At 45.2% G+C, this 72,067-nt stretch overlaps 3 non-coding genes and 9 pseudogenes across 3 annotated transcripts; all 12 read right to left on the bottom strand.

Moving 5' to 3' along the window:
* Positions 1–15,970: 15,970 nt before the first annotated feature.
* LOC141267203 (5S ribosomal RNA) lies at positions 15,971–16,089 on the bottom strand. Its single transcript, XR_012321215.1, has one exon. It is a non-coding gene; the product is annotated as a 5S ribosomal RNA (ribosomal RNA).
* A 931-nt stretch (positions 16,090–17,020) lies between these two features.
* On the bottom strand, positions 17,021–17,140 carry LOC141267948 (5S ribosomal RNA; annotated as a pseudogene).
* Positions 17,141–17,761: 621 nt separating this feature from the next.
* On the bottom strand, positions 17,762–17,880 carry LOC141270209 (5S ribosomal RNA; annotated as a pseudogene).
* Positions 17,881–24,422: 6,542 nt separating this feature from the next.
* On the bottom strand, positions 24,423–24,542 carry LOC141269923 (5S ribosomal RNA; annotated as a pseudogene).
* A 621-nt stretch (positions 24,543–25,163) lies between these two features.
* LOC141267916 (5S ribosomal RNA) lies at positions 25,164–25,282 on the bottom strand (annotated as a pseudogene).
* Positions 25,283–26,214: 932 nt separating this feature from the next.
* Positions 26,215–26,334, bottom strand: LOC141267848 (5S ribosomal RNA; annotated as a pseudogene).
* A 621-nt stretch (positions 26,335–26,955) lies between these two features.
* LOC141267572 (5S ribosomal RNA) lies at positions 26,956–27,074 on the bottom strand (annotated as a pseudogene).
* Positions 27,075–28,016: 942 nt separating this feature from the next.
* Positions 28,017–28,136, bottom strand: LOC141267014 (5S ribosomal RNA). The gene has a single exon (XR_012321033.1). It is a non-coding gene; the product is annotated as a 5S ribosomal RNA (ribosomal RNA).
* Positions 28,137–29,819: 1,683 nt separating this feature from the next.
* Positions 29,820–29,939, bottom strand: LOC141267169 (5S ribosomal RNA). The gene has a single exon (XR_012321182.1). It is a non-coding gene; the product is annotated as a 5S ribosomal RNA (ribosomal RNA).
* A 29,582-nt stretch (positions 29,940–59,521) lies between these two features.
* On the bottom strand, positions 59,522–59,641 carry LOC141267835 (5S ribosomal RNA; annotated as a pseudogene).
* A 4,026-nt stretch (positions 59,642–63,667) lies between these two features.
* LOC141267333 (5S ribosomal RNA) lies at positions 63,668–63,787 on the bottom strand (annotated as a pseudogene).
* A 606-nt stretch (positions 63,788–64,393) lies between these two features.
* On the bottom strand, positions 64,394–64,512 carry LOC141269751 (5S ribosomal RNA; annotated as a pseudogene).
* Between the last annotated feature and the right edge of the window lie 7,555 nt (positions 64,513–72,067).

Below are 72,067 nucleotides of genomic sequence, written 5' to 3' on the forward strand. Positions count from 1 at the left end.
TTTTTGGGCTTCCAATCTGGATAAATGGCCGGAGCTAGCCACTTACGCCTTGGAGATCTTGTCATGCCCCGCAGCCAGCGTTCTGTCTGAACGTGTGTTCAGCGCTGCTGGTGGTGTGCTGACAGATAAGCGCACGCGGCTCTCCACTGATAATGTAGACAGGCTCACGTTCATAAAGATGAACAAATCATGGATCCGAAACGACTTTTCTACCCCTGTGTCATCCTGGGGAGAGTAAAAGCTTGATGATTGGTTAAAATCACCCTACCAACCGTTTTAAGCTTTCAAATTACTAATCATGTTTATCTGTATCTTGACTGGAAAATAATTTGGGCTTTGTAGCAGTGTGCAGCACTGATCCTATTAGGCCATCTATAATAAGCTTCACCAGATTTAAAATTAAAAATAATTTTTAGCTGCATCTAGCCCGGAAAATAATTTTGGGGCTCCGAGATGCGCAAGACACATAAGTGCCTTCTTGCTGCACTACCTGCAGCATGACCCTCATATTGTCAGAATTCGAAGTAATCATGACTACTGGGTTGCCACACTCTTAGATCCCCCAAACTTTTCGATCAACCTTTTCATTTTAATAAAGACCAAAAAAATGGTCATTTTTGAAATTATAAGCATTAGCAGGTTGTTAGAAACTGAAATCAAACAGTTTTCAACTCAAAACTTTATTCTAGGTGATGTTACATTTTCACATAGGACCCCTTGTTCGAAAGGAGCTTCTGAACTCTCTCGTCCATTGAATTTGTCAGGTTTTGGATGGTTTCTGCTTCAATTGTTTTGCATGAGGACAGAATACCCTCCCAGAGCTGTTGCTTAGATGTGAACTGCCTCCCGCCATCATAGACACTCCTTTTAATGATGCTCCAAAGGTTCTGAATGGGGTAGAGGTCAGGGGAGCATGGGGGTCACACCATAAGTTTGTCCCCTTTTATGCCCATATCAGCCAGAGATGCAGATGTTTTATGTGCAGCATGAGATGGTGCATTATCATGCAGAAAAATGATCTTGCTGTGAAATACACGGTTCTTCTTCTTGAACCATGGCAGGAAGTGCTGTTTGAGAAAATCCACATACATTATGGAGTTCATCTTTAGCGCCTTCAGGGATCCTAAAGGGGCCGACAATCTCTCTCCCCATGATTCCAGCCCAAAACATTACTCCACCTCCTCCTTGTTGGCGCTGTAGCCGTGTTTGCGTGGGGTGTCCATCAACCAGCCATCCTCCACTCCATTCATCTCGACCATCGAGCGCTGCACGGCACTCATCCGTGAACAAAACAGTTTTGAAATCAGTCTTCATGTAATGTTTGGCCCACTGGAGCCGTTTCTGCTTGTGTGAAGTGGATAGAGGAGGTCGACAGGATGGCGTATGCACAGCTGCAAACCTCTGAAGGACCCTGCATCTTGTTGTTCGGGGGACGTTGGAGGCACAAGCAGCTTCAAAAACTTGTCTGCTGCTATGACAAGGCTTTTTTGCCGCTGCTCTTTCAACCTGACGTAATTGCCTGTAGGAAAGAGTCCTCAATTTGCCCTTATCAGCACGCACACGTGTGTACTGTGAATCAGCTACATACTTCTTGATTGCCAAGACACTTCATCCTGATCATCGCACAATGTTGATTGTAGTCATGCCTTGACCTAAACACTCCACAATTTGTTGCTTCTCAGCAGCCGACACATCCTTTTTCTTTCCCATTTTGGCAGAAAATGTAGGCTGCTTAATAATGTGAGAGAGCCTTCTTAAGTAGTCTTGCCTTTCATTGGACACACCTGCCAAACTAATTAGCACAGGTGTCTGCAATTGCTTACAGTGATATAAAGAGCCCTGACACACATCACCATCAATGAGTTTAACTGACAAACAAACAAATTCTTCCCTTATCACTCCTAAACACTTTTTGCATAATAATTTGGAACGCGGTGTACATGTGCTTTTCCACAAAACACCATTGGTTCACGTAGTGAATCTTACAGTTCTAACTTGCCAACCGTGGTCTGTATGGAATTGTTCAATAAAGGGCCCAAAATTAAGATAACATAGATGGGAGAGGTCTCTATGAATAGGAATTCCTAAGTATTTGATACCCTGTGAGGGCCAGGCAAAGGGAAAGTTGGACTGGATGGAATCCTATATGGATTTAGGGAGGGAGACATCGAGGGCCTCAGACTTCGCTGCATTGATTTTAAAATTTTACCATGTAACAAAGTGATCTATTTCAGCCATAACAGCAGGGATGGATATATGTGATTGAGTGATATATACTAGGACATCATCAGCAAATAGAGAGCACTTGTACTCGGTGCCTCCCACCTCAATCCACCTAATATTGGGGTTATGGCGAATTGATGAGAGCAGGTGCTCCGTCACTAGGATGTATAAGAGAGGGGACAGAGGACATCCCTGCCTTGTCCCATTGGTGATTGTGAAAGGTGATGAAAATGTTCTGACGCACCCCCTGGGCCTTGGGACACCCGGAGCCGGACCCTTTTTGGTGGATGCTGGTGGTTGTAGTCTTCGTGGCGGCGATCCGGTTCCGTGGCTCAGGGCGGTCAAACCAGTGGCGGAACTATTTATGTGGTTTTGATGTTTAAATGTCCGACTACGCCACCCGTGGATTGCGGTCAGAGTGAACCGCCGCTACAGGGCAGACCGCTAAGGCTGGTGTTGTGGGTGCAGCAGAGCGTAGCATAACTCCCCACGGGAGGAGTATAGCCTCAGGGCAGTGTATGCGGAGGATGGGGGTGATGGTGCAGGGCAGCAGCAGTAACGACACGGAGTCAGTGATGCAGTTCAGGGCCTTTACTCACAGTTCTTATTATCCAGACCACGTCTGCAGGTAACGGCTGCCCACGTCGTACTGTGCTCACCAGGTGAGGGGCTCAGAAACTCCCAGATAACTTTGGAGCGCTTCACAGGACCCCCTTTGTGTGTCCTTTGTCTGGCCTTTCTTACCAACACTTCTGTCCGGCTGCCTCGGGCCTCCTCTTGGTAAACTTGGCGCCAGTTTCCCTGACCCTATGTGGTGCCTTCCTAGCGGGTGTAGCGAGGGGCTGCGCCACATAAAATGTCAGAGCCTCCGGTTTCTAGCTGAGGGTCGTTTCCTGCCTCCACTAGTTCGGGGACCGGTCTCCCCCTTTGGCCTGACCCCTCCACGCAGGTGGATTCGGGCGTGCGGTGGCGACTCGCCCGTCCGCACCCCTGGGATCCCTTCATTCCTCGTTCCTGGAGCCTTCTCCGCTCCTCTTCCTTCCTTCTCCCTCTTGCAGGCCTGGGCCTCTGTTACTAGGCCCGCCTCCGGAGCAGAGCTCATGCAGAGCCCCTGCTCCCTGCCACTTCTGCTCAGACTTCTCTGCACTGAACTAAGATGGTGCCCACCTTTTATACTCCCTTCTCAATGCACCCAGGAACTGCTTCCTACCTGCTCCTGCACTGCAGGGTTCCCCTTCCTCAGTGTTCCCTCCCCCCACTCCAGCCAGGGACAGGGACTGTCGTGCCCATCTCAGGGGCATATTGGTCGCCCTGCCCCACGGCAATGTGGTGTAATGCATGCAGGTGTTGGGTCCTGATCCACACTCCATCCTTATCTGAGAGTGAGATATCACACCTCTGGGTGAGGTGCAATACGTCTGTAGCAACCGAGCCCTCGGTGCTACAGTTCCATTTATCTTCAGCCTAGGTGACGTATTGTGATACAGGGCCGTGATTTTGGCTATAAAAGGGTCCCCTAGACCCCTACCCCAAGCTTTTTAAGAGAATCATATATGGCGTGCCAGGAGACTCTATGGAATGCTTTCTCAGCATCCAACGAGAGTATCTACTTACAAATTTTTAACTGCATCTAGCCCAGGAAATACTTTGTGCCTAGTAGCAGTGTCTGCTAGTCAGCGGATTATCCCGGCTGTTAAGCAAGCTACACCACCTGTAGTTTGGACACTTAATTTTTTCAAAGGAAATGCTTCGGGACCACGGGATACTTAGTGAAGAGCATCAGGAGGCACCCCAAGGCATAGGGGCTGGGACTGGCACTAGGATGCCTTGCGGTGGACAGCCGAGCTCGATCCTTATAAAAGCTTTTTAACTGCAGCAGCTTTAGTGGACGCTACTGGAGCTGGAATTACGCGGCTGCTGGCATGAGACTTGCCCTCCAATAGATCCTTGTAAATGGATTTAAAGTGTATTCATTCAAATTAGAGGGACAATTTAAATTAAAAATCTTAGAGCTGCCTCCACCACAGGGGGGCTCTCTCGACCCACCAGCGGACAGGCACCAGTATTGGGAGAGGGGGGCTGGCCGTCAGGGTTCACCGCGGCTCTGGCACAAACCCGGCGACACGGAGGTGGCACGGGCAGGAGCGGACTGGCCGTCTCGGCTTCTCACTTTTTGGATTTTAGAAGGGCATGACATGCCTATATCTGTGTCTCCCCCTCCTTTTACTCCTCCACCTCTTTTCTTTTCGCATGACTATATGTACTTGTCACTTTTCCATGTGTTAGTTATTTCTTCTGAGCAGTTTGTCAGCTTTTGGACACCTTTGAAGGTGTTTTCTATGTGTTTCTATGTGTTTTTGTTTGCCTGCCATTGGTTTTAACGGTGTTCGAAGGTGTTCGACGAACAGTTCGACGAACAGTTCGGCGAACACACGGGTGTTCGACGAACCGAACCGAACTCGAACACTACGGGGGTGGCTCAACACTAGTAAAGACTAATTGTAATTGGAGTCCTTTTCAGGACTAGGTTACATCAGTTCCTATCAGTTTTTGCCAGGCAGGTCTGTGCCAGTGCTGTGCAAGTTTTTTTCACAGCATTTGGCTGAATCTAGCAAAGCTAATCCTTTTTGGCCTATTGCAGAGTGTGTTAGTCAGTGGACTAGCCTATCTGTGTTGCAAGATATACCACCTGTGTATAGAATACCAATTTTTTTACTGCACCTAGTGAAGTAAAATCTTTTGGGCATAGCATCATTCTATTAGTCCATCTATACTGACCTCCATCAGGTTGCAAATTAAAACTAATTTTTATCTGCATCTACAGTACCTCTGAAAAAATATTTGGGCTTCTACCTGTGTGTGGGACTTGTTGTATTAGTCCATCTATACTGACCTCCATCAGGTTGCAAACTGAATATATTTTTTTCTGCATCTACCTCTGAAAAAATATTGGGCTTCTAGCTGTGTGTGGGACTTGTTGTATTAGTCCATCTATACTGACCTCCATCAGGTTGCAAACTGAATATATTTTTTTCTGCATCTACCTCTGAAAAAATATTGGGCTTCTAGCTGTGTGTGGGTCTTGTTCTATTAATCCATCTATACTGACCTCCATCAGGTTGCAAACTGAATATAATTTTTTTCTGCATCTAGCTCTGAAAAAATATTTGGCCTTCTAGTAGTGTGTCGGACTTTCTCTATTAGTCCATCTATACTGACCTCCATCAGGTTGCAAACTGAACATAATTTTTTTCTGCATCTAGCTCTGAAAAAATATTTGGCCTTCTAGTAGTGTGTCGGACTTTCTCTATTAGTCCATCTATACTGACCTCCATCAGGTTGCAAATTAAAACTAATTTTTATCTGCATCTACAGTACCTCTGAAAAAATATTTGGGCTTCTAGCTGTGTGTGAGACTTGTTGTATTAGTCCATCTATACTGACCTCCATCAGGTTGCAAACTGAATATATTTTTTTCTGCATCTACCTCTGAAAAAATATTGGGCTTCTAGCTGTGTGTGGGACTTGTTGTATTAGTCCATCTATACTGACCTCCATCATGTTGCAAACTGAATATATTTTTTTCTGCATCTACCTCTGAAAAAATTTTGGGCTTCTAGCTGTGTGTGGGTCTTGTTCTGTTAATCCATCTATACTGACCTCCATCAGGTTGCAAACTGAATATAATTTTTTTCTGCATCTAGCTCTGAAAAAATATTTGGCCTTCTAGTAGTGTGTCGGACTTTCTCTATTAGTCCATCTATACTGACCTCCATCAGGTTGCAAATTAAAACTAATTTTTATCTGCATCTACAGTACATCTGAAAAAATATTTGGGCTTCTAGCTGTGTGTGGGACTTGTTGTATTAGTCCATCTATACTGACCTCCATCAGGTTGCAAACTGAATATATTTTTTTTCTGCATCTACCTCTGAAAAAATATTGGGCTTCCAGCTGTGTGTGGGACTTGTTGTATTAGTCCATCTATACTGACCTCCATCAGGTTGCAAACTGAATATATTTTTTTCTGCATCTACCTCTGAAAAAATATTGGGCTTCTAGCTGTGTGTGGGTCTTGTTCTATTAATCCATCTATACTGACCTCCATCAGGTTGCAAACTGAATATAATTTTTTTCTGCATCTAGCTCTGAAAAAATATTTGGCCTTCTAGTAGTGTGTCGGACTTTCTCTATTAGTCCATCTATACTGACCTCCATCAGGTTGCAAACTGAATATATTTTTTTCTGCATCTACCTCTGAAAAAATATTTGGCCTTCTAGTAGTGTGTCGGACTTTCTCTATTAGTCCATCTATACTGACCTCCATCAGGTTGCAAATTAAAACTAATTTTTATCTGCATCTACAGTACCTCTGAAAAAATATTTGGGCTTCTAGCTGTGTGTGGGACTTGTTGTATTAGTCCATCTATACTGACCTCCATCAGGTTGCAAACTGAATATATTTTTTTCCTGCATCTACCTCTGAAAAAATATTGGGCTTCTAGCTGTGTGTGGGTCTTGTTCTATTAATCCATCTATACTGACCTCCATCAGGTTGCAAATTCAAAATAATTTTTTTCTGCATCTAACCCAGCCAATAGTTTTGGCCTAATACCACAGTTTGGCCACTCAGCTCTGCTCGGTTACCATCCATTGTTTTTTTGTTCAAACAACTCCAGAGTTGTGAATTAGTTAACCACCAAAATGAGTGGAAAAAGGCCTGCTGCTGGTGGAAAGGGGAATAGGCGTGTTGGGAAGGGGAAAAAAGGTTGTGTCCGTGGGGTAGGTGTTAAAGCAACAGTAACATCTGCAGAAGAAAGACCATCTTCCAGCCAAACTAAAATGTCTACTTCTTTTAGCGGACAATGTGATAAGATCCCTTTCTTACGGCCACGCCAATCGCTACAAATTCCAGATGAGGCACAAAAACAGCAGGTGCTTCAACGGATATCAAGTGCTCCTTTAAGTGGGCTCTCCTCCACATCAACTTCAACATCACAAATACTCCAGTCCTCAAAGGTGTCACCCAAATCGCACTTGCTTCCTCACAGCCCCCAAATCTCCAGCTGCCCGTCTGAGTATGAGGTAGAACAGATGGTTGAGTCTGCAGAGCTGTTTACTCATACTATAGCCTGGGAATCAGAGGTCGACTCCAGCGCTTCTGTGAATCCAGACGAGGAAATGATCTGCACTGATGCCCAGAATCTTTATGAGTCGGATCCAGGACCAGACGCAGAAGGTTCTGACCATAATGTAGACTCTCATTCCCAAACTGTAACTCCTGTTGGTGGAGACAATGAGGAAGACGATGATAAGACTCAAATACCTGATTGGAGCGACAACTTTAGTTTTTTGTCAGGGCAGGAACAGGTTGGCTCTGAGGACGACGGGTGTGATAACGCACAGGGTGATGATGATGAGGTCGGAGATCCCACTTATTGTCAACCCACAGTCAGCCAAGGGATGAGGTCAGCAGAGGAGGTGGAGTAAGATGCTAGTGACGACGAGGTCAGGTTGCGCCTTCCTGGACAGAGACATAGTACTGGAAGCACGTCAACAACTGCATCCTCAAACACAACTCTGCCTCTCACCACAAGTCGTGGTGGCTCTTCAGGTCGCATGGGTGCTAAGCCTTGCATAGCCTGGGCATTTTTTCAGATCGATAAAGATGACCCAACTCGTGTTATCTGTAACATTTGTCAGCAAAAGCTAAGTAGAGGCCAAAAAATACATAGTTTGAGTACTTCATGCATGAACCGGCACATGGACATGAAGCATAAGTTGCAGTGGGAAGCTCAGTGTGCTACAATGCGGCCTAGCCGGCCGGGCCAACCACCGTCTGCCATATCTTGTGCATCCGCGGCCTCTTCATCCTCTGTGACTGGGGGGACAGCAGTCACACCTGTTTTGGGGCGCAGACCTGCCACCTCTTTACCTGCAACAGCCAGCGTGATTGGCAGGTCATCATTTTCTTTGGAGGTGGTAACACCAGCTGGTGTTGAGCGCTGTCCGACATCGATAGCACCACCTTTGGATCAAGGCAACCTAACATGTCCGCCTGCATCTTCCTCACAGACCGGCAGTTTGCCGGGGACACCCTTATCAACCCCGTCTAAGCACAATAGCCAGCCCTCGGTCCCTCAGATGTGGACAAGTAAAAGATCATTTCCTCCTAGCCATGAGAAAGCTAAGAGGTTGAATTTCACCATCTGCAAGCTCTTGGCTACAGAAATGCTGCCTTTCCGCCTGGTGGACACAGAGGATTTTCGAGACCTTATGTCCGTCGCAGTGCCCCAGTACCAGATGCCCAGTCGGCACTACTTCTCAAAGAAAGGTGTGCCTGCGCTCCACCAGCATGTCGCACATAACATCACCGCTTCTTTGAGAAACTCTGTGTGTGACAGGGTGCATTTCACCACAGACACTTGGACGAGTAGGCATGGACAGGGGCGTTACATGTCGCTGACTGGGCACTGGGTAACTATGGTGACAGCAGGACAAGGGGCTGCTGTCCAAGTCTTGCCGTCCCCACGAGTTGTGCGTCAATCCTCTTTATGTCAAAGTTCCTCCACTGCTTCTGCCTCCTCAACCTCCTCTCGGTCTTCCACCTGCACCCAAAGCCTGTCTGGTCATGCCACAAGCTTTCTAACTGCGCAGAAGGGATCCTGCACACCTCCTTACTATGCTGGCAGTAGGGCTCAACGTCATCAGGCGGTTTTTACATTGAAATGTCTGGGAAATGTGAGTCACACAGCTGAGGAGTTGTGGTCAGCTCTGGAGAACCAATTTCATGAATGGTTGTCGCCACTGGACCTGAAACCAGGGAAGGCCGTGTGCGACAATGCTGCAAACCTGGGTGCGGCCCTTCGCCGGGGCAATGTCACACACGTGCCTTGTATGGCTCACGTGTTGAACCTGGTTGTCCAGCAATTTTTAGCCCACTATCCCAGACTAGATGGCCTTCTGCAGAGGGCACGGTCGCTGTGTGCTCACTTCCGCCGTTCGCATCCCGCAGCTCAGCGACTTACATCTCTACAGAAGTCGTTGGGCCTACCACTTCACCGGCTAAAATGCGATGTGCCTACTCGGTGGATTTCAACTCTGCACATGTTGCAGCGACTGTGGCAGCACCGACAAGCCCTGGTGCAATACGTTCTGACGTATAGCCTGGGCCAACGAGATTCAGAGGTGGGGCAAATCACGCTGGAGGAGTGGTCTCAGATCAGGGACCTATGCACCCTTCTGCACATTTTTGAAATGGCGACGAAGATGTTTAGTGCTGACGATGCCATTATCAGCATGACTATTCCAGTGATTTACATGCTGGAGCACATGTTAAACAGAATTCGGAGTCAGGTGGTGGCACAAGAGGAGGTGGAGGAAGTAGAGGAGGAGGAGTTGTATGCGGAAGGGCTAACATCTGCAAGGTCCAGACGGTCGGCAGCACCAAGGCGGCAGGCATGTGAGGGTGGGGGAGATGGTTTTACCAGGGTGCATGGTAGCAGCCAAACTAGTGAGGAAGGTGCAGGAGCCCAGGAAGAAGTGGAGGACGAACTGATGGAAGACTCATCAGATGAGGGAGACCTTGATCATATTTCTGTTGTGCGAGGTTGGGGGGAGAGGACAGAGGAAGGAAGCATGATTGTTACCTCGCCACCAACACAACAGGGACTTGGTGCTCCTGGATGCGCAACACACATGAGTGCCTTCTTGCTGCACTACCTGCAACATGACCCTCGAATTGTGAGAATTAGAAATAATCCTGACTACTGGGTTGCCACACTGTTAGATCCCCGGTACAAAAGTAAATTTGCAGAAATTATTCCTGCCATAGAAAGGGATGCACGCATGCAGGAGTATCAGCAGAGACTGTTGCAGAATCTTACATGTGCTTTTCCACAAAATACCAGTGGTGCACGTAGTGAATCTCACAGTTCCAACTTGCCAACCGTGGGACCGTCAAGTGTTCAGCACTCAAACCGTAACAGAACCACAGTATCTGCTGGTAACATCAATTTTGCGGAATCATTTCACCACTTTTTTAGCCCATCCTTTGCAAGGCCACAGGAGACAAGAAGTCTGACACATAGTCAACGCCTAGAGACGATGGTACAGGAGTATCTCCAAGTAAACATTGAAGCCACGACTGTGTCACTGGACCCTTGCTCTTTTTGGGCTTCCAATCTGGATAAATGGCCGGAGCTAGCCACTTACGCCTTGGAGATCTTGTCATGCCCCGCAGCCAGCGTTCTGTCTGAACGTGTGTTCAGCGCTGCTGGTGGTGTGCTGACAGATAAGCGCACGCGGCTCTCCACTGATAATGTAGACAGACTCACGTTCATAAAGATGAACAAATCATGGATCCGAAACGACTTTTCTACCCCTGTGTCATCCTGGGGAGAGTAAAAGCTTGATGATTGGTTAAAATCACCCTACCAACCGTTTTAAGCTTTCAAATTACTAATCATGTTTATCTGTATCTTGACTGGAAAATAATTTGGGCTTTGTAGCAGTGTGCAGCACTGATCCTATTAGGCCATCTATACTAAAGCTTCACCAGATTTAAAATTAAAAATAATTTTTAGCTGCATCTAGCCCGGAAAATAATTTTGGGGCTCCGAGATGCGCAAGGCACATAAGTGCCTTCTTGCTGCACTACCTGCAGCATGACCCTCATATTGTCAGAATTCGAAGTAATCATGACTACTGGGTTGCCACACTCTTAGATCCCCCAAACTTTTCGATCAACCTTTTCATTTTAATAAAGACCAAAAAATGGTCATTTTTGAAATTATAAGCATTAGCAGGTTGTTAGAAACTGAAATCAAACAGTTTTCAACTCAAAACTTTATTCTAGGTGATGTTACATTGTCACATAGGACCCCTTGTTCGAAAGGAGCTTCTGAACTCTCTCGTCCATTGAATTTGTCAGGTTTTGGATGGTTTCTGCTTCAATTGTTTTGCATGAGGACAGAATACCCTCCCAGAGCTGTTGCTTAGATGTGAACTGCCTCCCGCCATCATAGACACTCCTTTTAATGATGCTCCAAAGGTTCTGAATGGGGTAGAGGTCAGGGGAGCATGGGGGTCACACCATAAGTTTGTCCCCTTTTATGCCCATATCAGCCAGAGATGCAGATGTTTTATGTGCAGCATGAGATGGTGCATTATCATGCAGAAAAATGATCTTGCTGTGAAATACACGGTTCTTCTTCTTGAACCATGGCAGGAAGTGCTGTTTGAGAAAATCCACATACATTATGGAGTTCATCTTTAGCGCCTTCAGGGATCCTAAAGGGGCCGACAATCTCTCTCCCCATGATTCCAGCCCAAAACATTACTCCACCTCCTCCTTGTTGGCGCTGTAGCCGTGTTTGCGTGGGGTGTCCATCAACCAGCCATCCTCCACTCCATCCATCTGGACCATCGAGCGCTGCACGGCACTCATCCGTGAACAAAACAGTTTTGAAATCAGTCTTCATGTAATGTTTGGCCCACTGGAGCCGTTTCTGCTTGTGTGAAGTGGATAGAGGAGGTCGACAGGATGGCGCATGCACAGCTGCAAAAATCTGAAGGACCCTGCATCTTGTTGTTCGGGGGACGTTGGAGGCACAAGCAGCTTCAAAAACTTGTCTGCTGCTATGACAAGGCTTTTTTGCCGCTGCTCTTTCAACCTGACGTAATTGCCTGTAGGAAAGAGTCCTCAATTTGCCCTTATCAGCACGCACACGTGTGTACTGTGAATCAGCTACATACTTCTTGATTGCCAAGACACTTCATCCTGATCATCGCACAATGTTGATTGTAGTCATGCCTTGACCTAAACACTCCACAATTTGTTGCTTCTCAGCAGCCGACACATCCTTTTTCTTTCCCATTTTGGCAGAAAATGTAGGCTGCTTAATAATGTGAGAGAGCCTTCTTAAGTAGTCTTGCCTTTCATTGGACACACCTGCCAAACTAATTAGCACAGGTGTCTGCAATTGCTTTCAGTGATATAAAGAGCCCTGACACACATCACCATCAATGAGTTTAACTGACAAACAAACAAATTCTTCTCTTATCACTCCTAAACACTTTTTGCATAATAATTTGGAACGCAGTGTACATGTGCTTTTCCACAAAACACCAGTGGTTCACGTAGTGAATCTTACAGTTCTAACTTGCCAACCGTGGTCTGTATGGAGTTGTTCAATAAAGGGCCCAAAATTAAGATAACATAGATGGGAGAGGTCTCTATGAATAGGAATTCCTAAGTATTTGATACCCTGTGAGGGCCAGGCAAAGGGAAAGTTGGACTGGATGGAATCCTATATGGATTTGGGGAGGGAGACATCGAGGGCCTCAGACTTCGCTGCATTGATTTTAAAATTTTACCATGTAACAAAGTGATCTATTTCAGCCATAACAGCATGGATGGATATATGTGATTGAGTGATATATACTAGGACATCATCAGCAAATAGAGAGCACTTGTACTCGGTGCCTCCCACCTCAATCCACCTAATATTGGGGTTATGGCGAATTGATGAGAGCAGGTGCTCCGTCACTAGGATGTATAAGAGAGGGGACAGAGGACATCACTGCCTTGTCCCATTGGTGATTGTGAAAGGTGATGAAAATGTTCTGACGCACCCCCTGGGCCTTGGGACACCCGGAGCCGGACCCTTTTTGGTGGATGCTGGTGGTTGTAGTCTTCGTGGCGGCGACCCGGTTCCGTGGCTCAGGGCGGTCAAACCAGTGGCGGAACTATTTATGTGGTTTTGATGTTTAAATGTCCGACTACGCCACCCGTGGATTGCGGTCAGAGTGAACCGCCGCTACAGGGCAGACCGCTGAGGCTGGTGTTGTGGGTGCAGCAGAGCGTAGCATAACTCCCCACGGGAGGAGTATAGCCTCAGGGCAGTGTATGCGGAGGATGGGGGTGATGGTGCAGGGCAGCAGCAGTAACGACACGGAGTCAGTGATGCAGTTCAGGGCCTTTACTCACAGTTCTTATTATCCAGACCACGTCTGCAGGTAACGGCTGCCCACGTCGTACTGTGCTCACCAGGTGAGGGGCTCAGGCAACTCCCAGATAACTTTGGAGCACTTCACAGGACCCCCTTTGTGTGTCCTTTGTCTGGCCTTTCTTACCAACACTTCTGTCCGGCTGCCTCGGGCCTCCTCTTGGTAAACTTGGCGCCAGTTTCCCTGACCCTATGTGGTGCCTTCCTAGCGGGTGTAGCGAGGGGCTGCGCCACATAAAATGTCAGAGCCTCCGGTTTCTAGCTGAGGGTCATTTCCTGCCTCCACTAGTTCGGGGACCGGTCTCCCCCTTTGGCCTGACCCCTCCACGCAGGTGGATTCGGGCGTACGGTGGCGACTCGCCCGTCCGCACCCCTGGGATCCCTTCATTCCTCGTTCCTGGAGCCTTCTCCGCTCCTCTTCCTTCCTTCTCCCTCTTCCAGGCCTGGGCCTCTGTTACCAGGCCCGCCTCCGGAGCAGAGCTCATGCAGAGCCCCTGCTCCCTGTCACTTCTGCTCAGACTTCTCTGCACTGAACTAAGATGGTGCCCACCTTTTTTACTCCCTTCTCAATGCACCCAGGAACTGCTTCCTCCCTGCTCCTGCACTACAGGGTTCCCGTTCCTCAGTGTTCCCTCCCCCCACTCCAGCCAGGGACAGGGACTGTCGTGCCCATCTCAGGGGCATATTGGTCGCCCTGCCCCACGGCAATGTGGTGTAATGCATGCAGGTGTCGGGTCCTGATCCACACTCCATCCTTACCTGAGAGTGAGATATCACACCTCTGGGTGAGGTGCAATACGTCTGTAGCAACCGAGCCCTCAGGGTGCTACAGTTCCATTTATCTTCAGCCTAGGTGACGTATTGCGATACAGGGCCGTGATTTGGGCTATAAAAGGGTCCCCTAGACCCCTACCCCAAGCTTTTTAAGAGAATCATATATGGCGTGCCAGGAGACTCTATGGAATGCTTTCTCAGCATCCAACGAGAGTATCTAATTACAAATTTTTAACTGCATCTAGCCCAGGAAATACTTTGTGCCTAGTAGCAGTGTCTGCTAGTCAGCGGATTATCCCGGCTGTTAAGCAAGCTGCACCACCTGTAGTTTAGACACTTAATTTTTTCAAAGGAAATGCTTCGGGACCATGGGATACTTAGTGAAGAGCATCAGGAGGCACCCCAAGGCATAGGGGCTGGGACTGGCAGTAGGATGCCTTGCGGTGGACAGCCGAGCTCGATCCTTATAAAAGCTTTTTAACTGCAGCAGCTTTAGTGCACGCTACTGGAGCTGGAATTACCGCGGCTGCTGGCATGAGACTTGCCCTCCAATAGATCCTTGTAAATGGATTTAAAGTGTATTCATTCAAATTAGAGAGACAATTTAAATTAAAAAGCTTAGAGCTGCCTCCACCACAGGGGGGCTCGCTCGACCCACCAGCGGACAGGCACCAGTATTGGGAGAGGGGGGCTGGCCATCAGGGTTCACCGCGGCTCTGGCACAAACCCGGCGACACGGAGGTGGCACGGGCAGGAGCGGACTGGCCGTGTCGGCTTCTCACTTTTTGGATTTTAGAAGGGCATGACATGCCTATATCTGTGTCTCCCCCTCCTTTTACTCCTCCACCTCTTTTATTTTCGCATGACTATATGTACTTGTCACTTTTCCATGTGTTAGTTATTTCTTCTGAGCAGTTTGTCAGCTTTTGGACACCTTTGAAGGTGTTTTCTATGTGTTTCTATGTGTTTTTGTTTGCCTGCCATTGGTTTTAACGGTGTTCGAAGGTGTTCGACGAACACACGGGTGTTCGACGAACCGAACCGAACTCGAACACTACGGGGGTGGCTCAACCACTAGTGAAGGCGTCGGGGTAGCATACTTAGCTGCTAACTGGCTCAGAGACCTTGGGACTTCCATCATCTAAGTTACTTAAGGTCGGTGTCCGGCAAGACGCCGTTCCATGCTAGCCGAGCTGGGCTGTAGGGCAAAACGTCATCAATATAGTCTACAGCACACGGTGTTCCCAGGAGGTCTCCCATCCAAGTACTGTCCGAGCCCAGCATTGCTTTGCTTCCAAAATCAGACAATATCAGGCGTATCCAAGGTGGTATGGCCAGTAGATGCTGCTGGATCCATCGCCCGGCCAGCCTTTCTCAGGATCGCTTGGTGGCGAGCAATCTGGCCGTGACGGGGCGGGCTCCGAAGGGTCCATGCAAAGGCTGTGCCGTCCCTACAGGTGTGGTTTGTTTAGCAGTGATTCACTCGCCGCATCAGGTGTCTTCAAAAATGTCTCGGCGCAGGGTCTCCTGCAGGCTAAACCCTTCATTGCGGTAATGTGACAGAAAGAGCAAGCTGGACCCGTAACTTGGGGGCGGAGCGAGACGTCCAGGGGTGAATGAAGGAAGAGGGTGAGATGGTTGCCAGTGACTTTGAGCTGCTCTTCAGGGGGGAGGGTCGTGTTGCCTGCAAAGATCTTCTGCTTGGGGTTACCGGTGGTTGCCTCCAGCCACGCGGGAGATGCTGGTCCTGGTGAAAAGGAGCCTAGTATTAAAAGTAAAGAAGCAACAATGCTGGAGGCCCACGGTGATCAGAAGGATGCTGGTATTTTGCAGAGATGAAATAGCGCAAGAGAGAAAGCAAATGAAAAAAAGAAAAGAGAAGGAATGTGTGCACTTGTGAAAGGGAATGGAAAAAAGGCATAGAAGAGAGTACCCCCTGCTGGTGGAAGGAAAGAAAAAGCAAAAGCCAACAGCACCTGGTATTCCCAGGCGGTCTCCCATCCAAGTACTAACCAGGCCCAACCCTGCTTAGTTTCCAAGATCAGATGAGAGCAGGCGTATTCAGGGTGGTGTGGCCGTAGGCAGAGACAAGCCTCTCACTTGCTGCTTTTCTACTTTGAAGTCTGGCTGCCGGATGCCCTTTCCAGTGTTCAGCAAGACCAGGTCCTTTTGTGCTTTCCCTTCTCTTCAATTTTTTTGCTGGCTTCCTTAAAAGGTCTTGTAGACACAACGCCCCACTCAGAGCCGCTGAGCTCACTGATCGGCTGCAGCGCTGTCGACGGAACGTCAGCTTCACGGCCAATGCCACAGGCCGGGAGCAGAGGCGAGACTCACCGGTAGACCCGGGTAGGGTGAGTAGAGCGCGGTTAGTTGCTTTCTAATAGCCTGCAGCCGGGGATTAACTTTTAATGAAAGGGAACAATCCCTTTGACTGTCTGCAGCGCGCCACACCTAGGAAGCGCACTCTCACACACAAGCCAGCATGCCCACGTGCTCGCACGTGACAACACCCCCTATCTGCCCCTACAACCTCTCCGTCACCATGCGTCAGACTCTCCTGCCTGTTTTATGATTTCAGGGCCCTAGCAGGAATCACGCCCCCTCCCCAATTCCTTCCTTGCCTTCCTTGCACTGAGGTTAGCTCTTTGTCAGCCGTCTGGCTTGGTTACACAAGCTTCTTTGCAGAGAAACATGTTACTTCTGCTGGCCCTCGCTAGGCGGCCGGCATCCAAAACCTTCCCTGGGCACCTGCTGAAAGCCTGGCCCCTTCATGGCCCCGGGTGCTTTTAACGCCATCATTTCCACATGGCGAGCTGCGGAGTCAATAAGCACTCCTAGCCGTGGCAAGGAGCTCGGTGTCAGGCCTGCGTGAATTCGGCGGGCTAGCGTACTTAGCTGCCAACTGGCTCAGAGGCCTTGGGGCTTCCATCATCTAAGTTACTTAAGGTCGGTGTCCGTCAAGGCGCCGTTCCATGCTAGCCGAGCTGGCCAGTAGGGCAAAACGTCATCAAAATGGTCTACAACACCTGGTGTTCCCAGGAGGTATCCCATCCAAGTACTGTCCGAGCCCAGCCCTGCTTTGCTTCCGAGATCAGACGAGATCAGGCATATCCAAGGTGGTATGGCCAGTAGACGCTGCTCAATTCATCGCCCGGCCAGCCTTTCTCAGGATCGCTTGGTGGCGAGCAATCTGGCCGTGATGGGGCGGGCTCCGAAGGGTCCATGCAAAGGCTGTGCCGTCCCTACAGGTGTGGTTTGTTTAGCAGTGATTCACCCGCCGCATCAGGTGTCTTCAAAAATGTCTCGGCGCAGGGTCTCCTGCAGGCTAAACCCTTCATCGCGGTAATGTGACAGAAAGAGCAAGCTGGACCCGTAACTTGGGGGCGGAGCGAGACATCCAGGGGTGAATGAACGAAGAGGGTGAGATGGTTGCCAGTGACTTTGAGCTGCTCTTCAGGGTTGAGGGTCGTGTTGCCTGCAAAGGTCTTCTGCTTGGGGTTACCGGTGGTTGCCTCCAGCCACGCGGGAGACACTGGTCCTGGTGAAAAGGAGCCTAGTATTAAAATTAAAGAAGCAACAATGCTGGAGGCCCACGGTGATCAGAAGGATGCTGGTATTTTGCAGAGAAGAAATAGCGCAAGAGAGAAAGCAAATGAAAACAAGAAAAGAGAATGAATGTGTGCACTTGTGAAAGGGAATGGAAAAAAGGCATAGAAGAGAGTGCCCCCTGCTGGTGGAAGGAAGGAAAAAGCAAAAGCCTACAGCACCTTGTATTCCCAGGCAGTCTCCCATCCAAGTACTAACCAGACCCAACCCTGCTTAGCTTCCAAGATCAGGCAAGATAGGGCACGTTCAGGGTGCTGTGGCCTTAGGCACAGGCAAGCCTCTCACTTGCTGCTTTTCTACTTTGACGTCTGGCTGCCGTCTGCCCTTTCCAGTGCTCAGCAAGACCAGGTCCTTTTGTGCTTTCCCTTCTCTTCAATTTTTTTGCTGGCTTCCTTAAAAGGTCTTGTAGACACAACGCCCCACGCAGAGCCGCTGAGCTCACTGATCGGCTGCAGCGCTGTCGACGGAACGTCAGCTTCGCAGCCAATGCCACAGGCCGGGCGCAGATGCGAGACTCACCGGTAGACCCGGGTAGGGTGAGTAGAGCGCGGTTAGTTGCTTTCTAATAGCCTGCAGCCGGGGATTAACTTTTAATGAAAGGGAACAATCCCTTTGACTGTCTGCAGCGCGCCACACCTAGGAAGCGCACTCTCACACACAAGCCAGCATGCACACGTACTCGCACGTGACAACACCCCCTATCTGCCCCAACATCCTCTCCGTCACCATTAGTGTTGAGCCACCCCCGTAGTGTTCGGGTTCGGTTCGGTTCGTCGAACACCGGGATGTTTGAGGAACTGTTCGTCGAACTGTTCGTCGAACACCTTAGAACACCGTCGAACACCGTTAAAACCAATGGCAGGCAAACAAAAACACATAGAAACACATAGAAAACACCTTCAAAGGTGTCCAAAAGCTGACAAACTGCTCAGAAGACGCTTTCTTTAAAAAAGCCGGCCGGCAATTCAGCAGCGGCATACACCGCTACCCGACAATTTAGACAAGAAGGAATAGAGCCTCACACATAGATTAGATAGATATAAACATGTCAGTCACATATATATGAAGTACAGTGACAGTGTTGCTTACTGTACTTGTCATTTAGTGTAAAGGATTTATTAAAAAAAATAATAGTGTTTTCATGCACCGTCTCTTTAAAAAAGCCGGCCGGCAATTCAGCATCTGTGCCCGACAATTTATAACAGACAGAATAGAGCTTCACACATAGATTAGATAGATAGAAACATGTCAGTCACATATATATGAAGTACAGTGACAATGTTGCTTACTGTACTTGTCATTTAGTGTAAAGGATTTATTAAAAAAAATAATAGTGTTTTCATGCACCGTCTCTTTAAAAAAGCCGGCCGGCAATTCAGCATCTGTACCCGACAATTTATAACAGACAGAATAGAGCTTCACACATAGATTAGATACATAGAAACATGTCAGTCACATATATATGAAGTACAGTGATAGTGTTGGTTACTGTACTTGTCATTTAGTATTAAAATAAAGGATTTATTATTAAAAAAAATTGGCGTGGGGTTCCCCTTAATTTTAGGCTCTAGCGGAGGTTAAGCAGACAGCTGGGGCAGATGTTTGAAGCCTGGGAAGGGGGTAATACCCACGGAGCTTCCCAGGCTACTAATATCAGCCCCCAGCTGAATACATAGCCTTTACTAGCTATTAAAATGGGGGACCCCCCCCCAAAAATGACGTGGGGTCCCCCCTAATTTAATAGCTAGCAAAGGCTAGGCAGACAGCTGGGGGCTGATATTAATAGCCCAGGAAGGGAGCCATGAATATTGGCCCCCTCCCAGGCTAGAAACACCAGCCGTCAGCCGCCCCAGAAATGGCGCATTCATAGGATGCGCCAATTCTGGCACTTAGCCTCGCTCTTCAACGCTGCCCTGTAGCGGTGGCAGGGGGTAATAGGGCTGGGGTTGATGTCAGCTTATAATGCCAGCTGACATCAAGCCCAGGTTAGTAATGGAGAGGCGTCTATAAGACACCCCCATTACTAACCCCATAGTCAAAGTTAAAAGAAAACACAAACACCCAGAATAAAGTCCTTTAATTGAAATAAAGACACAATCCTTTATTGTTCTAAATTAAACCATACTTACCATCACGCCCATTCCAGCTGAAGCCAACGATCTCCTGCAATAAAAGAAAAATAATAAAGCAACATCATCCTTACCTTTCCATGGTTCCCACGACAGCTTCAGCTCTGCTACATCGAGATGACAGGCTGGACCGCAGCAGAACGCTGCCATCCAGCCTGTCATCCCGCAGACACTGAGAAGCGCAGGCATGCTTGCGCTCTGCAGTGTCTGGCTGTGACGGCATAAAGATGAGACGAGTTCATGTCCAATGAACTCGGCGCACCTCATGCACGTCACTGACAGCGTGGGAAAATTCTCACGCTGAATCGCTGAGTGCAGGAGAATTCTCCCACGCTGTCAGTGACGTGCATGAGGTGAGCTCATGTCCAATGAACTCAGCTCACCTCCTGCACGTCACTGACAGCGTGGGAGAATTCTCCTGCACTCAGCGCTTCAGCGTGAGAATTCTCCCACGCTGAAGCGCTGAGTGCAGGAGAATTTTCCCACGCTGTCAGTGACGTGCATGAGGTGAGCCGAGTTCATTGGACATTAACTCGGCTCATCTGGATGCCCTCACAGAGAGACACTGTGGAGCGCAAGCAAGCCTGCGCTTCTCAGTGTCTGCGGGATGACAGGCTGGATGGCAGAGTTCTGCTGCGGTCCAGCCTGTCATCTCGATGTAGCAGAGCTGAAGCTGTCATGGGAACCATGGAAAGGTAAGGATGATGTTGCTTTATTATTTTTCTTTTATTTCAGGAGATCGTTGGCTTCAGCTGGAATGGGCGTGACGGTAAGTATGGTTTAATTTAGAACAATAAAGAATTGTGTGTTTATTTCAATTAAACCACTTTTTTCTGGGTGTTGTGTTTTTTTTAAATACTTTACTAGAAATTCATGGTGGTCATGTCTAATATTGGCGTGACCCCATGAATTTTGGGCTTAGGGCCAGCTGATAATGCCAAGCTGGCCCTAACCCCTTTATTACCCAGTGAGCCACCGCATCAGGGCCCTGGATGAGTTGGGTACAGCGCCAGAAGATGGCGCTTCTATGAACGCACCATTTTCCGGGGTGGCTGCGGACTGCAATTTGCAGCGGGGGTGGCCCAGAAAGCTTGGGCCTCCCTGCGCTGCGGATTCCAGCCCCCAGCTGCCTAGTTGTACCTGGCTGGACACAAAAACAGGGCGAAGCCCCACGTCAATTTTCTTTAAATTATTTCATGAAATAATTAAGAAAAAAAGGCTTCCCTATATTGTTGTGTCCGGCCAGGTACAAATAGGCAGCTGGTGGTTGGGGGCAGCCCGTTCCTGCCTGCTGCACCTGACTGGACACAAATATAGTGCGAAGCCCCACGTCAATTTTTTTTTAATTATTTCATGAATTTCCTGAAATAATTTAAAAAAATTGAAGTGGGGCTTCACACTATATTTGTGTCCAGCCAGGTACAGCAGGCAGGAATGGGCTGCCCCCAACCACCAGCTGCCTATTTGTACCTGGCCGGACACAACAATATAGAGAAGGCCTTTTTTTCTTAATTATTCCATGAATTTCATGAAATAATTAAAAAAAATTGAAGTGGGGCTTCGCACTATATTTGTGTCCAGCCAGGTACAGAAGGCAGGAACGGGCTGCCCCCAATCACCAGCTGACTATTTGTACCTGGCCGGACACAACAATATAGGGAAGGCCTTTTTTTCTTAATTATTTCATGAAATAATTTAAAGAAAATTGACTTGGGGCTTCGCCCTGTTTTTGTGTCCAGCCAGGTACAACTAGGCAGCTGGGGGCTGGAATCTGCAGCGCAGGGAGGCCCAAGCTTTCTGGGCCCCCCCCCGCTGCAAATTGCAGTCCGCAGCCACCCCGGAAAATGGCGCGTTCATAGAAGCGCCATCTTCTGGCGCTGTACCCAACTCATCCATGGCCCTGGTGCGGTGGCTCACTGGGTAATAAAGGGGTTAGGGCCAGCTTGGTATTATCAGCTGGCCCCAAGCCCAAAATTCATGGGGTCACGCCAGTATTAGACATGACCGCCATGAATTTCTAGTAAAGTATTTAAAAAAAACACAACACCCAGAATAAAGTCCTTTAATTGAAATAAACACACAATTCTTTATTGTTCTAAATTAAACTATACTTACCATCACGCCCATTCCAGCTGAAGCCAACGATCTCCTGCAATAAAATAAAAATAATAAACCAACCTCATCCTTACCTTTCCATGGTTCCCACGACAGCTTCAGCTCTGCTACATCGAGATGACAGGCTGGACCGCAGCAGAACGCTGCCATCCAGCCTGTCATGCCGCAGACACTGAGAAGAGCAGGCATGCTTGCGCTCCTCAGTGTCTCGCTGTTACGGCATCCAGATGAGCCGAGGTCATGTCCAATGAACTCGGCTCACCTCATGCACGTCACTGACAGCGTGGGAAAATTCTCACGCTGAAGTGCTGAGTGCAGGAGAATTCTCCCACGCTGTAAGTGACGTGCATGAGGTGAGCCGAGTTCATTGGACATGACCTCGGCTCATCTTTATGCCGTCACAGAGAGACAATGTGGAGCGCAAGCAAGCCTGCTCTTCTCAGTGTCTGCGGGATGACAGGCTGGATGGCAGCGTTCTGCTGCGGTCCAGCCTGTCATCTCGATGTAGCAGAGCTGAAGCTGTCGTGGGAACCATGGAAAGGTAAGGATGAGGTTGCTTTATTATTTTATTTTTATTACAGGAGATCGTTGGCTTCAGCTGGAATGGGCGTGATGGTAAGTATGGTTTAATTTAGAACAATAAAGAATTGTGTCTTTATTTCAATTAAAGGACTTTATTCTGGGTGTTTGTGTTTTTTTTAACTTTGACTATGGGGTTAGTAATGGGGGTGTCTTATAGACGCCTATCCATTACTAACCTGGGCTTGATGTCAGCTGGCATTATAAGCTGACATCAACCCCAGCCCTATTACCCCCTGCCACCGCTCCAGGGCAGCGTGGAAGAGCGAGGCTAAGTGCCAGAATTGGCACATCCTATGAATGCGCCATTTCTGGGGCGGCTGACGGCTGGTGTTTCTAGCCTGGGAGGGGGCCAATATTCATTGCTCCCTTCCTGGGCTATTAATATCAGCCCCCAGCTGTCTGCCTAGCCTTTGCTAGCTATTAAATTAGGGGGGACCCCACGTCATTTTTTTGGGGGGGTCCCCCATTTTAATAGCTAGTAAAGGCTATGTATTCAGCTGGGGGCTGATATTAGTAGCCTGGTAAGCTCCGTGGGTATTACCCCCTTCCCAGGCTTCAAACATCTGCCCCAGCTGTCTGCTTAACCTCCGCTAGAGCCTAAAATTAAGGGGAACCCCACGCCAATTTTTTTAATAATAAATCCTTTATTTTAATACTAAATGACAAGTACAGTAACCAACACTATCACTGTACTTCATATATATGTGACTGACATGTTTCTATCTATCTAATCTATGTGTGAAGCTCTATTCTGTCTGTTATAAATTGTCGGGTACAGATGCTGAATTGCCGGCCGGCTTTCTTAAAGAGACGGTGCATGAAAATACTATTATTTTTTTTAATAAATCCTTTACACTAAATGACAAGTACAGTAATCAACACTGTCACTGTACTTCATATATATGTGACTGACATGTTTCTATCTATCTAATCTATGTGTGATTCTCTATTCCTTCTATTCTAAATTGTCGGGTACCGCTGCTGAATTGCCGGCCGGCTTTTTTAAAGAGACGGTGCATGAAAACACTATTATTTTTTTTGATAAATCCTTTACGCTAAATGACAAGTACAGTAAGCAGCACTTTCACTGTACTTCGTATATATGTGGCTGACATGTTTATATCTATCTAATCTATGTGTGAAGCTCTATTCTTTCGGTTCTAAATTGTCGGGTACCGGTGTATGCCGCTGCTGAATTGCCGGCTTTTCATGTTTCACTGTTGGCACTGTTCCCATGATTTGGGCAATCACTGTAATGCCACAACCACCATAGCTGTGGCATTACAGTGAGTGGCAGACAATCCCTGCATGATTGGTGCTCTAAGTAGCGCCAGACATGCAGGACACGCTTTTGGTGCACGAACAGTTATCGAACATAACCTCGAACAGCCGAATTTTTTGCAAATCGTTCGGGTTCGTCGAACAACTCGAACACCGCCCTAAACAGCTCGAATTTGAGATTGGCGAACAGTTCTAGTCGAACACCGCTCATCTCTAGTCACCATGCGTCAGACTCTCCTGCCTGTTTTATGATTTCAAGGCCCTAGCAGGAATCACCCCCCCTCCCCAATTCCTTCCGCACCTTCCTTGCCTTCCTTGCACTGAGGTTAGCTCTTTGTCAGCCGTCTGGCTTGGTTACACAAGCTTCTTTGCAGAGAAACATGTTACTTCTGCTGGCCCTCGCTAGGCGGCCAGCATCCAAAACCTTCCCTGGGCACCTGCTGAAAGCCTGGCCCCTTCACGGCCCCGGGTGCTTTTAACACCATCATTTCCACACGTCGAGTTGCGAAGTCAATAAGCACTCCTAGCCGTGGCAAGGAGCTCGGTGTCAGACCTGCGTGAAGGCGGCAGGGTAGCGTACTTAGCTGCCAACTGGCTCAGAGGCCTTGGGGCTTCCATCATCTAGGTTACTTAAGGTCGGTGTTCGGCAAGACGCCGTTCTATGCTAGCCGAGCTGGGCAGTAGGGCAAAACGTCATCAAAATGGTCTACAGCACCCGGTGTTCCGAGGAGGTCTCCCATCCAAGTACTGTCCGAGTCCAGCACTGCTTTGCTTTCAAGATCAGACGAGATCAGGCATTTCCAAGGTGGTATGGCCAGTAGACGCTGCTTGATCCATCGCCCGGCCAGCCTTTCTCAGGATCGCTTGGTGGCGAGCAATCTGGCCGTGACGGGGCGGGCTCCGAAGGGTCCATGCAAAGGCTGTGCCGTCCCTACAGTTGTGGTTTGTTTAGCAGTGATTCACCCGCCGCATCAGGTGTCTTCAAAAATGTCTTGGCGCAGGGTCTCCTGCAGGCTAAACCCTTCATCGCGGTAATGTGACAGAAAGAGCAAGCTGGACCCGTAACTTGGGGGCGGAGCGAGAAGTCCAGGGGTGAATGAAGGAAGAGGGTGAGATGGTTGCCAGTGACTTTGAGCTGCTCTTCAGGGGGGAGGGTCTTGCTGCCTGCAAAGGTCTTCTGCTTGGGGTTAACGGTGGTTACCTCCAGCCACGCGGGAGATGCTGGTCCTGGTGAAAAGGAGCCTAGTATTAAAAGTAAAGAAGCAACAATGCTGGAGGCCCACGGTGATCAGAAGGATGCTGGTATTTTGCAGAGATGAAATAGCGCAAGAGAGAAAGCAAATGAAAAAAAGAAAAGAGAATGAATGTGTGCACTTGTGAAAGGGAATGGAAAAAAGGCATAGAAGAGAGTGCCCCCTGCTGGTGGAAGGAAGGAAAAAGCAAAAGCCTATAGCACCTGGTATTCCCAGGTAGTCTCCCATTCAAGTACTAACCAGGCCCAACTCTGCTTAGCTTCCAAGATCAGACGAGATCGAGCGTGTTCAGGGTGGTGTGGCCTTAGGTAGAGACAAGCCTCTCACTTGCTGCTTTTCTACTTTGAATGCTGGCTGCCGGCTGCCCTTTCCAGTGCTCAGCAAGACCAGGTCCTTTTGTGCTTTCCCTTCTCTTCAATTTTTTTGCTGGCTTCCTTAAAAGGTCTTGTAGACTCAACGCCCCACTCAGAGCCGCTGAGCTCACTGATCGGCTGCAGCGCTGTCGACGGAACGTCAGCTTCGCAGCCAATGCCACAGGCCGGGAGCAGAGGCGAGACTCACCGGTAGACCTGGGTAGGGTGAGTAGAGAGCGGTTAGTTGCTTTCTAATAGCCTGCAGCCGGGGATTAACTTTTAATGAAAGGGAACAATCCCTTTGACTGTCTGCAGCGCGCCACACCTAGGAAGCGCACTCTCACACACAAGCCAGCATGCACACGTGCTCGCACGTGACAAAACCACTATCTGCCCCTACAACCTCTCCGTCACCATGCATCAGACTCTCCTGCCTGTTTTATGATTTCAGGGCCCTAGCAGGAATCAACCCCCCCCTCCCCAATTCCTTCCGCACCTTCCTTGCACTGAGGTTAGCTCTTTGTCAGCCGTCTGGCTTGGTTACACAAGCTTCTTTGCAGAGAAACATGTTACTTCTGCTGGAACTCGCTAGACGGCCGGCATCCAAAACCTTCACTGGGCACCTGCTGAAAGCCTGGCCCCTTTACGGCCCCGGGTGCTTTTAACGCCATCATTTCCACACGGCGAGCTGCGGAGTCAATGAGCACTCCTAGCCGTGGCAAGGAGCTCGGTGTCAGCCCTGCGTAAAGGCGGTGAGGTATTGTACTTAGCTGCCAACTGGCTCAGAGGCCTTGGGGCTTCCATCATCTAAGTTACTTAAGGTCGGTGTCCGGCAAGGTGCCGTTCCATGCTAGCCGAGCTGGGCAGTAGGGCAAAACGTCATCAAAATGGTCTACAGCACCCAGTGTTCCCAGGAGGTCTCCCATCCAAGTACTGTCCAAGCCCAGCCCTGCTTTGCTTCCGAGATCAGACGAGATCAGGCGTATCCAAGGTGGTATGGCCAGTAGAAGCTGCTTGATCCATCGCCCGACCAGCCTTTCTCAGGATCGCTTGGTGGCGAGCAATCTGGCCGTGACGGGGCGGGCTCCGAAGGATCCATGCAAAGGCTGTGCCGTCCCTACAGGTGTGGTTTGTTTAGCAGTGATTCACCCGCCGCATCAGGTGTCTTCAAAAATGGCTCGGCGCAGGGTCTCCTGCAGGCTAAACCCTTCATCGTGGTAATGTGACAGAAAGAGCAAGCTGGACCCGTAACTTGGGGGCGGAGCGAGACGTCCAGGGGTGAATGAAGGCAGAGGGTGAGATGGTTGCCAGTGACTTTGAGCTGATCTTCATGGGGGAGGGTCGTGTTGCCTGCAAACGTCTTCTGCTTGGGGTTACCGGTGGTTGCCTCCAGCCACCCGGGAGATGCTGGTCCTGGTGAAAAGGAGCCTAGTATTAAAAGTAAATAAGCAACAATGTTGGAGGCCCACGGTGATCAGAAAGATGCTGGTATTTTGCAGAGATGAAATAGTGCAAGAGAGAAAGCAAATGAAAAAAAGAAAAGAGAATGAATGTGTGCACTTGTGAAAAGAAATGGAAAAAAGGCATAGAAGAGAGTGCCCCCTGCTGGTGGAAGGAAGGAAAAAGCAGAAGCCTACAGGACCTGGTACTCCCAGGCAGTCTCCCTTCCAAGTACTAACCAGGCCCAACCCTGCTTAGCTTCCAAGATCAGACGAGATCGGGCGTGTTTAGGGTGGTGTGGCCGTAGGCAGAAACAAGCCTCTCACTTGCTGCTTTTCTACTTTGAAGTCTGGCTGCCGGATGCCCTTTCCAGCGTTCAGGAAGACCAGGTCCTTTTGTGCTTTCCCTTCTCTTCAATTTTTTTGCTGGCTTCCTTAAAAGGTCTTGAAGATAGAACGCCCCACTCAGAGCCGCTGAGCTCACTGATCGGCTGCAGCGCTGTCGACGGAACGTCAGCTTCACGGCCAATGCCACAGGCTGGGAGCAGAGGCGAGACTCACCGGTAGACCTGGGTAGGGTGAGTAGAGTGCGGTTAGTTGCTTTCTAATAGCCTGCAGCCGGGGATTAACTTTTAATGAAAGGGAACAATCCCTTTGATTGTCTGCAGCGCGCAACACCTAGGAAGCGCACTCTCACACACAAGCCAGCATGCACACGTGCTCGCACGTGACAACACCCCCTATCTGCCCCTACAACCTCTCCGTCACCATGCGTCAGACTCTCCTGCCTGTTTTATGATTTCAGGGCCCTAGCAGGAATCACCCCCCCCTCCCCAATTCCTTCCGCACCTTCCTTGCCTTCCTTGCACTGAGGTTAGCTCTTTGTCAGCCGTCTGGCTTGGTTACACAAGCTTCTTTGCAGAGAAACATGTTACTTCTGCTGGCCCTCGCTAGGCGGCCGGCATCCAAAACCTTCCCTGGGCACCTGCTGAAAGCCTTGCCCCTTCACGGCCCCGGGTGCTTTTAACGCCATCATTTCCACACGGCTAGCTGCGGAGTCAATAAGCACTCCTAGCCGTGGCAAGGAGCTCGGTGACAGGCCTGCGTGACGGGCGGCGGCGTAGCGTACTTAGCTGCCAACTGGCTCAGAGACCTTGGGGCTTCCATCATCTAGGTTACTTAAGGTCGGTGTCCGGCAAGGCGCCGTTCCATGCAAGCTGAGCTGGGCAGTAGGGCAAAACGTCATCAAAATGGTCTACAGCACCCAGTGTTCCCAGGAGGTCTCCCATCCAAGTACTGTCTGAGCCCAGCCCTGCTTTGCTTCCGAGATCAGATGAGATCGGGCATATCCAAGGTGGTATGGCCAGTAGACGCTGCTCGATCCATCGCCCGGCCAGCCTTTCTCAGGATCGCTTGGTGGCGAACAATCTGGCCGTGACGGGGCGGGCTCCGAAGGGTCCATGCAAAGGCTGTGCCATCCCTACAGGTGTGGTTTGTTTAGCAGTGATTCACCCGCCGTATCAGGTGTCTTCAAAAATGTCTCAGCCCAGGATCTCCTGCAGGCTAAACCCTTCATCGCGGTAATGTGACAGAAAGAGCAAGCTGGACCCGTAACTTGGGGGCGGAGCGAGACATCCAGGGGTGAATGAAGGAAGAGGGTGAGATGGTTGCCAGTGACTTTGAGCTGCTCTTCAGGGGGGAGGGTCGTGTTGCCTGCAAAGGTCTTCTGCTTGGGGTTACCGGTGGTTGCCTCCAGCCACGCGGGAGACACTGGTCCTGGTGAAAAGGAGCCTAGTATTAAAAGTAAAGAAGCAACAATGCTGGAGGCCCACGGTGATCAGAAAGATGCTGGTATTTTGCAGAGATGAAATAGTGCAAGAGAGAAAGCAAATGAAAAAAAGAAAAGAGAATGAATGTGTGCACTTGTGAAAAGAAATGGAAAAAAGGCATAGAAGAGAGTGCCCCCTGCTGGTGGAAGGAAGGAAAAAGCAAAAGCCTACAGCACCTGGTATTCCCAGGCAGTCTCCCATCCAAGTACTAACCAGGCCTAATCCTGCATATCTTCCAAGATCAGATGACATTGGGCTTGTTGAGGGTGGTGTGGGAATAGGCAGAGACAAGCTTCTCAATTGCTGCTTTTCTACTTTAAAGTCTTGCTGCCGGCTGCCCTTTCCAGTGCTCAGCAAGACCAGGTCCTTTTGTGCTTCCCCTTCTCTTCAATTTTTTTGCTGGCTTCCTTAAAAGGTCTTGTAGACAGAAGGCCCCACTCAGAGCCGCTGAGCTCACTGATCGGCTGCAGCGCTGTCGACGGAACGTCGGCTTCACGGCCAATGCCACAGGCCGGGAGCAGAGGCGAGACTCACCGGTAGACCCGGGTAGGGTGAGTAGAGTGCGGTTAGTTTCTTTCTAATAGCCTGCAGCCGGGGATTAACTTTTAATGAAAGGGAACAATCCCTTTGACTGTATGCAGCGCGCCACACCTAGGAAGCGCACTCTCACACACAAGCCAGCATGCACACGTGCTCGCACGTGACAACACCCCCTATCTGCCCCTACAACCTCTCCGTCACCATGCGTCAGACTCTCCTGCCTGTTTTATGATTTCAGGGCCCTAACAGGAATCACCACCCACCCTCCCCAATTCCTTCCGCACCTTCCTTGCCTTCCTTGCACTGAGCTTAGCTCTTTGTCAGCCGTCTGGCTTGGTTAAACAAGCTTCTTTGCAGAGAAACATGTTACTTCTGCTAGCCCTCGCAAGGCGGCCGGCATCCAAAACCTTCCCTGGGCACCTGCTGAAAGCCTGGCCCCTTCACGGCCCCGGATGCTTTTAACGCCATCATTTCCACATGGCGAGCTGCGGAGTCAATAAGCACTCCTAGCCGTGGCAAGGAGCTCGGTGTCAGGCCTGCTTGAAGGCGGCGGGGTAGCGTACTTAGCTGCCAACTGGCTCAGAGGCCTTGGGGCTTCCATCATCTAAGTTACTTAAGGTCGGTGTCCGGCAAGGCGCCGTTCCATGCTAGCCGAGCTGGGCAGTAGGGCAAAACGTCATCAAAATGGTCTACAGCACCCGGTGTTCCCAGGAGGTATCCCATCCAAGTACTGTTCGAGCCCAGCCCTGCTTTGCTTCTGAGATCAGACGAGATCAGGCGCATCCAAGGTGGTATGGCCAGTAGACGCTGCTCGATCCATCGCCCGGCCAGCCTTTCTCAGGATCGCTTTGTTATGATCTGCTACAGAGACTAAGGAAAGAAAGGAGATCTATCCCTACAATAGAACTAAGCTAGATCCCTACGATGTAACGGGGAACCTGATCCTGCGATCAGACCCGCTAAAGTCCTCGGCTAGTCTGAACGCAGACCTATAGATGTGAGGGAGGGATCCCTACAAGATCTAGGGACTGGGAAAAGTTGGACACCTCCTAGCAGAAATAGTAGCAGTCAAAGACAAACATACAACAAAAAGGCATAGGGGTCAGAAGACCTAGCAAAACTAACAGAGAACGGCAACAGAGCAACAAGCTAGCTCAACAGTAGTAAATACAAATGAAGTCCAGCAAAGCCAGGAGGGCGGAGCCGGATTAAATAGGCAAAATGGTCATGTGACCAGCAAACTAAAAAAAAACTAACAGGAGAGTTGTAACAGTACCCCCTCTTCTAAGAGGATCCTCCGGATCCCCTAGGCCCAGGCTTACCAGGAAACCTCCTGTGAAACGCTCGGACAAGTCTGGGGGCAGAAACATAATCCGCTCTCACCCATGAGTTATCCTCAGGTCCGAAACCCTTCCAAACGACGAGATACTGCAAACTCCCTCTATACCGTCTAGAATTTAGGATGCGGGAAATTTCATATTCCCCGTCCTCCACCACCGGAGGAACAGTGGCAGAGGCGTCACCATCCGACACATCAGCTTTTTTCAACAGAGAAACATGAAACACCGGATTAATCCTCCAGGACGTAGGAACCTCCAGCCTAACAGCAGATTGGTTAACTATCTGAAGTACCTTAAAGGGCCCTACGAACTTGGGACCCAATTTTTTAGAAGGAATCCTCAATCGCAGATTCTTAGAGGACAACCAAACCATGTCACCAACCACAAACAAAATCTCTTGCCGTTTCCTATCAAAGTACCTCTTAGATTTTTTGTTAGCCTCCTGAAGATTACCACGCACATCCGTCCAAACTCTCTCCAAATCACAGGAAAAACTCTCCTCCTCAGGCACAGCCGAAACCAATTTGGAAAATGACCCAAAAGACGGATGTCTCCCAGAACAACAAAAAAAAGGCGAACACCTAGCAGAAGAGGATGTATGGTTGTTAAGAGCAAATTCAGCAAGTGGCAGAAACTCAGACCACCCCTCTTGATTGTCTGCCACAAAACAACGCAAGAACTGCTCAACATCCTGGTTCTTCCTTTCTGTCTGGCCATTAGACTCAGGATGATATCCAGATGAAAACGACAAATGAACTCCCAACCTGTCACAAAAGGCACGCCAAAAACGAGCCACGAACTGAGGTCCCCTATCAGAAATAATGTCAGTAGGAACACCATGTAGTCTGACAATCTCCTTGACAAAGGCCTTAGCGAGTGTCTTAGCGCAAGGCAGTTTGATGAAGGGAACCAAGTGACACATCTTGCTAAAACGGTCCACAACCACCCAGATGACCGTGAAACCTTCAGAGGGAGGAAGGTCAGTAATAAAGTCCATAGCCAGATGTGTCCAAGGTGCACTAGGAACCTCCAGAGGGCAAAGCAACCCCGCAGAAGGAGCATGCGAAGACTTGGATCTTGCACACACAGTACATTGGCGCACCCACTTAATGACTTCCTTCTGCAATCCAGGCCACCAAAAACTGCGACCCACAAGTCTCTTGGTCTCAGAAATTCCTGGATGACCTGCCAACCGAGACTCATGACACTCAACAAACAAATCTCTCCTAAAGGTCCTAGGCACAAACAACCTCCCATGGGGAGTGTTAGATGGGGCATTCTCCTGTGCTTTAAGAATCTCATCCTCCAAAACGGAGTCCAAAGCAGCAATCACAACACCTTCTTGTAAAATGGTCTCCTCTTCCTCCTCAACACCGACCATGGGAGAAAAGCTGCGAGACAAAGCATCCGCTTTAACATTCTTGGTACCCGGGATGTAAGTAACGGAAAAATTAAACCGCGAGAAAAAAAGTGCCCACCTAGCCTGACGGGCATTCAAGTGCTTGGCAGCATCAAGATAGATCAGATTTTTATGATCAGTGAAAACCTGAATGGGAAATTCAGCACCTTCCAAGAGATGACGCCAGTGTTCAAATGCGAGTTTAATCGCCAGCAATTCCCGATTAGCAATATCGTAATTAAGTTCAGTCTCGGAAAATTTTTTTGAAAAAAAGGCACAGGGATGTACTCCATCCTTGTTTTCCAGAGACAACACCGCACCAACCCCCACCAAAGAAGCATCAACCTCAACCAAAAACGGCTTAGTCACATTAGGCTGCATAAGGATGGGAGCAGAGGTGAACCTCTCCTTTAGAAACACAAAAGCGTCAATGGCCTCAGAAGTCCACTGAACCGCATTAGCACCTTTCCTGGTGAGATCGGTCAGCGGTTTGACAATAATAGAAAATTTTTTTATGAATTTTCTGTAATAATTGGCGAAACCCAAAAACCTCTGTATCGATTTCAAACCAATAGGCCTAGGCCATTCCTGCACAGCTTGAACTTTAACCGGGTCCATCTCAAAACCTTCACTGGAGATAATGTAGCCCAAAAAACTAATTCTCTGTACAGCGAACTCACATTTCTCCAGCTTAGCAAAAAGCGAATTGTCCATTAATAACTGTAATACCTCACGTACGCTCCGCCAATGAGACTCCAGATCCGGCGAATAAATCAAAATGTCATCCAAATACACAACCACATTTTTGCCGATTAAAGGTCTAAGGATATCATTAATAAGATTCTGAAAAAATGCTGGAGCATTGGTGAGACCAAAAGGCATAACCAGATTCTCAAAATGACCCACAGGAGTGTTAAAAGCAGTCTTCCATTCATCACCCTCCTTCATGCGCAACAAATTGTATGCCCCCCGGAGATCAATTTTAGAGAACCACTTGGCCCCCACTAACTGGTTAAATAAATCAGGAATCAATGGCAGTGGGTAAGGATTGCGTACAATAATTTTATTAATCTCACGAAAGTCCAGACAAGGACGTAAACCGCCATCTTTTTTTTTTACAAAAAAAAATCCAACAGCCACAGGAGACTTGGAAGGCCTAATGTGACCGGCGGCCAAGCTTGTCTGTATGTATTCTTCCAAAGCCTTTCTTTCAGGAATAGTAAGATTAAATAAACGACTCTTAGGAAGAGTCGCGCCAGGGACAAATTCAATGGTACAATCATAGTCTCTATGGGGAGGCAAAACCTGCGACTCCTCCTCAGAAAAAACTCTCCAAAAATCCTGAATAGGTACAGGCAATTCCCCTCTATCCACAGCAGCAATGCGCCCGTTACAACACTTGTCATAACACTTAGGGCTCCAGGACTTAATTTCATTGGTAGACCAATCCAGTACAGGATTGTGCAATTTTAACCAGGGTAACCCCAATATTACTGGAGAAGGCAAATTATCCAATACCACCAAATCCAAATTCTCTTGATGAATACCATTAATAGTGAGGGGAAATTCACAGACCTTGTGAGTAACACTCTTCAAGGGAGAGCCATCGACAGAAACCTCAGCAATAGGGGATGACAAAGTTTTAGGTTCTAATCTAAGTTTTTCCAAGAATCCACCATCAATCACATTCAGAGTAGATCCACAATCCACAAATACCCGAAATTCAATTAATTCATCCTGAGCAGCAGTAGTGGCAGATAGGAATACTCCCTTAGAATTTAAACAGGCAATACGAGCATGACTGACCTTTTTTTTTTCTTTCTTCTTACGAAGCACACAGCTCTTAATAAAATGACCAGAATTTCCGCAATAGAAACACAAGCCTTCAGAAAGTCGGCGGTCTTTTTCCTGAGAGCGGGGTGCCATCGCCCCAATTTCCATCGGCTCTCCATTGTCAGCACAGAACCTCTCAGGACTCGAAGCTGACATAGCAGAGGATTTGCTCTCATTAACCCTTTCACGCAGTCTCCTGTCCACCCGTATAGCTAATTGCATTGCCTCCTGCAAGTTTCCAGGTGTGGGATAAGCAATCAGTAAATCCTTTACCCTTTCACATAGCCCTGCAAGAAACAAGCTTTTCAAAGCAGAATCGTTCCACCCCACCTGGGCAGACCACCGACGGAAGTGAGAACAATATTTTTCCACATTACCTGATCCCTGCCTCAAACGTCTTAATTCAGACTCAGCAGATGAGACACGATCAGGATCATCGTACAACAAACCCAAAGCAGAAAAAAAACTATCCACTGATCTAAAGCACGGATCACTAGGTTGGAGAGAGAAGGCCCATCCCTGAGGATCTTTGCGCAAAAGTGACATTATGATCCCTATGCGCTGTGATTCATCACCAGAGGATCCGGGTCTCAAACGAAAATATAATAGACAAGCATTTTTAAAAGAAAAAAAATCTTGTTGTTTGCCAAAAAATAGATCAGGCAGACGTACCTTAGGTTCCACAAAATGTGCTCCAGAACAGCTACTCACGTGTTGTTGGAGCTTGGTCACCTCCAGAGAGAGTCCCTGCAAGCGTTGAGCCAAATCTTGCACCGAGACCATGATGGAAAACTGGAGGTCTTTCCTTAGAGAATTTTTTTATTTTATTTTTTTTTTATGGCTGGAATTACTGTTATGATCTGCTACAGAGAGTAAGGAAAGAAAGGAGATCTATCCCTACAATAGAACTAAACTAGATCCCTACGATGTAACGGGGAACCTGATCCTGCGATCAGAACCGCTAAAGTCCTCGGCTAGTCTGAACGCAGACATATAGATGTGAGGGAGGGATCCCTACAAGATCTAGGGACTGGGAAAAGTTGGACACCTCCTAGCAGAAATAGTAGCAGTCAAAGACAAACACACAACAAAAAGGCATAGGGATCAGAAGACCTAGCAAAAGAAAGGCAACAGAGCAACAAGCTAGCTAAACAGTAGTAAATACAAATGAAGTCCAGCAAAGCCAGGAGGGCGGAGCCGGATTAAATAGGCAAAATGGTCATGTGACCAGCAAACTAAAAAAAACCTAACAGGAGAGTTGTAACACGCTTGGTGGCGAGCAATCTGGCCGTGACGGGGCGGGCTCCAAAGGGTCCATGCAAAGGCTGTGCCATCCCTACAGGTGTGGTTTGTTTAGCAGTGATTCACCCGCCGCATCAGGTGTCTTCAAAAATGGCTCGGCGCAGGGTCTCCTGCAGGCTAAACCCTTCATCGCGGTAATGTGACAGAAAGAGCAAGCTGGACCCGTAACTTGGGGGCGGAGCGAGACGTCCAGGGGTGAATGAAGGAAGAGGGTGAGATGGTTGCCAGTGACTTTGAGCTGCTCTTCAGGGGGGAGGGTCGTGTTGCCTGATGAAATAGCGCAAGAGAGAAAGCAAATGAAAAAAAGAAAAGAGAATGAATGTGTGCACTTGTGAAAGGGAATGGAAAAAAGGCATAGAAGAGAGTGCCCCCTGCTTGTGGAAGGAAAGAAAAAGCAAAAGCCTACAGCACCTGGTATTCCCAGGCGGTCTCTGTTAAATGGTTAATTATGGAAATTCATTTGGAATGTTAATCGATAATCATTTTTCTGAGTTCTATGACTCAGCCATCGTGTCTAGTTGACATGCGCTATTTGTGTGTGTATTTTTGGTTCACTACCATATGTAGAACAGGTGTCCATACGACTGGCTAAAAAAGCCCATGGTACAGAAAGGGGGGGCTCTCTTGCTCTGCCCACCCCACAAGACACAGAATCTTCATGCTGAGAAGCAGATGACATGTAGGCCTGGACACATGCTGGACAAAGACATGATTTACCAGCCAGGATCCAAGGAAAGATGGGTGAATCTCAACAATTAGGCTAATTATGGACAAATGGACAATTACTTTATAACTAATTATTGTATGTACCTGCTGCAATCTGATTCTTTTTAATGGACAATCCAAGAATAAATAGATACATTTTTTATAAGAATATCGTGATATTGATACTTTGAGAAGTCCTCAGTAGAAAAAAATAATACAGGAAGAGTATTATTTTACAATGGTGAGCCAGCCAGTCCTGTTTTATTGTTTTTTAAATTAAGTAAGTGAATTTCTTCCGTGAACAAGGGGGGAGTCCTGACGAGCTGAACAGCTGTTGTTCAGGTGTCAGTAAATTCACTAGTTTGTCACGAGAAGCAGAAAGGACCTACAGACTGAGGAAAGACAGGAAGCAGAGGTACTAACAAGGAACAGAATCACACAGGAAAAGAATCAGACAAACTGAAGACAGGACGTGCTGATAAAGAGAAGCCAAAGAATCTTAAGGTAAGCAAAATATGGATATAATTTCTTCTTTTGCTAAACAAAGTAATATTAATTTCAAAGTTAATGTAGGAGATGACATAGAAGTTTTGTGGCTCAGTTTATACAAAGAATGTGAATTGCAGAATTTACAGTTAACTTCTAAATTGGTAAATAGAGACAAACAGAAATTGAGAAATATTCTACATTTGGTAGATTTTTTTCATAGTCTTGTGTTAGAGATTTCTAAGCAGAAAAATAGTGTAGAAGTGTCAGACGGTGATACTGATTCTGACTGTAATGTGGAAAATGAACAAGAAGTAAGACACGTGTCTGTAACTGAAGGTCTGACCAAGAGACGGACATACAGAAACCTGACATGGGAGGAGACATGACTGACATACGAGAAACCGACATACTAGGTGATGTGGGAGGAGACTTGAGTGACGTAGGAGGAACGGACGTACAAGAGCCACTAAAAATATCAGAGAATTCTGGAATTACCCAGGCTCAACTCCAAATTAAAATGAGGAAAAATTTGCTGAAATTATACAAAATCATGCCAAAATATGATGTCAAAATCCATGCCTGTAGAAATTCAGAGACATTTGAGAGCTTCTCTGATAAGTTTGATTTATCCAATGAGGAGAGGAATCAATTATTTAAAATTTGGATTCCTGTGACATTGTCCAGACGTTTACATTTAATGCCCTGTGAAAATGACTCTCCTAATGGATGGGAAAATGATTCAGACAGATTAAGATATTTGATTTATTGTGTCACAAAGGATTTTCCCAACATAGAAGATCTGCAGAAACTAAGGATTGGTAGGAAGGAATGTACATATACATTCATGTCCATATTTGAACGGTTGTACAAAGCTCTCATCAAAAATGGAAAAGTACAACATATGATAACAACTTTTGTACAAAAATTCAAATTCCTAAATTCAGTTTCCCAAGTTATGGCATCACAAAAAAATTCATTATTTGAATGTGCGCAGATGCTGGATTTTGTTAGAAAACATGAGAATCGTGAAAAGAAAATAAATCAAGCTAAATTTATAAAACCAGGAAAGGTAAAATCTTACCAAAAGCCAATTTCAAACTCTCCTAGACTGAGTCATCCCCATTGTGAACTCTATCAAATACGCAGAAGATTTCATATATGTTATAAGCCATATCAGCCAGTGCAAAGATCCATCTCTCCACAGAATGAGTTTATTCTCAGTCAGAACTGTGATTCTCTAAAAAGGAAAATGGCTGAAACTGATGGACAGAGACAGGTGAGACGACCAACTCACATTGACGTCATGGAATGTGGACAGAAGAACAAGCAGTTCTCTGAGGTTTTGAAGGATAGAAAAATGTCTTTCCTAAATTGGGCGCTCCTGGAGATATTTGAGAGAGACAGAAGATTTGGTTTAGGGAGTGGCTAAGGAAAAACTGTAATTATAATGTTGTATCAAAATGTAATACAATGTCTCAATATGTATTTATAATCTAATACAGTAAAATTGTAGTTACATAGTTTCTAATAGTTCATATATATATATATATATATATATATATACACTTGTCTAAGTAGAGATTGCTAAACCTAAAAATAGACACATCAACCAATGAATAATAAATGATTAGATTTTATTAAATAGTTGAATTAAAAATCACAATGACAAAACGGGAAAGGGGATAAAATCCGAAAGAGACATACGCAAGGGAAAATTAATGACTGACTCCATCCATATAGATTATAATAGCATTAAAAGGATGGCAGTGGATATAAATAACAATATGTAAATGGGATAAAATCTATATAAATATAGATAAACAATGGATAGATAAAAAATATAAAGTGCACGATACAAATTCATACAAGTGTACTAATAATATATATGACCATAAATTATTAATGATATGAATTAATGAATATACAAAATATATTTCAATATAATAATAAATACAAAACAATAAATGGTATAATATATTAAATTAAATAGATGAAGTTTATATAAGGTGCATAATAGTATATCAATCCATTCAAAGAATCGCCAACTACATAAGAATACCACTAGTAATCACTCAGTGGGTAAAAAACAGTCAAGAGGGTGCATATAGGATCATGTAAGCACATGTACTAACCCGATCTGTGTCTCACATCCGACGCGCGTTTCGCTGTTGCTTTCTCAAGGATACAATGAGACTGAATAAATCAGGGCATATATATATATGTAGAGCTAATAGCTCATTATTATAGACCGGTGGTGCATGAGGAGGAGCTGTGCAGATCATGCATGATCGTGTCGGCGCGGCCCCCCCCAGAGAGACGCGTCTCCATAGAGCGCGGCTGTCCAGGATGAGGCGGCGCCGGCGTGCATGTCAGCTTGGAGCGCAAGAAAAAAGGAGGAACTGGAAATGACGTTAAACAGTGTAACGTTATGACAGGACGAGCCGGTGCCAACGTGCGTGTCAGCTTGGAACGCAAAAGAAGAGGAACCGGAAGTGTCATTAGACTGTGTAACACTAAGAATGAGGGAAATCCCAATCGTACTACTAAAAAGAAAACAGTGTAAAAATAGGTGTGGACAAATATGAAACAGTAGAAAAAGTGAAACAAAGATACAAATAAATCATTCCATAAATACATAAATACATAGGCATAAAGCCAAAAATGTATATATACATATATAAATAAATATATATATATATATAAAAAAATATATATATACATAATGTACATATAAAACATGTGGTGAACATATAATAAGTCATATGACTGAAGTGATACATAAGTGTAAAATGTGAAGAATATATGTAGAAAGCGGTTCCATCATCACAGGGCGTTGATCCGGCGTTTTCACTAAAAATCACACAATAATCACGAACCACCAAGAAAAACCTTCGGATAGAGCAAAGAAACTAGAAAGAAATATAAAAAGGGGGCATTAAAAACGAATAAAAAATAAATAAATAAATACAAGAACCAATAAATGAAGCGCACATAAGTTAATCAAAGAAAGGGAGCAAAACTATAAGACTCATTAAGACCACGGGGAGACATAGATTCTAAAACGGTGATCCATTTCACCTCTTTTTGTGCCAAAAGTTTTTTCCATTTTCCACCCCGAATCCCCGGATAAACACGATCAATCCCACTTACCTTTAAAGTTGACGGATCACAGTTGTGGAATTTTTTAAAATGACGAGGAATGGTCTTTAACTCTTCAAGATTTTCATTGTCACTAGCTGCCCTTATGTCTAGGACATGTTCACGTGTCCTTCTACGTAATTCCCTCATAGTCATTCCAATATAGATCTTATTACACGGACATCTGGCGCTATATATGACGCCTACTGTGTTACATGTCACTGTATGAGTAATTTTAAAAGTCCTAGAATTGTCAGCATTCGTGAAAATCTTTGTTGAGTCAATATTAGGGCAGGCTACGCACCCACCACAGGGTCGACAGCCCCATTGTGGGCCCTTGGAATCAAAGAGGTATTTGTTATTAGTTGTCAAATGACTATGAACTAGCATATCTCGTAGATTTCGAGATCTTCGATAAGTGATCGTAGGATTTTTTGAAATATAAGGTGCTAGTGATGGATCAAGTTCCAGAATCCGCCAATGTTTCTTCAATGCAGTCCAAATTTCAGGGCGTTTTGTGTTAAAAGTGGAAATGAATCTCACCACATCCGTTGTTCCTCGCATCTGTTTCTTATATAATAGATCTTTCCTTTTAGAAAATTTAGCCCTTCGATAGCTACGCTGAATGATTTTATTATTATAGCCTCTTTCACGAAGTCGATTTTTTAATAAGTCAGCTTGGGTTTCAAATTTGGCGTCACTTGAACAAATCCGACGTATTCTAAGGAATTGTCCAGTTGAAATGTTTTCCACAAGATTCCTAGGATGTGAGGAGGCAGCATATAGGAGGGAATTCACCGAAGTTGGTTTACGAAATACGTCTGTGTGAATAGAACCATCCTGGTCGATATCTAACAACACGTCCAAAAACTCAATTTTGTGTTGTCCACACTTAAAGGTCAGCCTTATATTGAGGTCGTTTTCATTGAGAGCCATCATAAAAGATACGAGGTCCTCATGGGATCCCTGCCATAAAAAGAAGATGTCATCAATGAAACGACCCCAATACAAAACCTTGTCAATATTGGGAATGGGATCAGTCATAAAAATCTTCCTCTCCCACAGCCCCAGGAACAAATTGGCATACGAGGGGGCACAAGCTGCCCCCATAGCGGTTCCCTGGAGCTGTAGGAAGAAGGCATCCTTAAAAATAAAAAAATTATGTTTCAAGACGAAGTCCAACAATATGGTGATGAAATCACCAAAATCCCTATCCACATTTGACATCTCCAAGAAGGCTATCACCGCCCTAATCCCATCATCATGGCGAATAGATCTATAGAGGGATTCAACGTCACATGTAACTAAGACGACGCTCCCATCCACCTGAATTCCATCAATTTTCTTCAGAAAGTCTGAAGTGTCTTTTAGATATGACGGTAGGGTTTCCACAATGGGACGTAAGGTATAATCAATCAGTTTACAAACGGATTCACAATAGTTGTCGACACCAGATACGATGGGCCTACCTGGAGGATTGGTGAGGTCCTTATGGGTCTTAGGGAGGACGTAAAATGTTGAAATCAATGGATCTTTTTTAAAAAGGTAAGACATTTCTTGTTTATTCAAGGTTCCCCTCCGGACCGCATCATTGAGAATGATCTCAAGGGAGCTCTGAAATTTAGATAGAGGATTAAATGTTAATTTCTTATAAGTTGTTTCATCATTTAAATGACGTCTAACTTCTTTCTCATATTTTGGTAGAGGGAGCAGTACGATATTACCCCCCTTGTCTGAGGGTTTAATGACTATATTTGGAAGTGATTGTAATTCCTTAATCGCCTTCCTCTCCTCTCTACTACAGTTGTCAAATGAAATTGAGGTTGGTATCTGTTTAAATTCGTCACTTACCAATTGCACGAATAATTCTATATTCGAGTACATCGAAAGGGGAGGAAAACGCTGAGACTTCAGAATAATGGATGATGGAAATTTACCCATTGATTTGACAGTTTGCTCCTCCAAAAGACTCTCAAGGGTCCTCAAGGCCTCCCGTTCTTCTATAGTAGAGAAAACGTTATCATCATTACATTTTTTATGAAATATTTTTTTAAAAGTCAATTTACGGGCGAAGAGGTGAAGATCTTTGGGACCAGTAAATAAATCGAAACCACTAGTTGGTGAAAACGTTAAACCCTTCATTAGAACGTTAGTCTGAGGGGTAGTGAGAATGTGATCCGTCAGATTGATTACCTTTAATGTGGATTTAGACATGCCAGCCTCCATCAGAGTGGTTTGTTTAGGGTGATTTCTCCAGTGATTTTGCCTCTTCTGACCCAGTCTTGTGTTATAGTTGAATTTAGATGAAGAGGAATCAATAGATTCATTGTCGGTTGACATGTGGGAGGACTCTGAGCTTCTCCGTTTGCCCTGAAAGGATCTTGTAAATTTCCATTTATAGATCCTATTACTGCTTTTGTCAGATTGATCACGTAGATATTTGTTGGTCTTAGTGGTGCTAATTTGTTTCTCCCATAAGGAAAAACAAGCTTCCATATCTTCACTAAATTTTTCAAAATCTGTCACTGGAATCAAGGATTTAAGTCTTGCTTCTTTGTTACTAATCTCAGAGTCAATATCATTGAGAGTGGTGCCATTTTTATTAATAATGAGGCCCAAAAATTCACAAGAACATCTATCACAGGATTCCTCCCATCGATTGACAAAATCAGAGTCTTCCCTCCCATAGGAAGGAAAGACCTGTATGCGTAGGCCCCGTGGAATAAGTTTCTCCTTAACATATTGTTCCAACGAAAATTTGTTCCACCATGTTTTTATGCGACGGTGGTAAAGTAATTTCAAAGTGCGCTTACATTCATTGATGTCAACTTGAGCAGTGTTATCTAATTGAATCCCTTTCCCTTTAAATACTGATAAAGCTTGTGAATGCCATACGGCCTCTTTGGCTTTGAAATCCATGGTTGGAATGATCAGACCTCTGTAAATATACAGGATATATAACCACAAAAAAAATTAGCTTAATAAAGCAAAAAATATTAAACGTTTATGTGTCAATTACAAATCTAAACCTAAAAATAGACACATCAACCAATGAATAATAAATGATTAGATTTTATTAAATAGTTGAATTAAAAATCACAATGACAAAACGGGAAAGGGGATAAAATCCGAAAGAGACATACGCAAGGGAAAATTAATGACTGACTCCATCCATATAGATTATAATAGCATTAAAAGGATGGCAGTGGATATAAATAACAATATGTAAATGGGATAAAATCTATATAAATATAGATAAACAATGGATAGATAAAAAATATAAAGTGCACGATACAAATTCATACAAGTGTACTAATAATATATATGACCATAAATTATTAATGATATGAATTAATGAATATACAAAATATATTTCAATATAATAATAAATACAAAACAATAAATGGTATAATATATTAAATTAAATAGATGAAGTTTATATAAGGTGCATAATAGTATATCAATCCATTCAAAGAATCGCCAACTACATAAGAATACCACTAGTAATCACTCAGTGGGTAAAAAACAGTCAAGAGGGTGCATATAGAATCATGTAAGCACATGTACTAACCCGAGCTGTGTCTCACATCCGACGCGCGTTTCGCTGTTGCTTTCTCAAGGATACAATGAGACTGAATAAATCAGGGCATATATATATATGTAGAGCTAATAGCTCATTATTATAGACCGGTGGTGCATGAGGAGGAGCTGTGCAGATCATGCATGATCGTGTCGGCGCGGCCTCCCCCCAGAGAGACGCGTCTCTTGACTGTTTTTTACCCACTGAGTGATTACTAGTGGTATTCTTATGTAGTTGGCGATTCTTTGAATGGATTGATATACTATTATGCACCTTATATAAACTTCATCTATTTAATTTAATATATTATACCATTTATTGTTTTGTATTTATTATTATATTGAAATATATTTTGTATATTCATTAATTCATATCATTAATAATTTATGGTCATATATATTATTAGTACACTTGTATGAATTTGTATCGTGCACTTTATATTTTTTATCTATCCATTGTTTATCTATATTTATATAGATTTTATCCCATTTACATATTGTTATTTATATCCACTGCCATCCTTTTAATGCTATTATAATCTATATGGATGGAGTCAGTCATTAATTTTCCCTTGCGTATGTCTCTTTCGGATTTTATCCCCTTTCCCGTTTTGTCATTGTGATTTTTAATTCAACTATTTAATAAAATCTAATCATTTATTATTCATTGGTTGATGTGTCTATTTTTAGGTTTAGATTTGTAATTGACACATAAACGTTTAATATTTTTTGCTTTATTAAGCTAATTTTTTTTGTGGTTATATATCCTGTATATTTACAGAGGTCTGATCATTCCAACCATGGATTTCAAAGCCAAAGAGGCCGTATGGCATTCACAAGCTTTATCAGTATTTAAAGGGAAAGGGATTCAATTAGATAACACTGCTCAAGTTGACATCAATGAATGTAAGCGCACTTTGAAATTACTTTACCACCGTCGCATAAAAACATGGTGGAACAAATTTTCGTTGGAACAATATGTTAAGGAGAAACTTATTCCACGGGGCCTACGCATACAGGTCTTTCCTTCCTATGGGAGGGAAGACTCTGATTTTGTCAATCGATGGGAGGAATCCTGTGATTGATGTTCTTGTGAATTTTTGGGCCTCATTATTAATAAAAATGGCACCACTCTCAATGATATTGACTCTGAGATTAGTAACAAAGAAGCAAGACTTAAATCCTTGATTCCAGTGACAGATTTTGAAAAATTTAGTGAAGATATGGAAGCTTGTTTTTCCTTATGGGAGAAACAAATTAGCACCACTAAGACCAACAAATATCTACGTGATCAATCTGACAAAAGCAGTAATAGGATCTATAAATGGAAATTTACAAGATCTTTTCAGGGCGAACGGAGAAGCTCAGAGTCCTCCCACATGTCAACCGACAATGAATCTATTGATTCCTCTTCATCTAAATTCAACTATAACACAAGACTGGGTCAGAAGAGGCAAAATCACTGGAGAAATCACCCTAAACAAACCACTCTGATGGAGGCTGGCATGTCTAAATCCACATTAAAGGTAATCAATCTGACGGATCACATTCTCACTACCCCTCAGACTAACGTTCTAATGAAGGGTTTAACGTTTTCACCAACTAGTGGTTTCGACTTATTTACTGGTCTCAAAGATCTTCACCTCTTCGCCCGTAAATTGACTTTTAAAAAAATATTTCATAAAAAATGTAATGATAACGTTTTCTCTACTATAGAAGAACGGGAGGCCTTGAGGACCCTTGAGAGTCTTTTGGAGGAGCAAACTGTCAAATCAATGGGTAAATTTCCATCATCCATTATTCCGAAGTCTCAGCGTTTTCCTCCCCTTTCGATGTACTCGAATATAGAATTATTCGTGCAATTGGTAAGTGACGAATTTAAACAGATACCAACCTCAATTTCATTTGACAACTGTAGTAGAGAGGAGAGGAAGGCGATTAAAGAATTACAATCACTTCCAAATATAGTCATTAAACCCTCAGACAAGGGGGGTAATATCGTACTGCTCCCTCTACCAAAATATGAGAAAGAAGTTAGACGTCATTTAAATGATGAAACAACTTATAAGAAATTAACATTTAATCCTCTATCTAAATTTCAGAGCTCCCTTGAGATCATTCTCAATGATGCGGTCCGGAGGGGAACCTTGAATAAACAAGAAATGTCTTACCTTTTTAAAAAAGATCCATTGATTTCAACATTTTACGTCCTCCCTAAGACCCATAAGGACCTCACCAATCCTCCAGGTAGGCCCATCGTATCTGGTGTCGACAACTATTGTGAATCTGTTTGTAAACTGATTGATTATACCTTACGTCCCATTGTGGAAACCCTACCGTCATATCTAAAAGACACTTCAGACTTTCTGAAGAAAATTGATGGAATTCAGGTGGATGGGAGCGTCGTCTTAGTTACATGTGACGTCGAATCCCTCTATACATCTATTCTCCATGATGATGGGATTAGGGCGGTGATAGCCTTCTTGGAGATGTCAAATGTGGATAGGGATTTTGGTGATTTCATCACCATATTGTTGGACTTCGTCTTGAAACATAATTTTTTTATTTTTAAGGATGCCTTCTTCCTACAGCTCCAGGGAACCGCTCTGGGGGCAGCTTGTGCCCCCTCGTATGCCAATTTGTTCCTGGGGCTGTGGGAGAGGAAGATTTTTATGACTGATCCCATTCCCAATATTGACAAGGTTTTGTATTGGGGTCGTTTCATTGATGACATCTTCTTTTTATGGCAGGGATCCCATGAGGACCTCGTATCTTTTATGATGGCTCTCAATGAAAACGACCTCAATATAAGGCTGACCTTTAAGTGTGGACAACACAAAATTGAGTTTTTGGACGTGTTGTTGGATATCGACCAGGATGGTTCTATTCACACAGACGTATTTCGTAAACCAACTTCGGTGAATTCCCTCCTATATGCTGCCTCCTCACATCCTAGGAATCTTGTGGAAAACATTCCAACTGGACAATTCCTTAGAATACGTCGGATTTGTTCAAGTGACGCCAAATTTGAAACCCAAGCTGACTTATTAAAAAATCGACTTCGTGAAAGAGGCTATAATAATAAAATCATTCAGCGTAGCTATCGAAGGGCTAAATTTTCTAAAAGGAAAGATCTATTATATAAGAAACAGATGCGAGGAACAACGGATGTGGTGAGATTCATTTCCACTTTTAACACAAAAAGCCCTGAAATTTGGACTGCATTGAAGAAACATTGGCGGATTCTGGAACTTGATCCATCACTAGCACCTTATATTTCAAAAAATCCTACGATCACTTATCGAAGATCTCGAAATCTACGAGATATGCTAGTTCATAGTCATTTGACAACTAATAACAAATACCTCTTTGATTCCAAGGGCCCACAATGGGGCTGTCGACCCTGTGGTGGGTGCGTAGCCTGCCCTAATATTGACTCAACAAAGATTTTCACGAATGCTGACAATTCTAGGACTTTTAAAATTACTCATACAGTGACATGTAACACAGTAGGCGTCATATATAGCGCCAGATGTCCGTGTAATAAGATCTATATTGGAATGACTACGAGGGAATTACGTAGAAGGACACGTGAACATGTCCTAGACATAAGGGCAGCTAGTGACAATGAAAATCTTGAAGAGTTAAAGACCATTCCTCGTCATTTTAAAAAATTCCACAACTGTGATCCGTCAACTTTAAAGGTAAGTGGGATTGATCGTGTTTATCCGGGGATTCGGGGTGGAAAATGGAAAAAACTTTTGGCACAAAAAGAGGTGAAATGGATCACCGTTTTAGAATCTATGTCTCCCCGTGGTCTTAATGAGTCTTATAGTTTTGCTCCCTTTCTTTGATTAACTTATGTGCGCTTCATTTATTGGTTCTTGTATTTATTTATTTATTTTTTATTTGTTTTTAATGCCCCCTTTTTATATTTCTTTCTAGTTTCTTTGCTCTATCCGAAGGTTTTTCTTGGTGGTTCGTGATTATTGTGTGATTTTTAGTGAAAACGCCGGATCAACGCCCTGTGATGATGGAACCGCTTTCTACATATATTCTTCACATTTTACACTTATGTATCACTTCAGTCATATGACTTATTATATGTTCACCACATGTTTTATATGTACATTATGTATATATATATTTTTTTATATATATATATATTTATTTATATATGTATATATACATTTTTGGCTTTATGCCTATGTATTTATGTATTTATGGAATGATTTATTTGTATCTTTGTTTCACTTTTTCTACTGTTTCATATTTGTCCACACCTATTTTTACACTGTTTTCTTTTTAGTAGTACGATTGGGATTTCCCTCATTCTTAGCGTTACACAGTCTAATGTCACTTCCGGTTCCTCTTCTTTTGCGTTCCAAGCTGACACGCACGTTGGCACCGCCTCGTCCTGTCATAACGTTACACTGTTTAACGTCATTTCCGGTTCCTCCTTTTTTCTTGCGCTCCAAGCTGACACGCACGCCGGCGCCGCCTCATCCTGGACAGCAGTGCTCTATGGAGACGCGTCTCTCTGGGGGGAGGCCGCGCCGACACGATCATGCATGATCTGCACAGCTCCTCCTCATGCACCACCGGTCTATAATAATGAGCTATTAGCTCTACATATATATATATGCCCTGATTTATTCAGTCTCATTGTATCCTTGAGAAAGCAACAGCGAAACGCGCGTCGGATGTGAGACACAGCTCGGGTTAGTACATGTGCTTACATGATCCTATATGCACCCTCTTGACTGTTTTTTACCCACTGAGTGATTACTAGTGGTATTCTTATGTAGTTGGCGATTCTTTGAATGGATTGATATACTATTATGCACCTTATATAAACTTCATCTATTTAATTTAATATATTATACCATTTATTGTTTTGTATTTATTATTATATTGAAATATATTTTGTATATTCATTAATTCATATCATTAATAATTTATGGTCATATATATTATTAGTACACTTGTATGAATTTGTATCGTGCACTTTATATATTTTTTATCTATCCATTGTTTATCTATATTTATATAGATTTTATCCCATTTACTTATTGTTATTTATATCCACTGCCATCCTTTTAATGCTATTATAATCTATATGGATGGAGTCAGTCATTAATTTTCCCTTGCGTATGTCTCTTTCGGATTTTATCCCCTTTCCCGTTTTGTCATTGTGATTTTTAATTCAACTATTTAATAAAATCTAATCATTTATTATTCATTGGTTGATGTGTCTATTTTTAGGTTTAGATTTGTAATTGACACATAAACGTTTAATATTTTTTGCTTTATTAAGCTAATTTTTTTTGTGGTTAAGTAGAGATTGCGTATAATTGTATTTATATATGCGTTTATAAAATATATATATATATATATATATTAATTAATAAATTAGAACTTCATATATATAAATTTAAGTAGCAATATTTTGAATTACATTAGAACCAACCAATATATGTATAAGATATTTAAATAATTCTGTTTCTGTATGAATTTGATATTTAATTTTAATTTCTTATATGTCCTTAGAGTTTTCATTCCAAAGCAGGATTTGATCAAAGAACTCTAAAATGGATTTATTTCTTTATTCACACAGGAAGTGAAAAAATTGCATGATTTTATGTGTATAACATTTTAAAATAATAACAATATATCTAGTTGAACTATAATATATATGTAATACTTATTAATTCTTTTGTGTTGCTAATATTTTCTGTGCATGAAGTGTTCGTGCAAATTAAAGTAGCTTTACAGCATGACGTGTGACAGCTGTGGCCTTTGAACTTTGAGCTAATAGTATAGGATCCCATTCATTCTATTTTCAACTGATGTAACTTAAGACCGGGCAGCCAGTGAAAAAAGAATCTAAGACAAGAGTTTTTTCAAGTGTCTGAAATTCCAGTGACTTACTCTCATATTATATAATATGTACTTGGGGAATATTCAAAGAAATAGAATCATAGAATCATAGAATGGTAGAGTTGGAAGGGACCTCCTGGGTCATCTGTTCCAACCCCCTGCTCAAAGCAGGATTCACTAGATCATCTCAGACAGATGTCTGTCCAGCCTCTGTTTGAAGACGTCCATTGAAGGGGAACTCACCACCTCTCGTGGCAGCCTGTTCCACTCATTAATCACCCTAACTGTCAAAAAGTTTTTTCTAATATCTAATCTGTGTCTCCTCCCATTTAGTTTCATCCCATTGCTTCTAGTCTTTCCTTTTGCAAATGAGAATAAAGATGATCCTTCTACAATGTGACAGCCCTTGACATATTTGTAGACAGCTATTAAGTCTCCTCTCAGTATTCTTTTTTGCAAGCTAAACATTCCCAAATCCTGCAACCGTTCCTCATAGGACATGGTTTGCAGACCAGTCACCATTCTGGTCGCTCTTCTCTGAACTTGCTCCAGTTTGTCTATGTCTTTTTTAAAATGTGGTGCCCAAAACTGTACACATTATTCCAGATGAGGTCTGACCAAAGAGGAGTAAAGACCGATAATGACTTCACGTGATCTAGACTGTATGCTTCTGTTAATACATCCCAGAATTGTATTTGCCTTTTTTGCTGCTGCATCACACTGTTGACTCATGTTCAGTCTATGATCTATTAGTATACCTAAGTCTTTTTCACATGTACTGTTGCTTAGCTCTATTCCTCCCATTCTGTATATGCTTTTTTCATTTTTTATTGCCCAGATGTAGTACTTTGCATTTTTCCCTGTTAAAAACCATTCTGTTGGTTGCTGCCCACTGCTCCAGTTTATTTAGGTCTTTTTGAATCCTCTCTCTTCTCTAGTATTAGCTATCCCTCCTAGCTTTGTGTCATCAGCAAATTTAATCAGTTTACCCTCAATTCCTTCATCTAAATCATTGATAAAGATGTTGAACAATACAGGTCCCAGGACGGAGCCCTGTGGTACCCCACTTGAGACATTCATCCAGCTGGATGTGAAGCCATTTACAACCACCCTTTGAGTCCGATCACTAAGCCAGTTATGAATCCACCTAACAGTTGCCTGGTCCATTGCATACTTGGTCATTTTTTCAATAAGGATGGTGTGAGATACTTTGTCAAATGCTTTGCTGAAGTCAAGATATGCTATATCTACAGCATTTCCCTGATCCACCCAGTCAGTGATTCTGTCATAGAAGGAAATTAAGTTAGTCTGACATGACTTGTTAGTTACAAACCCATGCTGACTCTGGTTAATCACTTCATTCTTATCCATGTACTTACATACATGTTGTTTAATAATTTGTTCAAAGATCTTTCCTGGTATAGAAGTCAGACTCACCGGCCTATAGTTCCCTGGGTCCACCTTCTTCCCCTTTTTGAAGATAGGAACAACATTTGCTCTTCTCCAGTCTTCTGGGACTTCTCCTGTTCTCCAAGAATTTTCAAAGATTATGGAGAGTGGTTCTAAAATTTCATCTACGATCTACTTCAGTACTCTGGGGTGTAATTCATCTGGACCTGGAGACTTGAACTCATTTATGTTAGCTAAATATTCCCTCACAATCTTTCTGTTTACAGATAACTTGGATTCCTCTATTCCTTTAAAAGGACAGTGGAGATCAGTTGATGTTACATTTTCTTTCTGAGAGAAAACAGATGCAAAATAAGAATTAAAACGTTCGGCCTTCTCAACATCCTCTCTTACCATTTCTCCATTTTCATCCTGTAAAAATCCTATAGCATCTTTGACTTTTCTTTTACTTTTGACATACCCCCAAAATCCTTTTTTATTGCTTTTGACATCTCTTGCAAGCCTTAATTCATTGTCAGCTTTAGCTAACCTGATACGTGCCCTGCTGGATCTGCAGACTGCATTATAATCTTCTTTAGATATGCCTCACTCTTTCCATTTAATAAACATTTCTTTCTTTCTTTTTAGCATGTGTTTAAGTTCTGTGTTCATCCATCCTGGTTTCCTTAAATGCTTCCCATTCTTCCTACTTTTCGGGATTGTTAACGATTGTGCTTTGAGAATCTCATTTTTAAAAATTTCCCATCCTTCCTGGACATTTTTGTCCTTAAGGACATCCAGCCATTGGATCCCTCCTATTCTCTTTCTGATTCTCTTAAAATCTGCCTTTCTAAAATCTAACCTTGAAGTTTGAGTCTTCACATGTCTTCCTCCTCTAGTTATCCAAAATTCTATAATAGCATGATCGCTGCCTCCTAGGGTCCCAGCCACCTTTACCTCCTCAACCATTTCCTCCCTTTTTATAAGGATTAGATCCAAAGTAGCATATCCACTTGTTTTCTCCCCTACAAGATAAAGTTGTCAGCAAGAGAGGATAAGAATTTGCTTGACCTGTTAGTTTTACTTGACAGAGATTCCCAACAAATGTCTGGATAGTTGAAATCTCCCATGACCACTACGTCATATTTTTTGGAGAACTTGGTCATTTGATACATAAAGAGTTCATCCATATCTTCAGCTTGCCCAGGTGGCCTGTAGTAAATGCCTACAATGGTGTCCTTTCCGTTGTTCTCTCCTTGTATTCTTACCCAAACAGTTTCCACAGAACTCCCAGTCTCTGAAGCTTCAATCTCTGTGCAGATATACGCTTTTCTAACATACAATGCAACACCTCCTCCTCGTTTATCAAGTCTGTTTCTTGCAAATAAGTTGTATCCTTTTAGCCTTTTATTCCAATCATGTGTATCGTCCCACCAAGTTTCAGTGATTCCAATGACATCATATTCCTTTTCCTGCGTTAGTAGTTCCAATTCTCCTTGTTTGTTGCCCATGCTTTGTGCATTTGTATAAAAACATTTTAGTTTGTGATTGGTTTCTCTTCCTCCCATATTTTTATTATTTAAATTGTTTTGTCTTTGTTCTTCCTTTCCACTTCCAGTAGCAGAGATCTCAATAGTATCTGTCAGCTGTATGGCTTTTTCTGGCCTTTTGCTTCCCTTCCCACATTGTTCTAGTTTAAAGCTCTTCTGATGAGTGTAGCAAGGCGACTTCCAAATACATGTTTTCCAGTCTTCGTAAGGTGCACCCCATCTCTAGCAAGTAGTCCATCGTATAGGTAATTCATTCCGTGATCCAGAAATCCAAATCCTTGTTGACGGCACCATCGACGTAGCCAGTTGTTCACCTGTAGAATCTTATTCCACCTCATTGTTCCATGGCCATCCACTGGGAGGATGGATGAGAAGACCACCTGCGCTCCCAATTCTTTCACTTTCTTGCCTAAGTCTTCAAAGTCACTGCAGATGGTTTCCAGGTCCTTTCTTGCGGTGTCATTTGTCCCCACATGTAGTAGCAGGAATGGGTAGTGATCTGTAGGTCTGAAGAATCTTGATATCCTGTCAGACACATCTTTAATTTTTGCTCCTGGAAGACAGCGCATTTCTCTTGAGGTTATGTCTGGTCTGCAGATAGCGGCCTCTGTTCCTCTTAACAGGGAATCCCCCATGACCACCACTCTCCGTTTTTTCTTCACAACATTCTTCTTTTTCCATCCAGGAGGATTCTGAGGGCTTACAAGGTTATTCATTGCTGGCAAAGTCTTATTTTGCTGTATTTTTTCATGGTTCTCCTGCGTGAGAGCCTGGTACTGGTTCCTGAGCAATATGGGTGCTGACTGCCTCTCGATCCTCCTGCTTCTGTTGGTCACATGCTTCCATTCCTCTGTTTCGTCAGGTGCAGTTCGAATTTCTTCTCTTTCTGAATCATGAAGAGATAATTCTGCTCTGTCTAAGAACTCTTCACCTTCCTTAATGATTTTCAAGGTAGTTAACCTCTCTTCTAGATTTCGCAACTTTTCCTCCAACAGGGACACAAGCTTGCATTTCTGGCATGTGAAGTTTGGCTTTTCCACTGGCAAGTCTGTGAACATGTAGCAGGATATGCAGCTCCCCAAATGGCTCCTGGACTCTTCCATGTTCTTATTGTTAATGTTCTGAAAACAGTGAAAAAAGCATAAAAAAAAAAGCTTTACCGATGTCCTCTTTTCAGCTCCAACAGCCAAAATCCAGTGTTCTTTGAGCTCGCGGAGACTCTTTACTTACCCCAAAATGCAGTGGGAATATGCAAATTAGCTCCTCAGGACTCCTCCCCTATTTTACCGATGTCCTCTTTTCAGCTCCAACAGCCAAAATCCAGTGTTCTTTGAGCTCGCAGAGACTCTTCACTTACCCCAAAATGCAGTGGGAATATGCAAATTTTCTCCTCAGGACTCCTCCCCTGGTTTACCGATGTCCTCTTTTCAGCTCCAACAGCCAAAATCCAGTGTTCTTTGAGCTCGCAGAGACTCTTCACTTACCCCAAAATGCAGTGGGAATATGCAAATTATCTCCTCAGGACTCCTCCCCTGGTTTACCGATGTCCTCTTTTCAGCTCCAACAGCCAAAATCCAGTGTTCTTTGAGCTCGCGGAGACTCTTCACTTACCCCAAAATGCAGTGGGAATATGCAAATTATCTCCTCAGGACTCCTCCCCTGGTTTACCGATGTCCTCTTTTCAGCTCCAACAGCCAAAATCCCGTGTTCTTTAAGCTCGCAGAGACTCTACACTTACCCCAAAATACAGTGGGAATATGCAAATTATCTCCTCAGGACTCCTCCCCTGGTTTACCGATGTCCTCTTTTCAGCTCCAACAGCCAAAATCCAGTGTTCTTTGAGCTCGCGGAGACTCTTCACTTACCCCAAAATGCAGTGGGAATATGCAAATTATCTCCTCAGGACTCCTCCCCTGGTTTACCGATGTCCTCTTTTCAGCTCCAACAGCCAAAATCCAGTGTTCTTTGAGCTCGCGGAAACTCTTCACTTACCCCAAAATGCAGTGGGAATATGCAAATTATCTCCTCAGGACTCCTCCCCTGGTTTACCGATGTCCTCTTTTCAGCTCCAACAGCCAAAATCCAGTGTTCTTTGAGCTCGCGGAAACTCTTCACTTACCCCAAAATGCAGTGGGAATATGCAAATTATCTCCTCAGGACTCCTCCCCTGGTTTACCGATGTCCTCTTTTCAGCTCCAACAGCCAAAATCCAGTATATAAATATAAAGATATTCAATTGATATGGCAATGCGCATTAATAAATTGGGATACAACAATTTTGGGTTAAATATATATATATATCTAAAACTTCATATGTGGAATGTTTGAGTTGAACAGATCTGTGAATGTCAGAGTGAAGGTGACAGATGAGTAAATCAGCAGCTGCTAAGTGTGATTGATGTGACAGAGGCCTCGTATGTATGTTTGAAAAAAAAAATGTTTCTTTATGTGAATTCACAAAAATATATTTAATTCTGAGGAAATTATAATACATAATTAGGTATTACAGTGCCTACAAGTAGTATTCAACCCCCTGCAGATTTAGGTGGTTGACACATGCGGAATTAACTTGGCATTGTGACATTTGTACTGTAGATCAGCCTGGAAGTGGGAAATGCAATGCAGCAACTTTTTTTTTGTTTTTTTGTTTTTTTAAAACATTAAAAGTTAATTCAGAGTGTCATTTATTATTCAACCCCTCAAACCACAAGAATTCTGTTTGTTCCCTCTAAAGTATTAAGAAGTAGTTCAGGCACCAAGAATAATGAGCTTCACATGTGTGGATTAAAGATCTCTTTTGCCAGCCTTTTCTGACTATTTAAGACCCTCCCCAAACTTGTGAACAGCACTCAGACATGGTCAACATGGGAAAGACAAAAGAGCATTCCAAGGCCATCAGAGACAAGATCGTGGAGGGTCACAAGGCTGGCAAGGGGTACAAAACCCTTTCCAAGGAGTTGGGCCTACCTGTCTCCACTGTTGGGAGTATCATCCGTAAGTGGAAGGCTTATGGAACTACTGTTAGCCTTCCACGGCCTGGACAGCCTTTGAAAGTGTCCTCCCGTGCCGAGGCCAGGCTTGTCCGAAGAGTCAAGGCTAACCCAAGGACAACAATGAAGGAGCTCTGGGAAGATCTCATGGCAGTGGGGACATTGGTTTCAGTCAATACCATAAGTAATGTACGCCACCGCAATGGTCTCCGTTCCAGACGAGCCCGTAAGGTACCTTTACTTTCAAAGCGTCATGTCAAGGCTCGTCTACAGTTTGCTCATGATCACTTGGAGGACTCTGAGACAGACTGGTTCAAGGTTCTATGGTCTGATGAGACCAAGATCGAGATCTTTGGTGCCAACCACACACGTGACGTTTGGAGACTGGATGGCACTGCATACGACCCCAAGAATACCATCCCTACAGTCAAGCATGGTGGTGGCAGCATCATGCTGTGGGGCTGTTTCTCTGCCAAGGGGCCTGGCCATCTGGTCCGCATCCATGTGAAGATGGATAGCACGGCCTACCTGGAGATTTTGGCCAAGAACCTCCGCTCCTCCATCAAGGATCTTAAGATGGATCGTAATTTCATCTTCCAACAAGACAACGACCCAAAGCACACAGCCAAGAAAACCAAGGCCTGGTTCAAGAGGGAAAAAGTCAAGGTGTTAGAGTGGCCTAGTCAGTCTCCAGACCTTAACCCAATTGAAAACTTGTGGAAGGAGCTCAAGAATAAAGTCCACATGAGACACCCAAAGAACCTAGATAACTTGGAGAAGATCTGCATGGAGGAGTGGGCCAAGATAACTCCACAGACCTGTGCCGGCCTGATCAGGTCTTATAAAAGACGATTATTAGCTGTAATTGCAAACAAGGGTTATTCCACAAAATATTAAACATAGAGGTTGAATAATAATTGACCCACACTTTTATGTTTAAAATTTAATAAAATTCAACTGAGCAACATAACTTTTTGGTTTGTAAGATTTATGCTTCTGTTCATAAAACCTACTCTCGTTTGCAGTTTGAAGGCTCTAACTTATTTGCATCTTATCAAACCAGCTAAATCTGCAGGGGGTTGAATACTACTTGTAGGCAATGTATCTACATATATATATTTCTATATTTCTTTAATAATTATTATTTCTTGATTTAACTAATAGTGGATAAGGGCAACCACACATCAAAATGGTTTACAAAGCAAATTTATATTTAGAATAATATTCCACATGATAATATTCTTGAATAACTATAATATTATTTTTAATTGTTACCTAAATAGGTACACACCTCTCTTTAGTCAAATCTATGCTACTCATCGATATGAAATTTATGCACAATATTTCTAGAAGAATAATTATTTTTAATTTGGTTCTGATATATACATAAATTTTATAAAATAATATTTTTGGTGTGAAGGGGGAAAATGTGTTTTTGATCCTGATTACATAATCACTTTTGATCAATACTTATTTTCCACACATTTTAATAAAGAAGAAATAATAATAAGGTACTATGGTATAATTAAGAAGGGTATTACATGCAAAGTTGCATAATTTAATATTTTTTGGTGGTACAAGTTTATGACAAATATGAAATCATCCAGATAATGGAGATATAAGGGTATTTTTTATGGAGAATATAATTACTCTGCATTTGTCATTAAAATTTAAAGGCCTTATTTTTATTTTTATTCTTATTTTTACTCTTAATTTTATTTTTCATTTTTAAAATTTTATTCTTACTTTATACTTCTTATTTTTCTATTTTTTCATTTTTTAATTCTCATTTGATTTTATTTGAGTTCAATATCTCAATTGAGAAAACACATTCATATTTAATAAAGTAATGTCTAATACAAGAGTATTGCTTCATTAAATATATATTGCTAAAGAAAAAAATGTTTACATTTTCTGAGTAAACACAACAATTCATTCATTCATTTATTCATTCATTCATTCATTCATACATTCATATATTTATTCATTTTGGTTCAGGAGTATACATTCTTTGATATTATTGGTTTAATAAAGATATAAAAACTTGTTTTTTCAAAATACACTGACACCTATGGGTTGGAAAAGGTAATTACACCTATGACATAAAAATGTTCTATCATATGGAGAACTTGATTGATAATGAATTATTATCTATTATTGTTTATTATTCCAAACATAATTTATTTTAATATTTTGATAATAATTAGATGGATATTACTGATTGCTATGGTACGCTGTGATATCATAGGTTAGGAAAAACTGCCAGATTTGGTATCAGATTAGGGAATGAAGACTTCAATCAAGACATCGCAATTATGAATTCTATCTTAATAAAGACTTTTAATTTTTATAAATCAAAGAGATTCTCAAAAGTTACAAGAAGAAGCAACTGATATCCGGACGTCTCAGAAGGTAACAGGTGTGACTGCTGAGTGTTATAATAGACTGTGTCCATTACATACAATACAATTCACACCACTGATCACCAGGACGGCAGAGGACGATGATCCTATATGTACTGTGTTGTGTTTAAGTTTCATCACGTTCCAGTGGTTTCTTATCACCTGCAACGCTTCAATGAAAGCTGGTGAACAGGTAATACCTGGCATATGTGTCCTGTATATAAAGGACTGAGTACTGGTTATGGTGCTATATAAAGCAGGAAAGTGTCAAGTTAACCATTGCTTTACTGACCAAAGACGTCACATCTGTTCCAAAAGTGACACAAGACCAGTGTGGACACACGGAAGATTCCAAACACGATCCAACGTAAGTCCAGGTGACACTGCACAGATATTAAAGCTACATTTCATCCATGGACTTTGTTTTCTTATCAACTGACACACATGATCTTTCTAATAAAGAGTACAGTTTATGGACTGTACAATATCTACATGCTGTAATTTATTTCAAAGGAGTTTTCATCTAAAGACTGTGTTATAAAAGAACCAAGAAGAAGACGAGACGACGACCCGATGACATCAGATGATGACGATTGAACCCGCGATTGCTTCAATTTAGATATAGGGAAGTATAATTATACATATTAAATGAATATTAGTCACGGCTTACCATAACATGAATTCACATTATTATATAACAATAATCCGATATTGATACTATTATTACTATTATTATTAGGGAAATTTAATGATATTGCCAAGGAAGAAGGAAAGAAAAAATGATTGATGAATGCATCTTCTTTTGAGAAATTTCAGTTAAAGTCCTTTTATTCTCAAAAAGGGGGAAATGTTAAATGGTTAATTATGGAAATTCATTTGGAATGTTAATCGATAATCATTTTTCTTAGTTCTATGCCTCAGCCATCGTGTCTAGTTGACATGCGCTATTTGTGTGTGTATTTTTGGTTCACCACCATATGTAGAACAGGTGTCCATACGACTGGCTATAAAAGCCCATGGTACAGAAAGGGGGGGCTCTCTTGCTGTGCCCACCCCACAAGACACAGAATCTTCATGCTGAGAAGCAGATGACATGTAGGCCTGGACACATGCTGGACAAAGACATGATTTACCAGCCAGGATCCAAGGAAAGATGGGTGAATCTCAACAATTAATCTAATTATGGACAAATGGACAATTACTTTATAACTAATTATTGTATGTACCTGCTGCAATCTGATTCTTTTTAATGGACAATCCAAGAATAAATAGATACATTTTTTTATAAGAATATCGTGATATTGATACTTTGAGAAGTCCTCAGTAGAAAAAAATAATACAGGTAGAGTATTATTTTACAATCTCCCATCCAAGTACTAACCAGGCCTGACCCTGCTTAGCTTCCAAGATCAGATGAGATTGGACATGTTCAGGGTGGTGTGGCCGTTGGCAGAGACAAGCCTCTCACTTGCTGCTTTTCTATTTTGACGTCTGGCTGCCGGCTGCCCTTTCCAGTGCTCAGCAAGACCAGGTCCTTTTGTGCTTTCCCTTCTCTTCAATTTTTTTGCTGGCTTCCTTAAAAGGTCTTGTAGACACAACGCCCCACTCAGAGCCACTGAGCTCACTGATCGGCTGCAGCGTTGTCGACGGAACGTCAGCTTCACGGCCAATGCCACAGGCCGGGAGCAGAGGCGAGACTCACCGGTAGACCCGGGTAGGGTGAGTAGAGCGCGGTTAGTTGCTTTCTAATAGCCTGCAGCCGGGGATTAACTTTTAATGAAAGGGAACAATCCCTTTGACTGTCTGCAGCGCGCCACACCTAGGAAGCGCACTCTCACACACATGCCAGCATGCACACGTGCTCGCACGTGACAACACCCCCTATCTGCCCCTACAACCTCTCCGTCACCATGCATCAGACTCTCCTGCCTGTTTTATGATTTCAGGGCCCTAGCAGGAATCACCCCCCCCTCCCCAATTCCTTCCGCACCTTCCTTGCCTTCCTTGCACTGAGGTTAGCTCTTTGGCAGCCGTCTGGCTTGGTTACACAAGCTTCTTTGCAGACTACCATGTTACTTCTGCTGGCCCTCGCTAGGCGGCCGGCATCCAAAACCTTCCCTGGGCACCTGCTGAAAGCCTGGCCCCTTCACGGCCCCGGGTGCTTTTAACGCCATCATTTCCACACGGCGAGCTGCGGAGTCAATAAACACTCCTAGCCATGGCAAGGAGCTTGGTGTCAGGCCTGCGTGAAGGCGGCGGGGTAGCGTACTTAGCTGCCAACTGGCTCAGAAGCCTTAGGGCTTCCATCATCTAAGTTACTTAAGGTCGGTGTCCGGCAAAGCGCCGCTCCATGCTAGCTGAGCTGGGCAGTAGGTAAAAACGTCATCAAAATGGTCTACAGCACCCGGTGTTCCCAGGAGGTCTCCCATCCAAGTACTGTCCAAGCCCAGCCCTGCTTTGCTTCCGAGATCAGATGATATCGGGAGTATCCAAGGTGGTATGGCCAGTAGAAGCTGCTCAATCCACCGCCCGGCCAGCCTTTCTCAGGATCGCTTGGTGGCGAGCAATCTGGCCGTGACAGGGCGGGCTCCGAAGGGTCCATGCAAAGTCTGTGCCGTCCCTACAGGTGTAGTCTGTTTAGCTGTGATTCACCCGCCGCATCAGGTGTCTTCAAAAATGGCTCGGCGCAGGGTCTCCTGCAGGCTAAACCCTTCATCGCGGTAATGTGACAGAAAGAGCAAGCTGGACCCGTAACTTCGGGGCGGAGCGAGACGTCCAGGGGTGAATGAAGGAAGAGGGTGAGATGGTTGCCAGTGACTTTGAGCTGCTCTTCAGGGGGGAGGGTCGTGTTGCCTGCAAAGGTCTTCTGCTTGGGGTTACCGGTGGTTGCCTCCAGCCACGCGGGAGACGCTGGTCCTAGTATTAAAAGTAAAGAAGCAACAATGCTGGAGGCCCACGGTGATCAGAAGGATGCTGGTATTTTACAGAGATGAAATAGCGCAAGAGAGAAAGCAAATGAAAAAAAGAAAAAAAAATGAAGGTGTGCACTTGTGAAAGGGAATGGAAAAAAGGCATAGAAGAGAGTGCCCCCTGCTGGTGGAAGGAAGGAAAAAGCAAAAGCCTATAGCACCTGGTATTCCCAGGCGGTCTCCTATCCAAGTACTAACCAGGCCTAACGCTGCTTAGCTTCCGAGATAAGGCGTGTTCAGGGTGGTGTGGCCGTAGGCAGAGACAAGCCTCTCACTTGCTGCTTTTCTACTTTGACGTCTGGCTGCCGGCTGCCCTTTCCAGTGCTCAGCAAGACCAGGTCCTTTTGTGCTTTCCCTTCTCTTCAATTTTTTGCTAGCTTCCTTAAAAGGTCTTGTAGACACAACGCCCCACTCAGAGCCGCTGAGCTCACTGATCGGCTGCAGCGCTGTCGACGGAACGTCAGCTTCACGGCCAATGCCACAGGCCGGAAGCAGAGGCGAGACTCACCGGTAGACCCGGGTAGGGTGAGTAGAGCGCGGTTAATTGCTTTCTAATCGCCTGCAGCCGGGGATTAACTTTTAATGAAAGGGAACAATCCCTTTGACTGTCTGCAGCGCGCCACACCTAGGAAGCGCACCCTCACACACAAGCCAGCATGCACACGTGCTCGCACGTGACAACACCCCCTGCCCCTACAACCTCTCCGTCACCATGCGTCAGACTCTCCTGCCTGTTTTATGATTTCAGGGCCCTAGCAGGAATCACCCCCCCCTCCCCAATTCCTTCCTTGCCTTCATAGAATCATAGAATCATAGAATCATAGAATGGTAGAGTTGGAAGGGACCTCCTGGGTCATCTGGTCCAACCCCCTGCTCAAAGCAGGATTCACTAGATCATCTCAGACAGATGTCTGTCCAGCCTCTGTTTGAAGACGTCCATTGAAGGGGAACTCACCACCTCTCGTGGCAGCCTGTTCCACTCGTTAATCACCCTAACTGTCAAAAAGTTTTTTCTAATATCTAATCTGTGTCTCCTCCCATTTAGTTTCATCCCATTGCTTCTAGTCTTTCCTTGTGCAAATGAGAATAAAGATGATCCTTCTACAATGTGACAGCCCTTGACATATTTGTAGACAGCTATTAAGTCTCCTCTCAGTCTTCTTTTTTGCAAGCTAAACATTCCCAAATCCTGCAACCGTTCCTCATAGGACATGGTTTGCAGACCAGTCACCATTCTGGTCGCTCTTCTCTGAACTTGCTCCAGTTTGTCTATGTCTTTTTTAAAATGTGGTGCCCAAAACTGTACACAGTATTCCAGATGAGGTCTGACCAAAGAGGAGTAAAGACCGATAATGACTTCACGTGATCTAGACTGTATGCTTCTGTTAATACATCCCAGAATTGTATTTGCCTTTTTTGCTGCTGCATCACACTGTTGACTCATGTTCAGTCTATGATCTATTAGTATACCTAAGTCTTTTTCACATGTACTGTTGCTTAGCTCTATTCCTCCCATTCTGTATATGCTTTTTTCATTTTTATTGCCCAGATGTAGTACTTTGCATTTTTCCCTGTTAAAAACCATTCTGTTGGTTGCTGCCCACTGCTCCAGTTTATTTAGGTCTTTTTGAATCCTCTCTCTCTCTTCTCTAGTATTAGCTATCCCTCCTAGCTTTGTGTCATCAGCAAATTTAATCAGTTTACCCTCAATTCCTTCATCTAAATCATTGATAAAGATGTTGAACAATACAGGTCCCAGGACGGAGCCCTGTGGTACCCCACTTGAGACATTCATCCAGCTGGATGTGAAGCCATTTACAACCACCCTTTGAGTCCGATCACTAAGCCAGTTATGAATCCACCTAACAGTTGCCTGGTCCATTGCATTCTTGGTCATTTTTTCAATAAGGATGGTGTGAGATACTTTGTCAAATGCTTTGCTGAAGTCAAGATATACTATATCTACAGCATTTCCCTGATCCACCCAGTCAGTGATTCTGTCATAGAAGGAAATTAAGTTAGTCTGACATGACTTGTTAGTTACAAACCCATGCTGACTCTGGTTAATCACTTCATTCTTATCCATGTACTTACATACATGTTGTTTAATAATTTGTTCAAAGATCTTTCCTGGTATAGAAGTCAGACTCACCGGCCTATAGTTCCCTGGGTCCACCTTCTTCCCCTTTTTGAAGATAGGAACAACATTTGCTCTTCTCCAGTCTTCTGGGACTTCTCCTGTTCTCCAAGAATTTTCAAAGATTATGGAAAGTGGTTCTAAAATTTCTTCTACGAACTCCTTCAGTACTCTGGGGTGTAATTCATCTGGACCTGGAGACTTGAACTCATTTATGTTAGCTAAATATTCCCTCACAATCTTTCTGTTTAAAGATAACTTGGATTCCTCTATTCCTTTAAAAGGACAGTGAAGATCAGTTGATGTTACATTTTCTTTCTGAGAGAAAACAGATGCAAAATAGGAATGAAAAAGTTCGGCCTTCTCAACATCCTCTCTTCCCATTTCTCCATTTTCATCCTGTAAAAATCCTATAGCATCTTTGACTTTTCTTTTACTTTTGACATACCCCCAAAATCCTTTTTTATTGCTTTTGACATCTCTTGCAAGCCTTAATTCATTGTCAGCTTTAGCTAACCTGATACGTGCCCTGCAGGATCTGCAGACTGCATTACAATCTTCTTTAGATATGCCTCCCTCTTTCCATTTAATAAACATTTCTTTCTTTCTTTTTAGCATGTGTTTAAGTTCTGTGTTCATCCATCCTGGTTTCCTTAAATGCTTCCCATTCTTCCTACTTTTCGGGATTGTTAACGATTGTGCTTAGAGAATCTCATTTTTAAAAATTTCCCATCCTTCCTGGACATTTTTGTCCTTAAGGACATCCAGCCATTGGATCCTTCCTATTCTCTTTCTGAGTCTCTTAAAATCTGCCTTTCTAAAATCTAACCTTGAAGTTTGAGTCTTCACATGTCTTCCTCCTCTAGTTATCCAAAATTCTATAATAGCATGATCGCTGCCTCCTAGGGTCCCAGCCACCTTTACCTCCTCAACCATTTCCTCCCTGTTTATAAGGATTAGATCCAAAGTAGCAGATCCCCTTGTTTTCTCCCCTACCTTTTGGAAGATAAAGTTGTCAGCAAGAGAGGATAAGGATAACCTTCCTTGCACTGAGGTTAGCTCTTTGTCAGCCGTCTGGCTTGGTTACACAAGCTTCTTTGCAGAGAAACATGTTACTTCTGCTGGCCCTCGCTAGGCGGCCGGCATCCAAAACCTTCCCTGGGCACCTGCTGAAAGCCTGGCCCCTTCACGGCCCCGGGTGCTTTTAACGCCATCATTTCCACACGGCGAGCTGCAGAGTCAATAAGCACTCCTAGCCGTGGCAAGGAGCTCGGTGTCAGGCCTGCGTGAAGGCGGCGGGGTAGCGTACTTAGCTGCCAACTGGCTCAGAGGCCTTGGGGCTTCCATCATCTAAGTTACTTAAGGTCGGTGTCCGGCAAGGCGCCGTTCCATGCTAGCCGAGCTGGGCAGTAGGGCAAAACGACATCAAAATGGTCTACAGCACCCGGTGTTCCCAGGAGGTCTCCCATCCAAGTACTGTCTGAGCCCAGCCCTGCTTTGCTTCCGAGATCAGACGAGATCGGGCGTATCCAAGGTGGTATGGCCAGTAGACGCTGTTCGATCCATCGCCCGGCCAGCCTTTCTCAGGATCGCTTGGTGGCGAGCAATCTGGCCGTGACGGGGCGGGCTCCGAAGGGTCTATGCAAAGGCTGTGCCGTCCCTACAGGTGTGGTTTGTTTAGCAGTGATTCACCCGCCGCATCAGGTGTCTTCAAAAATGGCTCGGCGCAGGGTCTCCTGCAGGCTAAACCCTTCATCGCGGTAATGTGACAGAAAGAGCAAGCTGGACCCGTAACTTGGGGGCGGAGCGAGACGTCCAGGGGTGAATGAAGGAAGAGGGTGAGATGGTTGCCAGTGACTTTGAGCTGCTCTTCAGGGGGGAGGGTCGTGTTGCCTGTAAAGGTCTTCTGCTTGGGGTTACCGGTGGTTGCCTCCAGCCACGTGGGAGACGCTGGTCCTAGTATTAAAATTAAAGAAGCAACAATGCTGGAGGCCCACGGTGATCAGAAGGATGCTGGTATTTTGCAGAGATGAAATAGCGCAAGGGAGAAAGCAAATGAAAAAAAGAAAAGAGAATGAATGTGTGCACTTGTGAAAGGGAATAGAAAAAAGGCACAGAAGAGAGTGCCCCCTGCTGGTGGAAGGAAAGAAAAAGCAAAAGCCTACAGCACCTGGTAGTCCCAGGCTGTCTCCCATCCAAGTACTAACCAGGCCTGACACTGCTTAGCTTCCGAGATGAGACGAGATCAGGCGTGTTCAGGGTGGTGTGGCCGTAGGCAGAGACAAGCCTCTCACTTGCTGCTTTTCTACTTTGACGTCTGGCTGCCGGCTGTCCTTTCCAGTGCTCAGCAAGACCAGGTCCTTTTGTGCTTTCCCTTCTCTTCAATTTTTTTGCTGGCTTCCTTAAAAGGTCTTGTAGACAAAACTAGTGTTGAGCCACCCCCGTAGTGTTCGAGTTCGGTTCGGTTCGTCGAACACCCGTGTGTTCGTCGAACTGTTCATCGAACACCTTCGAACACCGTTAAAACCAATGGCAGGCAAACAAAAACACATAGAAACACATAGAAAACACCTTCAAAGGTGTCCAAAAGCTGACAAACTGCTCAGAAGACATAACTAACACATGGAAAAGTGACAAGTACATATAGTCATGCGAAAATAAAAGAGGTGGAGGAGTAAAAGGAGGGGGAGACACAGATATAGGCATGTCATGCCCTTCTAAAATCCAAAAAGTGAGAAGCTGACACGGCCAGTCCGTTCCTGCCCGTGCCACCTCCGTGTCGCCGGGTTTGTGCCAGAACCGCGGTGGACCCTGACGGCAGCCCCCCTCTCCTAATACTGGTGCCTGTCCGCTGGTGGGTCGTGCCCCCCGCGGTGGGGGGGGAGTAACATCTGCAGAAGAAAGACCATCTTCCAGCCAAACTAACATGTCGACTTCTTTTCGTGGACAATGTGATACGATCCCTTTGTTACGGACACGCCCATCGCTACAAATTCCAGATGAGGCACAAAAACAGCAGGTGCTTCAGCGGATATCAAGTGCTCCTTCAAGTGGGCTCTCCTCCACCTCAACTTCAACATCACAAATACTCCAGTCCTCAGAGGTGTCACCCCAATCGCACTTGCTTCCTCACAGCTCCCAAGTCTCCAGCTGCCGGTCTGAGTATGGGGTAACACAGATGGTTGAGTCTGCACAGCTGTTTACTCATACTATAGCCTGGGAAACGGAGGTCTGCTCCAGAGCTTCTGTTAATCCAGACGAGGAAATGATCTGCACTGATGCCCAGAATCTTTATAAGTCGGATCCAGGACCAGATGAAGAAGGTTCTGAGCATAATGTAGACCCTCGTTCCCAAACTGTAACTCCTGTTGGTGGAGACAATGATGAAGACGATGATGAGACTCAAATACCTGATTGGAGCAACAACTTGACTTTTCGGTCAGGGCAGGAAGAGGTTGGCTTTGAGGACAACAGGTGTGATAACACACAGGGTGATGATGACAAGGTTGGAGATCCCACTTACTGTCAACCCACAGTCAGCCAGTCGATGAGGTCACCCGGGCCTTTGCCTGGCCTTTGGGATGTCGCGGTGGTCGGCTCCCTGGCCCGTACCCTGGGGTCACTCTTTAAAAGAGTGGATAATTGTTAATTTTATAAGAGTTTGTGACACCACCTGTGGTATCTGGTGAGAAGCACCAGCGCTGCAGCAGTCCACTGAGGCCCGTGATAAGGCATCTCGATGGTATAGCTCCCCACAGGTGGAGCTAGGTCTCAGGTCAGCGTATGCAGGGGGAATGCAGGACAGGCGAGACCCAGCTGGGTCAGAGCAAGAACGGAAACGGACACGGTAGTCACTTCAGTACCTTTTACTGGAGGAAATTCAGGCACATCCTGGAGCACTGTAGGGTGAAGGGTGCATATCAGAATCCTCCCCAATGAGCGGGTGTAGGGCCTCCTGTTTCTTGCCTCTGCGCAGTAAGTTTCTGACCTGCCTGGAGCTAGGCCTAACTTTGTCTCTGTCCTGCGCTGGCTGACCTTGTGGTAGGGCCTTCTCTTGAAGTTCACGCTCCCAGTATGCGGGGCCTAAGCGTCTCCTGGCTCTGTTACGTATCAGCACCTTAGCGATCCTGGGACTTGTAGTTCTCCAGGGATTCCGGTTATGCCTTACTGGGTCATAGAGATCCCGGTAAGCTCGGATCCGGTGTCCGGTAAATGCTTCGGGGTGAGCTGGTTAAGCTCCTCTGCCCCTTATGTACTAACTCGCCACTCGCCTTCGGCCTACTCGGGCCCTCAATAGGCTATACACACTAACGGCAGCTTGCCGCGCTTCACCGATCTTATGACGCCGGCACACCTTAAGCTCTATCTGGGCTCCCTGAATCTAGCTAGCAGGAGCCTCATGCTCCACTGCTGAACTATTAACTGAGTTCTCTAGACTAGACTGAGCTACACTGCAGACTGACCTCTCTTAGGCTTCTCTACTGCAGGAACTCTTCAGAGGAACTGAACTGCCTAGCTCCACCTTCCCTATTTATATCCCTAACGTTCTCCCTCTGCTGGTCTGAGGTGGAAGGTGGAGATGTGTGAATGTTTATGGGGGCCTCTTGTGGAGGATTCCATCAATACACTCTTCTAGGATCTGTGATACCAAGCGCAGCGGGGCGTCACAGATGCTATTGAGGACGAGGTTAGGTTGCGCCTTCCTGGACAGAGACGGAGTACTGAAAGCATGTCAACAACTGCATCCTCAACCACAACTCCGCCTCTGACCACAAGTCGTAGTGGCTCTTCAGGTCGCATGGGCTCTAAGCCTTGCATAGCCTGGGCATTTATTCAGATCGATAAGGATGACCCAACTCGTGTTATCTGTAATATTTGTCACCAAAAGCTAAGTAGAGGCCAAAAAATCGATAGTTTGAGTACTTCATGCATGTACCGTCACATGGATATGAAGCATAAGTTGCAGTGGGAAGCTCACTGTGCTACAATGCGGCCTAGCAGGCTGGGCCAACCACCGTCTGCCCCATCTTGTGCATCCGCGGCCTCTTCATCCTCTGTGACTGGGGGGACAGCAGTCACACATGTTTTTGGACGCAGACCTGCCACCTCTTTACCTGCAACAGCCAGTGTGATTGGCAGGTCGTCAGTTCATTGGGAAGTGGAAACACCTGCTGGTGTTGAGAGCTCTCTGACATCGAGAGCACCACCTTTGGATCAAGGCAACCTAACATGTCCGCCTGCATCTTCCTCACAGACTGGCAGTTTGCCAGGGACACCCTACTCAACCCTGTCAAAGCACAACAGCCAGCCCTCGGTCCCTCAGATGTGGACAAGTAAAAGACCATTTCCTCCTAGCCATGAGAAAGCTAAGAGGTTGAATTTCACCATCTGCAAGCTGTTGGCTACAGAAATGCTGCCTTTCTGCCTGGAGGACACAGTGGATTTTTGAGACCTTATGTCCATCGCAGTGCCCCAGTACCAGATGCCCAGTCGGCACTACTTCTCAAAGAAAGGTGTGCCTGCGCTCCACCAGCATGTCGCACACAACATCACCGCTTCTTTGAGAAACTCTGTGTGTGACAGGGTGCATTTCACCACAGACACTTGGACGAGTAGGCATGGACAGGGGCGTTACATGTCGCTGACAGGGCACTGGGTAACTATGGTGACATCAGGACAAGGGGCTGCTGTCCAAGTCTTGCCATCCCCGCGAGTTGTACGTCAATCCTCTATCTAGAAGTTCCTCCACTGCTTCTGCCTCCTCAACCTCCTCTCGGTCCTCCATCTGCACCCAAAGCCTGTCTGGTAATGCCACCTGCTTTCTAACTGCACACCTCCTTACTATGCTGGCAGCAGGGCTCAACGGCATCAGTGTTTACTTTGAAATGTCTGGGAAATGTGAGTCACACAGCTGAGGACTTGTGGTCAGCTCTGGAGACCCAGTTTCATGAATGGTTGTCTCCACTGGACCTGCAACCAGGGAAGGCCGTGTGCGACAATGCTGCAAACCTGGGTGCGGCCCTTCGCCGGGGCAATGTTACACACGTGCCTTGTATGGCTCACGTGTTGAACCTGGTTGTCCATAAATTTTTAGCCCACTATCCCGGACTAGATGGCCTTCTTCTAGGGCACGGTCGCTGTGTGCTCACTTCCGCCGTTCGCATCCCGCAGCTCAACGACTTACATCTCTACAGAAGTCGTTGGGCCTGCCAGTTCACCGGCTGAAATGCGATGTGCCGACACGGTGGAATTCAACTCTGCACATGTTGCAGCGACTGTGGCAGCATCGACAAGCCCTGGTGCAATAGTTTCTGACGTATAGCCTGGGCCAACGAGATCCAGAGGTGGGGCAAATCACACAGCAGGAGTGGTCTCAGATCAGGGACCTATGAAGTTGACGCGCCCCCTGGGCCGTGGGGTACCCGGAGCCGGGCCGGTAGACGCTGGGGGTTGTAGTCACTGTGGCGGTGACCCGGTCCGTGACCCAGGGCGGTCAATCCAACGGTAATTTGTATATATGGATTTTATAATGTCCGACTACGCCACCTGTGGAGTGCGGCCAAAGGGGCCGATGCTGCGGAACAGTCCTCTGAAGCTGGTGGTTTTGCTGCAATGGTATTATTACTCACCACAGGAAGAGTGTAGCTTCAGGGCAGTGTGGGTGGATGATGGTGGTTGTAGTGCAGGGAGTCAGTAATGAACACAGAGTCTGTGTGATGCAGTCCCAAGATCTTTACTCACAGTTGTTGCAGTCCAGATTACAGGTACCAGAGCTATCTCACCCGTCGTGCTGTGCGTACTCAGTGAGGGGCTCAGTCCACCCCCAGATAGCTCCGGAGTACTTAGCAGGACCCCCTTCTGTGTGTCCTTTCTCTGGCCTTCTCCCTGCACCTCACACCCAGTGACACTTCTATCCGGTATCCTCGGGCCTTGGCGGGCGACTTGTGTTCCGTCCCCTGGGTCCTATGTGGCTACCTTCTTAGTGAGACTGGTGTGGACTTTTGCCTGCAGTACATGAAATGCTGCAGCCTCCGGTTTCTAGTTCAGCCTTGCTGTTTCTCCTCTAGTTGAGGGACCGGTTCCCCTTATCTGGCCTGACCCCTCTACCTCCTGGTAGCAGCGGGAGTACAGGTGGCCTTCTGCACGGCCCGTAGCCCTAGGGTCCCTTTGGTTCCTGGAGCCTTCCTGCTCCCACTCCTCTCTTCTCTCCTTCAGTCCTGGGCCTCCCAGGCTAGGCCCGCCTCCGGAGCAGAGCTCATGTCGAGCCTCTGCTCCTGTCACTTTTCCTCCTCTGACTGGCTTGCTCTTTCTAAGATGGCTTCCTATTTATACTCTCCCTGTCATGTGCTCCCCTAAGCTGCTCCCCTAAGCACCCACTACATAGGATCCTCCCACCAGCTAGGGACCTGGGACTGTGCTCTCCCTTAGGAGCAATCTCGCCCTAACCCCACTGCGGGTATGTGTTGGATGCAGGTGTTAGGGTCCCGAGCCATACGCCTTCCTTACCTGAGGGTGAGATACCACACCTCTGGGTGAGATGCAGTAACTCTGTGGTGACTGCACCCTCAGGGGCGCCACACACCTTTCTGCACAGTTTTGAAATGGCGACGAAGATGTTTAGTGCTGACGATGCCATTATCAGCATAACTATTCTGGTGATTTACATGCTGGAGCACACATTAAACAGAATTCAGAGTCAGGTGGTCGGACAAGAGGAGGTGGAGGAAGTAGAGGAGGAGTCGTATGCGGAAGGGATAACATCTCCAAGGTCCAGACGGTTGGCAGCACCAAGGAGGCAGGCATGGGGGGGTGGGGGAGATGGATTAAACAGGGCGCATGGTAGCAGCCAAACTGTTGAGGAAGGTGCAGGAGCCGAGGAAGAAGTGGAGGATGAACTGGCGATGGGCATGGAAGACTCATCAGATGAGGGAGACCTTGATCACATTTCTGTTGTGCGAGGTTGGGGGGAGAGGGCAGAGGAAAGAAGCATGATTCTTACCTCGCTACCAACACAACAAGGACTTGGTCCTCCTGGATGCGCAAGACACATGAGTGCCTTCTTGCTGCACTACCTGCAACATGACCCTCAGATTGCAGAATTCGAAGTAATCTCGACTACTGGGTTGCCACACTCTTAGATCCCCGGTACAAAAGTAAATTTGCCGAAATAATTCCTGCCATAAAAAGGGATTGACGCATGCAGGAGTATCTGCAGACGCTGTTGCAGAATCTTACATGTGCTTTTCCACAAAACACCAGTGGTGCACGAAGTGAATCTCACAGTTCTAACTTGCCAACCGCGGGACTGTCGAGTCTTCATCACTCAAACCGTAACAGTAACACAGTATCTGCTGGTAACAGCAATTTTGTGAAATCGTTTCACCACTTTTTTAGACCATCCTTTGCAAGGCCACAGGAGACAAGAAGTCTGACACATAGTCAATGCCTAGAGAGGATGGTGCAGGAGTATCTCCAAGTGAACATCGAAGCCATGACTGTGTCACTGGACCCTTGCTCATTTTGGTATTCCAATCTGGAAAAATGGCCGGAGCTCGCCACTCACGCCTTGGAGATCTTGTCATGCCCTGCAGCCAGTGTTCTCTCTGAACGTGTGTTCAGCGCTGCTGGTGGTGTGCTGACAGATAAGCGCACGCGGCTGTCCACTGAGAATGTAGACAGACTCACGTTCATAAAGATGAACAAATCATGGATTCGCAAGGACTTTTCTAATCCTGTGTTATCCTTGGGAGGCTAAAAGCTTGAGGATTTGGTAATATCACCTCACCAACCGTTTTAAGCAACTGTGGGGCAATTGATGCCACTTAACCCTAGAACGCATGACCATAAAAATCTACACTTTCATATACCTGGGGCCTTTTAGGCCCGTGTGCAAATAACATTGAATAACTCAAACTCAAATGACAAACAACTATATACATGAAGAATACCTAGAGTTTCAAAATTCTAACTAAAGTAATCTTGCAGAAAATAGAAAACAATTAACAGGGCGTGACTGCGAGGCCCCAGGTATGCGTTCTAGGGTTAAGTGGTGTCTGTGCCACAATTTTGGGAAAAAATGGAAACTCTTTTTGGAGTCCCCTTGCTGTGTCTTACGTGACGTTGGCATCGTCAATTCCAGGTGGGTTGGGTCGCTCCCCCCCCTTTTAACTGTAAGAAACTACATACACTATGGCTTGGGGTAACACAGATGATTGAGTCTGAAGAGCTGTTTACTCAGAGGTCTGCTCCAAATCTTCAGTGTCTGCTAGTCAGCATAGAATTTTTAACTACATCTAGCCTAGGCAATACTTTGGGCGTAGTAGCCCAGCTGCGAAGCAAGCTGCACCGCCTGTGTATCTAATAAGAATTTTTAAATGCATCTAGCCTAGGCAGACTGTGGGGACCCCCAACCAAACCCAGACGCTCAGCCCCCCTACCGCCCCCCTTTCCTTGACAATACAATAATGTAACTCTTACAACTGGATGGGTGAGGATCGGTCACAGCTTTATTAACTCTTTATACTCATTCCATTAGAAAGACATTTTATTTCTAAAATAATTCAGCTTGTTGCAGCATGCCCTGGGTCTCCACTCCGGCAACTTGGCCAACAAGTGTAACTCTCCAACATGTCCTTTCTATTTCCAGGCCACGGAGGATCCTGCGTACTCGTATGCAGGACTCTGACCCCCACCCATCACTCTTAACGCTTGTTCCACTCCGTCCTGGAGTCCTGACAGGAATATGTCCAGTCCAATATCCATTAAGTGAACACCGTCGGGCCGTATGAGGCCTGCTTTATCTCCTTCCAGTTGTCGGTGTCGTACCACTACA

Source organism: Phyllobates terribilis, unplaced genomic scaffold, assembly GCF_046119375.1.
Source record: "Phyllobates terribilis strain yellow unplaced genomic scaffold, ASM4611937v1 Scaffold_4__5_contigs__length_816908805, whole genome shotgun sequence".
Classification (NCBI taxonomy): domain Eukaryota; kingdom Metazoa; phylum Chordata; class Amphibia; order Anura; family Dendrobatidae; genus Phyllobates; species Phyllobates terribilis.